Below are 60,250 nucleotides of genomic sequence, written 5' to 3'. Positions count from 1 at the left end.
CTTAAGACTCTCAAGACTCCAATTCCCTTATGACCCTTTGTAACCCTAAGGCCCTTTAAGACCCTTAATACCCTAAAGACCTTTTCTAAAAAAAAATCATACCTCTAAGACCCTTAAGACCTCCAAGACCCTTAAGACCCTTTAATCTAGACTGTAAAAGTAGCTGTATGTGCATCCATGTGAGTTCCTGACTCTTCTATACATTTAGACCCCTTGACATCCTGAAGACCCCTTAATACCCGAAGACCATTTAGAGCATTAAGACCTCCAAGACCCTCAAGACTCAAATACCCTTCATACTCCGATGGCCCTAATACCCTTGAAGACCCCAAAGACCCTCAACACCCCCAATACCCCACTAACCCCAATACACTTTAAGACCCTTATAACCCCAAAGACCCCTTAAGAACAAAAATACCCCACTAACCCCAAGACCCTCAATATACTTTGAGACCCCTCAGACCCTTATGTTCCCCAAAACCCTAAAAGACTAACCTTAAGACCCCCAATACACTGTAATACCCCTAAGACCTTTATAACCCCAAAGACCCTTTAAGACCCCCAAGACCCTTTTAACACCCCCAAAGACCCCTATGTCCACCAAAACACTTTTAGATTCTTTATAACACAAAGACCACTAAGACCTCTAAGACCCTTCCTTTAAGACCCATAAGAACCATTTAGGGCTCCTAATATGCTTTATAACCCGAAGAGCCTTAAAGACCCCGAAGACTCTTTTCACTCCTAAGACCCTTTAGACTAGAGCCCTAAGGCCTGTAGATCCTATGGACCACATTACAACCCTTAGATTCCTTAGACCTTCTGTATGAGGGCCTTCAATAGTGTCACTTGAGGGTCACCAGCCATAATCAAATCCCCCCCTCCTCATCCCTATTGGTAAACTTCCTCAGTACCAAGCGAAGAGGGTGCAAAATGGAAATAATTTATTTGTTTTTCCCTGTAATATTTTTTTCTGGTTCTGCTCCTCTTGGTTCGTAGCATTGCGAAATGTCTCACATGACAGAAAAAGTCCCACCTGGAATAGAAAAGTCCCAAAGGAGAGAGCAGTACTTCATCGAGCTACACACGAAGGCCTTATAGGTTGTCAATTTCCGATTGGCCAAGAAAAGATCTTTCACGACAAAGGATTGCCCAGTCGGCGACTGGCTTTGGAGGCCATCTTGGAAATACAGTCTGCTGATGTTGAAGCCCAAAAGTTTGAGTGACTGAACCTCTTCAAGTGGTTTGTTTAGGAAATAGATGGTCGGGTTTGCCATATGGTCCTTTCGGAGAGATAGGGTGGTTGTGTTAGATTTATCAGAGTTGTAAGATATTCCAAGTGTTGGAGCAGATTCTTATTCTATCAAGGTCGGCAGAGCAAAAAGAGGCTGCTACCTGCCTATCTGAAGCATCAGAAAATAGAGCGGCACTCATAGAGCGCATAGTCTTGCCTTGTGCATTCATTCTGAACAAAAATACCATCATTAACTGAACACTACTATTATAGCCGACTGCTATTACGGCCCATATGCCCATATCATCCACGCACCCTATTATTATGTCACACAGTTTCTCGGCATGGGTTATGAACGTTATAAATTTAATTATTCACTTACATCGGGTCATGAATCAGATATAGGAAGTTTCAGATTATTCTGATAAGGATTTCAAATCAACCAATTATGGCTGGAATTCCACTTCACCAATGACGTCATTGTTATTCACCCTATTTATCAAATGGGGAGTTGATGACATTTGCCAAGTTTCAGTTTTTTTTCGTTGAGCGGTTTCCGAGAAAATTATGTCCAATTTTTTTTTCCTTTAATCAAATATGGCTGCCATACCCTGTGACCTATGACATCAGAGTTGGGAATAAAATATTATCCATTGGGAGTCCTTCCTATGTTTAAAGTTTCACATCGATCAGATAAGCAGTTGCAGAGCAAACCTAAAGTTTCGTATCGATCAGACAAGCAGTTGTAGAGCAAACCATTTTTAAAGCGAAAATATATGGATGCGGATACACACAGACAGACACACACACACACACACACACACACACACACACACACACACACACACACACACACACACACACACACACACACACACACACACACACACACACACGCAGTCAGGGGCATGGCAATAGTCTCGCATCGCCTTCGGGGTGAGACTAATGATTTGGCAGATGGTGGAATCATCAGCAAAGACATAACAGGATTCTCCAGGAAATCAGACACAAAGACCATTGGTGAAGGCGAGGAACAAGGCCGGGCCCAAGTCACTGTCTCGGGCACGTGAACCTGGACATGGAGAGGAGATGAGAGGATCCTGTTAATAGCTGAATGCTGAATGCAGGAGTGGAAGAATCCATGGGAGTAGGTGGCCATGGATACCATAAGCAGAGAAAAGATTTATTTAATAATTTAATTTACAAGGGAAGAATAATCCCACTGAATGTTGGAGAGTGAAGAATTTGGGCTTCAGTTCATTTCACATCAAAATAGAAGCACAGTGAATGTATTTTGTTACATAAACTTTTAATTTCAACAAACCAACATTAATCAGATTGTAAATACTCCATTATACACAAGTAAATGTTTTTATTTTATTGATTTAACCCAAAATAACCTTTCATCAGGAACTGAATGGAATGAACAAAATCATCACAACGAGCAGAACTGCACTGAATCCCCAACAAATAAATCGACAACAACGATCCCCAAAGCAGGTTTAACGGGGTCCGTGAAGTCCCCTCTGAACACGTGCAGGACCCGCGAGTCCCCGAAACACGTCAACTCTCCCGCATCACAATCCAAGAAGAACCCAAACCGGTCAGGATCCCCTCGCACGGATAGGGTGGTCGTACGATTGTTGTGCATTGCTGTGTATTTGTTATTATCTTTCTCCAAACACCAAGACTCGGTATTCCTTCCTATCCTGCATTCTTTCCCTTCGCCTTTCCGCCTGATCGAGTTTAAACAGATTCCGATTCTGCAAAAACGACTCGAACTCACATCGACCTCCCAATAGTGACGGCCCGAGGAGAAACTCTCAGAGGAAAGAACTTGATTACAAGAAGTAAACCGATCAGGGTGTTCCGGGTGTGGTTGTTCAGTCTTGGTTCGAGTCGCCATCTTCAGGTCCTGAGAGATTAGGATCCATGGACTTGCAGAGTTTGGGTCCAGATTCAGGGTCTGCCCATCTGCGGACACAGCCAGACAGGACTTCAGCATTAGTTAAACAAACAAACGTTTTTAACCTTCTTTACTACCTTTGCAAATCCCCCCCACCCATATTAATGATGTTTTATGCCCTCATTAACCCCAAATCCCCAGAAAAAAGGTTTATTAAAAGATCAGAATAATGCAGAGAAGAATAATACAAGAACAATGTGATTGAATGTCCTTGTTATGATTCACTAGAAGCAGTGCTCCCAAAGGTAATGGCCACCACTTGTTGACGGATGGACAGACACACGCATGTGATGGACGGACGCATGCTTACAGGCACGCCGAGACCGAACTCCTTTTAGATAATAAAATTATTTTAGAATCTTATTCCCCCTCGCTCAACCATATCCCTTCACTTACAGAGACTTCTCAAGTCGTTCCGCTTCAGCTCAGGCATGTCCACTCGTTTCACCGACTCTGTTTATGGAAATAGAGATGAACAAGAGTTACAAGTCACATCGTTAGACTTTTTGTACAGGGTGTCCATAAAGTCCTTATCAACTTTGAACTATTCTAACTTCTGATTTGTAAATAATAGAAACAATCTATAAATGATGCATGAAAGCATAATCCATCAAGTTTTTTTTATCAAATAGTTAAAGTTTCAAACTTCAACATAATCACCATCTTTCATAACACATCATTCAATCAAATTTTCCGACTTGTTGAAAACATTCTTCAGTTGCTACTTAGTAATTTAATGAATTGCATTTGTGATTATATCTTTAAGTTCATCCACAGAATGTGTTTTGATGAGTAACAACAGTTTTACATCGCCCCATTTAAATGTAGTCCAATGGGGACATGCCAGGTGAACGAGGTGGCCAAGAAATTGGTCCAGGTCTACTGATCCATTTGACTGGGAAGACATCATTCAAGAACCGTGGCACATTCAAAGCATAGTGGCAGGGAGTCTCGTCTTGCTGATACAAGGTGATACTGATATGTGAAATATTTAATCGTTGTAGTTTGGGAACAAAGAAATTCTACAACATTGTAAAGTAACGTTCACCATTGACTGTTGCTTCCTCCATAGAAAGAAAGAACATCACACATTGATTTTTGGTGATCCTCTATGGTGTTGCCAGACTTCCTGAGGTTTTCTGTCCCCCCCCCCCCCCCCGTCTGTAGTAATCCCCCAAAAGTAAACCTATTTATTATAAAGTACACACATTCTTGACATGATGCATTAGCTAATGCGAGTATGACAACTATAATCACCCATCACAAATGTAAAGCACTTTTATACCCATCTCTCAGACAGCATAGAGTATCTTCACAGAGTGACATGCTTAAACATTCAACACACAGGATAATATCCATGACATACAAAAGTGGAACCTTTCCTCAGGCCTTTTTAAAAAAATTATTTTCACTTCATTGGTTGACGTTCCATCATTCACTGAATGAAAGCAAAGATAATCTCTCTTGGTGATTGTGAGATCCCAGGAGCACATCAGGGATTAAGCCTCTGAGCAAGCATCATCATGTATGCTTCGGCCCTTTTGAGAAAGTTCTGGCAACCGTTGACTCTGATTCTTCAATGGACCCGGACCGTGTCAGCGCCAGGCATCCTGAAAACTTGCTTTAACCCGATTGCATGCTATCTTTTTGTTCTGTTCCAACTATCATGTGCTCTCGGTCACCTTCCAAATACTTGGAGGTCAGCCACCATCACAGGGTTACACAAAAAGGGGAAAAATTGAGATCCACTTCCAATGACAGGTAAAGTCTTGGAATCCATCATCGCAGTTGAGACCAAATCCTTCCTTTTTGGCAATGGCCGATTTCTCTGATCATCCTATACGGCTATAGGTCACCTATTGTGTACCTTCCAGTGTCCCCCCCCCTTTACTCTTTCATTCTTCCCCTCACTCATTCTTCCTACAAATGTTCCTCCGTTGTGTTATTGCTGCTGGTGTTTTCCTGCTTTCCACTTTGTTTATGCTGTTCTGTTCTGTTGTATGTTATCCTACTCCCATGAGCCTTGACTTTGTATAGAAAAAATACGTTTCAATTTTAAAATGTCTTCTTCCCTTCCTTATCCAATGCTTGTCTCCCATAACGAGGTATGGTATGGTTGTTGTAATCACATTTATCAGAAATAACACACCATAATATTGTTATGGATCTGGGGTTCGAGGCTCGCCAGGGTGGTTGGGAACAACCATACCTATTTAAACTGTGGCTTTCCTATTTACATTTTTGTTTCCTTTATTTCTGGCCCAAACTGGTGCTTTATCATAAAAGTAGGATGCCCTGATCTAGCATGAGTTAATGATATTGTTGTCGTTTTGGAAAACTAACCCCAGGGTGAGTGCATACGTGGACACGTATGTGACCCGAGGATCAGTTATTTCATTGGTTTTTCTATAGATAGTTCTTGGTCCCTTGTCAAAGAGCTGTTTCGGGGGGCATGTGTTGGTTATGCTATATTTTTCCAGGGTAATGTCTCCCCCCTCCCCCTCTGTTACTTTCAATCTTTCTTCCTTCACGCCATTGTTCTGTTCAATCCCTCCGCAACTATCAATCTTTATTCCTCTTGAAAGGAAAAGAGCTCACGAGTGGAAGGAAAGGAGCTGATGAGCAGAAGGCCGATGGATGGAGAAAGCTTGTGAGGGGAGGAAAAAAGTGTGTGAGGCCACGAAGGATAAGGAGAGTGAACACAGCACTGTATTGATGGGGGCCTGAGAAGGAAGAATCTGAGGCAGAGAAGCTAGCTCGCATATCTGGGATGTGAGTCGCATATCTAGCTAGCATATCTGGGATGCCGGAGAGGACTCACCTACTGAGGCTGGGCACCTTAGGGACATGGCTGCACGTTCCATTGCGCGACATCGCCATTGCCCATCTTCGCCCATCCATTTCCCTCTTTTCTTTTGTATATTTGGGCTGAGTGAGGTATGGGAGAAAAGAAAAGTCTCTGCTTTTCTTGTCTCCATATTTTACTTTTATTTTACTTTCAAGTTCTTCTTGTTTTATTATTCTCCCCTGAGTGCATGATGGCCAAGTCTTTTCTGTAAGCAATATTGAATAAGAAGAATATGTGTGATGGTTAAATCTACCTTATGTGCCTTTTTACTTTCTTGCTGATAAATACTTGCATTTTAACAATTGCATGCTTGTGTGTTTGTAATAAATAATTGTTTGTTGTTATTTCGAATCTATCTCGGTTCTCTTTTCCTTCATTGGTCCGACACAGTGCACAAGTATCATTAGACGAGAAGTTCGACCTGAATAATTTGCTCCTGTTAGCAAGTGCACACTCACTGTAAAGCTCAGCAGTAATCTGAGTGTGTGCTGAGGGCACGTGACCCTAATTTACCGGCCGCCCACAGATATGATGTCACGTGATGCCGTGTAACCATATCCGGATTGGCAGTGCCAATCGGCTTTCGTGGTTGCCGAGCAACCTGCCAGTGCGTGGAGATATCTGTGCCCGGCGGCCTCAGAACTGGTCATTCGAGAGGGACCCGAGCACTTCCCCTTATGGCGAGCCTCGAACCCCAAATCCATAACAATATTATGGTGTGTTATTTCTGATAAATGTGATTACAATATTGGATGCTATTTTCCTGAAAATGACATTTAAGTACGGTACTCCCCTATTACCCACATTCATCCTCACACTGTTTTTGTTTTTTTAGAACACTTCACCCCCTCCTCTCACACCCCAACCACTTCTGGACTTTTCATCCCTTGAATCTGTGCCTCAAAACGGAGGAAAGGTCAGGGTTCGAGAATGGTGCAAATAATTGCCATTTTAAGTTTTTCTTGATTTATAGCTCATCTGAAACATAGTTTTGGGGAGCTTATGGGATGGCACGTCGTCTATCCATCAGTTTGTCCGTCTGTCTGTCTGTCTGTCCATCCACAAATACTTACAACTTCTTCTCTGAAACTACACATCATTTCGATGAAAATTCACCACAACCTCATCACCCAATACGTATCAAAGTTTGTTCATGGCATACAAAAATTGGGCTCAAAGGGAGTCTACCGGGGTTGGGGGGGTGGTGGGGGGGTGCACCCCAAAATAGGTATTTGCTTTCTTCTCAGAAACCGCACACACAATTTCGATAAAACTTGACCAAAACCTTCATCACCCACGATGTACCAAGGTTTGTTCACACCATTAAAAAAAATCGTGGCCTAAAGGAGTCTACCAGGGGATTGTCCCCCAAAATTTGTGTTTGCGTTCTTCTCAGAAACTACACACATCATTTCAATGAAACTTAACCACAACCTTCATCACCCATAGTGTACTAAAGTTTGTTCATGACATCAAAATTAAAAATCAGGGTCTAAGGGGGTCTACGGGCATGTTGCCCCCCAAATTTGTATTTGTTTTATTCTCCGAAACTACATACACAATTTCGATGAAACTTGACCACAACTTTCATTACCCATTATGTGCTAAAGATTGTTCACGACATAAAAAAGGGGTCTCAGGGAATCTACAAGGAGAGGGGTGGTTGCCCACAAAATAGATATTTGCTTTCTTCTCAGATACTACACATGGTTTTGATGAAACTTGACCACAACCCTCATCACCCGTGATGTACCAAAATTTGTTCACTGCATTAAAAAAAAATCCATCGGTATTTCCTTTTTTTCTCTGTTAAATTTTTTTTGTGGATTAACCACACCAACCAGTGGTTCCCTGGTTTTCTTATCCAGCCACTAACAGGTGAGAGCCCTTGGGTATTGCCCCTATTTTTACATTTCTCTTCATTTATTTTTACCATTTCTGTTTATCTCAAAGTTTTGGTTTTCTTTTCATTATTTTTCTTATAAAACCTCCTTTTTGTCACACACTTTTTAATTTCTTCAAAAAGTTCTGTGGAGTTCGATGAGCGAGTCCAGATTCTTCTCCTCCTTGGAGCAATCCAAAACAGTGCGTGGTTTCACCTTTAGAGATCGGAAGTGGGACACCGACTCGAGCCTTGGTATGAAAAGGAAAAACAACATTTCAGGAAGGACAGGTAATTGGAGGAGATAAGGTTTGTGAAATAATCTTGTTTTTTTAAACCTCAAATATGCAAGTTATCTTCAGAAATGTGGTCGAAATATACAATATGTGGAATCTATCGTATTTTTGCACTGATTTTGCACTGGCTTTGACACCAATATAAATTTTTTTTACCACCTTCATCCCTACCCCGTTTAGAATCCCATGCGGGCACGGTTAACTTGCTAGTAAGTAAAACAAAAACAACTGGACCTGATAACTTTTGATTCCTTCAAGACTTAGTGAGTGTCTCATTTTGTTCTCACCTGATATGAAACATATTATCGTCAAATTGGATCCATAAGTGGGACATTTTGGAAATTTCATATTTTGGGGAAAAGCGAAGTACATATATCAGGGGATGAATTGAAATGGATGGTAATTTTAAAGTAAGACAAGAGGATAAAAAAAAATGGTGATGTGCCCGTCAATGTGCCAGACATCACAGCCCTACCTTTCCCGGAGATCCTTAAAACCCTGTAAAGGAAGAAAACAATGGATTACCCCAAAAACTTCTTCATCAATTAATGTTTCCTTTCATTGATTTACATAATGCAAGTTGTTTTGAATTTTCACTGTCAAGCCTAAAATTATTTTTCACTTTGTAGACTGTACAACATATCTCTAGTTGATTTGCAGCAAGAAAAAAAATATATATTTTCCCCTATTTTTTGGCTATATTTATCTATTTTTGGTATATCAGTGCTTTTTAAAAACGATTTTTTTCTCCAAAAATAGCAAAAAGATAGGTTTCCTTTCCTATTTTTTTTTTTTACTATTTTGGAGATTTCGGAAGTTGCAGTGCTATTTTTTTCACTATTTTTTTCGATAGTTTTTTTCTTTTTACACCAGATTTGCTGCTGTTTTTTCACTATTTTTCTGTACTTTGTTTGTTTTACACCAAAGTGTTTGCTATTTTTCCCCTATTTTCTTTTTTGAAAAACTGCCTATTTAAAATATATATTTTCTCCTATGTTTTTTTTATTCGAAACTGGCTATATAAAATCTATTTTTCACCTTCTTTCACAGCCTGATGTTGGTTTAGTGGTTAGGGTGGCTGGCTTAGGATTTTAGATCTTAGAGGATGTTAGGGTCCTGAGTTCAAGCCCCATTTATTATTGAATTAACATCAGGTGGGGTTAACTCAGCCTGCTCATCCTTCCCAGGTCAGATAAATGTGTAGAGAGCATCAGCACAGCTGTGTTTTCAAGAAATAATGGCGACCTTGCAGCCAAGCTGCCATACACAAGAACAGAACCTTTTTTTATATTTATTTTTGTTCCAACACTCGCTTAAAAATAAAAATTCCTATTTTATTGTTCGAAAACTCGCTATTTTAAAAAAAAAATTCTCCTATTTTTTTGTTCCAAAACCAACTATTTAAAATATTTTTTCTCCTTTTTTTTCTGATTTATTTGTTCCAAAACTCATTATTTTTAGATTCTCGTGGAGGATCTCTAAGTCTTACTCACGTTCTTGTGGACGTTTTTGTTTCACAGCCTACAGGTTTCATCGAAAGTTCCTGAAACTTGGCGTATATATGTAAAAAATACCCTGCGCAGACAGTAACGATCTGTGATTTTGAAAAATTGTTTGTTTCACAGCCTACAGTTTTCATCGAAACTTCCTGAAACTTGGCAGTTATATGTAAAAATACCCTGCACAGACAGTAACGATCTCCGATTTTGGAAATTCCTCTTAGAAAAAAAGTTATGACGTCAAAATATCTCCACTAATGGAAATTGCCAAAAAAATTATCTCCGAAACTAGGCAAGCTTTTTGAATTCTGTTTGCGGGAATCGAACAGGGCTTTAGCAGAGATGAATTACCGCACATATGATACATCACTATGACGTCAAATCAATTTTTATGACGTCATTCCTATTTTTTTGACATTTTTTGTTTCATAACCCAGAGTTTTCATCGGATCTTCGTGAAACTTGCCATGTATATGCAGAAAGCCCACGCGCAGGCAGTAACCATCTCCGATTTTGGAAATTCTTCCTAGAAAAAAAAGTTGATGTCATAATATCGCCGCTATTGGAAATCGCCTGTACCATTATCTCCGAAACTAGGCAAGCTGTTTGAATTTTGTTTGCGGGAATCAAGCCGGGCATTAGCACAGTTAATTTATCGCAAACCTGATACATCACAATGATGTCTTATTCCTTTTTACTACGTCATCCTTAAGAGGACAAGGATCTTAGCTCATTCGAGCTTGTTTAAAAAAATATCTTATTTCCCCCATTTTTTTTGTTCCAAAACTTGCTATTTAAAATATTTTTCTCCTAATTTTCCCCATTTTTGGGGGTTTTTTTTCTCCTAGAGTAGAGAGAGAAAAAAATTCTCTGAAGAAATATATTTTTTTAATTCTATTTTTTGTTCCTAAACTGGCTATTAAAATTTTTTATGCTATTGTTTCCGATTTTTTTTGTTCCAAAACTCACTATTTTCTAAAATAAATTATCCTATTTTTCCCATTTTTTGTTCCAAAACTCGCTGTTTAAAATATTTTTCTCTCCTATTTTTCCCCATTGTTTGGTTCCAAAACTGACTATTTAAAATATATATTTTTACTTCCATTTTGTTCCTCTTTTTTGTTCCAAAACTCACTTTTTAAAATATATTTTTTCATATGGAAAAAATTTGAAAAAACAATATTTTCGTAGATATTTTTTGACGAGGAATGGTACTCCCTATAAGATGAACATCCAATAAGACAATATTTTTTTTTTTTACCAGAACATTATTCGGATGAATAGCATTGATTGTTTCACAAGGAAAATCTATTTGCTGCTGCATTAGGTTGAACAGCATTCATATTAGAATTCCCCCACTTCACACGACATAATGAAATCAAATGTACAGCACAGGTCACTGAATTATTTGAGCACTTACATTAACTTTGCACTGGGTAAATTATACCATTTACAAGGTTCTGCCTCCAGGCAGAAGCAGTTGCAGGTCCCAATAAGTTATGCCTGGAGAAGATTATTCCACAGAACTTTTGGAAATCCAAACAAGTAGCATGACAACTGCCGTGTATCACTACTTTTGCACATGCGGCACATGGCCATGGTGATCTCAAGCAGTAGTGTGAAATAAATAATAATAATAAAGGCTCTCATGCATGATATCTAAACATGTGATAGTCCATTATTGCACCTATCTTGTCCTTTTCCCCACTCATTGTCAAAACAGCAAAGTATGTTGTACCATTAATTCACTGGGGAAGAAAAGCATCAAGAACGTTCACATGCAACCTGGCCTCCAGTCCTTCAAGTTCATGCTTAAATACAGTGTGGACACAAATGGTCCTCCTAAACTGAATGGTGGGGTTTCATGACTGCCATTAAGTGGCTACTTTATAGCCCAGCATTATAAGCATGTCCACTAATTTATATAAATTGAATTTATAATTTTGTTCAGAGTCGTGTTTTGTGTTGCAGGGTTGTGTTGTAATGAGTACTGATGAAGAAAAGGCAGCATTCATTCTGTGATTCAGAAGAAAATGGATATCGATAATGATATGTGCTACTCTGTTAATGGTGCACACATTGAATTTGTCTAATACAATTTCAAAACCCTTTTCAAATGGATAGAACTGCAATGTACAAAAACTCTTTGAGTTGATTTAAATAAATAAATAAAAGTACAATGCATAGTGAGTATCTGTTTGTTTCTTTTATCAATATGCTTACAAAAACCCATGATTCATTTACATACACCCTGTACTAATGGTGTCCAGCTGAACATTTTAATTTATCACTTTTAGAATAAATTGTTACCCCACGCAGGAAGCAAAAAGCGATGTTAAGCATTCGGTTCACTTTGTCTCCCTGTCTGTCTGCAAATGTCAGTTTATGATCGAGGAACAACTCAATTTCATTTGAATGCAATATTTTCAAAAACGAATTGGAACATGAATTGGAACGTGACCTGCAGTTTAGGAGTACTTTGTCTCTGAATTTGGCAAATTGTATGGTATCTCGTCACGATTGCACATGCGCAGAGAGGATTAAGGTAATTTTTAGTCTATCTGACAACGTGGCAGTCAAACTAGATTGTAAATCATTCCAATGAGGAAACTTACTCTTTTTAAGGACGTCATAAAGGACACAAACAACAGGCATGAATAACAAATGTAACATGTTAGATATGGTGGCGTAAAAGATGCTGCATTAACAGCGGTAAACTCCCGAAAAAAGCTTTTTTCTACATCCTTTAAAATCTTTATTTCATTTCAATTAAATTAAATACTTGAACATTGGAGAACACAAATCGCCTTGTTGGCACTTTCAAAACCCCTTCCATTTAGCAGTACTTGGACAAAAAGATTGCAGCATTTTACGTCATCTTGACCAATCAAATTTTCTGCTCGCAGATCCCACCCACGTCCCTTTTTATCACGACTGTGTGTGCAAGGTGTTGTATGGATTCTCCATTCACAAAAGTTAAGCATTACAACTTTTATAAAATGTTTACAAATAGAATGCACCTGTAGAAAAGAAATCGCCTCCAGCTCCTGGATTGCTCTTTGCAGTGCGGACTCTGCTTTACAGAGAAACTCAATCTGCTTCTGCACCTTCTCCTTCTGCTGCTCAAGCAGAGAAAGCTTCTCCTCTATCGTTTTGTTGACCTGACTCTTCATCAGATCCACAGCTTCATCCACAAATCGGTACAAATCCCTTCTCTTCCCCTCCAGCCTGTTATTTATTCCACTGCCTGAGTCCTGTGAAAGAATCATCATTTCATCAGATGCAAAAGTCAAGAATAAACTTTCAGAGAATATGTGAAAACTGGAATACAATGCACTATGCCTGGAGATGGTGAGGCCACAGATTATCGGAGAGTCTTAAGAAGGAAACACTGAAATGGAAAGGAAATATCTTATGTTATTAATTATTTATTGAGAGATATCAATGATGACACAGCAAAAAAAAATACATTTTGAGTTGAAAGAAATATTTATTTCAAAAACTTATGAATTAGAAAGCTGGAAAGCATCTCAAAATGCAAAGCCCAGCCATGTCCGTTTTACACTCTAACAAAACTTGATGAAAACGACAGTTTACAAAATTGTACATTTTATTAATTTGTGTTCTCCATGTTCTCATAATAGAGGTTTGTTGAGGATGTGATGACAAAAGCTCAATTGATAAAAATGTTATGGCCTGCACAAACACTGAAGCTGAAATATAAAATAAATAAATAAAGAAACATGGAAGCGATTTTAAAAAATCCGGTGTCTCACGCTTGACGCGCTGCGGTGGGGTTAGTGTGCGTGTATGCGTGTATGCGTGTATGTGTGTGTGTGTATATATATATATATATATATATATATATATATATATATATATATATATATATATATATATATATATATATATATATATATATATATACTGTATATATATATATACTGTATATGTATATATATATATATATATATATATATATATATATATATATATATATACTGTATATATATATATACTGTATATGTATATATATATATATATATATATATATATATATATATATATATATATATATATATATATATATATATATATATATATATATATACTATATATATATATCCATTATTTCTTTGCTCTTTTACATTTTGACCCAATTTTTCATTATTTTCTCCATGTTTTCATATGGAAGGTTTGTTGAAAATTGAAAAAAGACCAAATGGTAAAAGAGTTATTGCCTGGACAGATGAGCACACATGCACACACAATTGCAAAACTCTGTATCCCACTGCGTGCAAAGCTCAAAACTCTTGTTATTGAGTATTGGTATTGAGATGCCGCAATGCCATGAATCTGGCTGATTACACAAGCCAACATGCAGGAACTGCAATATACCCTCAGAAAAACATTGGACTTCCCCCAATGCTGCATCTGATATGAACTATGCCTGCATGGAATACAGATCCAAACTGTGGCTTTTCCTATTCCTATTCACACAAAACATTCTCTTTCCTCTCCATCTCTTTCGCTTTATCTCGTGCACTGGAAGCCTATCTTGACTGACGTCAACATGATGTCACTCCATAAGGCACGCAACAAGTGTGTGTCTATTCTAAGGCAAGCCAGCAAACTGCTCCACAATCCTCCCCCGCATCCACAGATGGCTTCACCAGTGAATTTGCTCATGACAAGGCACAACTCAACCGAGTGTTTGCCTTCTGATCTCGGACACCAAGCTCAACCCTCTCCGTCTCCACGTAACACCCTTGTACTCACTGCCGAATGAACTGTGTCTTTCCCCACATGAGGAGGTAAAGAATGATCTGTCGAGTCATTACCCTGCATCTCTGATGGGCTTAAATGACATCAGTGCTCATGTTCTAAAATCCTGCACTGCTGTTCATGCTTCTCCTCAGACTGCTGTCTTTAACCTACCTGTCCTTCACCTTTGGCCACCTTCTGTCTGCCCATAACACAGTTAGCATCACTGCCATTAACCAAAAGGGTGCAAATACTGATCCTCTCAATTACAGGGAAGTAAGGTGACTGAATTGCAAGCAACGTTTGTGGAATCTATTGGTGTTACCCACATCGACCCTCTTTTTTTAGATCCTCGCGGAGGATCTCTAAGTCTTACTCACATTGTTGTTCTTCATCTTCTTCTTTTGGACTCTTTTGTTTCACAGCCTACAGTTTTCATCGAAACTTCCTGAAACTTGGCATATATATGTAAAAAATACCCTGCGCAGATAGTAACGATCTCCAATTTTGAAAATTCCTCCGAGAAAAAAAGTTATGACGTCAAAATATCTCCGCTAATGGAAATCGCCTAAAACATTATCTCCGAAACATAGGCAAGCTTTTTGAATTATCTTTGCGGGAATCGAACAGGGCATTAGCAGAGATGAATTACCGCACATATGATACATCACTACGACATCAATTCAATTTTTATGATGTCATTCCTATTTTTTGACATTTTTTGTTTCACAACCCAGAGTTTTCAGCGGATCTTCGTGAAACTTGCCATGTATATGCAGAAAGCCCACACGCAGGCAGTAACCATCTCTGATTTTGGAAATTCTTCCGAGAAAAAAGTTGACGTCATAATATTGCCGCTAATGGAAATCGCCTATACCATTATCTCCGAAACTGGGCAAGCTTTTAGAATTTTGTTTGTGGGAATCAAGCCGGGCATGAGCACAGATAATTTATCGCAAACGTGATACATCACAATGACCTCATATTCGTTTTTATGACGTCATCATTAAGAGGACGTGGATCTTAGCTCATTTGAGCTTGTTCTAATTTTTTTTTGAACCCTAGCGGGCCGTTTTACCAGCCGCTATTGAAACCTCCACATATACCTGAGTGGCTGGATTTTTCTCCAGGGATGCCCATGGTGGTGGAGCTGAAAGCTCAAGGAACTCAAGGCTCAAAGGGTTAACAACATGAGCTCTAATCATTAATGTTGATTCATTTTTGTTCACTAAACTTAAAATATATTACTGATTCTCTTGTAACAATAGTCAGAAGCCCTATATCTCCTCCAACAGGAAGTCACAACTGTCCGTTGGCATATCTTGTGCAAAGCCTGGTGTTGGCTTTGTGGTTAGGGCGGCTGGTTTGGGCTCTGAGGGTCCTGAGTTTGAGCCCTGTCACCCACTGAATTAACACTATGTGGGGTTGCTTCAGCCTGTCATCCATCTGAGGTCAGTGAAATGAGTACCAGTGTATCAGTGCCATAGCCGTGTCCCCAACCAATGATGCAACCAGCACCCACAAGGCTGCACACGAGAGTGTGTGTCTCTCTTGCAGTGGGCACAGACAGGCATCAAACTTTACTTGACAAACTCGCTGACAAAGGTTCCTACTTGGGTTCCTACCTTCCTCAACTCGTGCAATCAAGCTGTTGCTTTATTTTCCTCTCCTTTCTCATTGGGTGCTGGAGGACCCCAAATAAGTATCTTGGGCCCAACTTCCTCAAACATCAAGGACCTGTTTGGTGCTTTGGAAACCTTTTTTGCTTTGGTGCTTTTTGCTCTTTGACAATGACTTATGAATGAAAATATAACTCTGATTAACACAGGAATGACCTCTCTGATCATCCTTGAGGATGACTCCACATTGTCCACAAGGTATCCCACTCCACCAAAAGATAGAGAGCAGCGATGTCACTCTGCTGATCTGGAACTGCTTTGATGCTGGCCTGAAAAATGTAGCATAGCTTTAACCTTGGCACATTTTGAATCTTACGCAGTCACTCGAGAAATATAAAATTAATCCACCAATGCATTTGCATAGTCTACCAATGTAAGAAGTTCTTGAACTTCTAGGCCTTATTAACAGCTATGATCTTCCCAAGACCGGATCCCAAGCCGCCACCCTAACCACAAAGCCAACACCAGGCTACACCTGCAAGCTGACAATGCCGTTATCCATAGTTCAATGGAGTACTTCTCTCCTTAATGAGTTTGCACCCAGTAACGAATTTGTCTCTCCTAGATTCCATGTTTTCTTATGCTGCAAACATTATCGGCATCTCCCGCAATGAAGCTAATCGTTAATGCCTGCTGCTTTCACATCACAGAAAATTTGGTTGCTGACCTAGTCTTCACTGTCTCTCCTCCAGTATAGTTTCCTCTGCTCTCTCAGCCCTCTGACCCTTCCTCTATTCTCTGGGACATGTTCATTCTTCAAGTAAGCCCCTCCTGATTAAACTCCCAATATTCAGGCCTGATGCTGACCAATACTCATTAGTAGGGGTTAATGGGGCTTCTGAGGCAGCCATTCAAATGAATGGGGGGAAAGGGAAAAACTTTCTAACTTAAGCCCCAAAAGCCCAAAACAGGAGACTCATTTATCCCCTTCCCTCTCATACAAGCAAAAGCCCAAAATAGGAGACTCATTTATCCCCTTCCCTCACATACAAGCAAATGTAGAATTGAGATTGACTCAAGCCCCAAAAGTCCAAAATAGGAGACTGATTTCCTCCCCCTCCCATACAAGCAAATGTAAAATTGACTTACTGATTAAAGCACTTTTTTCCTTTCATATTTTCATTCCACTCAAAGAGCGAACCAATCAATATTTGTCCATGTTCTACTTTTGGGAATGACTTAATTTTCCGATAACTTTCATCACCATCGAATATATTCACAAAGACTACTTTGGAACTTAGTTCTTGGTTTAAGTATTTTTGTTGAGCAGAAATGAAATGATAAACTTCTCTCAATGCTCTTATTTGACCACCTCCTGAGCCACATATCATTTTGAGATTGCAGTAAATTGTTTTTTCATTGTTCAATTGATAACCATCAAAGTTTTCAGACCATTCAAGGAGATTAATTTTTTTCTTTACATCCTCCAACTTATTTGGAATTAAATTTATGCACTTATTTGTTTTATCGACTCTTACCCCGTTTATTTCTTCAATAAGACTTATTTGATATTTCTCACATTCTTTGTGTTTCCCATTTAAATAACAAGGCTGATTACATCTCGACTCCTTAGTTTGGTTATTGCTTGGTTCTATCATTTATAAATCAGTAAAAAGACGGCGGTAGCCTGTTAAAATTCCCAACTCAATATCTTAACACTTATACTTATAACCATATGGGAGACGATCAATTCCATTCTCTAAAATATATATTTTATCATCAAAAGCTCCTAATGCTTTCTTATTTATCTCTTCTGTATATAATTGATGTTTATAACTTCTTATTGTATTCATTTTTCTGTACTCTTCCGTCTTTAAGGTTAAACAGTTGTAATAATGTTTAAATTTTATTGTTTCCTTGATTATATTTTTCTTTTATTCCCTTTAGCTTCTTATCACACCTTTCAATGTTATTATTATCAATATACGTAAAAACATAAGACTTTGATCTCAATCCTATAAATTCACTCATGACCTTCCCACACAATTCATCTTTAAACTTACCAATAACCTTTTTATTCTTTGATGAAAACAACACATCACGTGACTTATGATTACTTGTATCATAGAAATCAATATTATCAATTATATCCTCATATACATCACGTATCTTAATTTCTGATATAAAACTATCTGTATCCATATATAACAATGACACATTATCCTTATACTTTGATGTTAAATTATTATAGTAATAGTCACACATTAACGACTTTGCCAAGTCAAGAATTGATGTTCCGATATAAATAGGTTTATCCATTTTAATACTCTCTTTTTTCAAATGAATAGCACAAAAGTTCTCTGAAAACACCTCCGCTCATTCAAAACTTGGTCTATTAATTAACTTTGAAGCCTGTTTCCAAGATGGAGCAAGTCTTATATTTTGTCGATTCCTAACATTTTCCATAGTCTATCCAAATACAGCATTATTCATTAATTTATAAAAGTCCTCAAAATCTGATTTTGCTTCTGTTCTGCTTTTTGTGGTAAAATCAATATACTTCTTTAACCAATGACTGTTTAAATTTCAAAAGCCAATGAATTTTCCTCACTCTCAACCCAGCAGATAAATATTGTCTCAAGTTCCTTTGATGCAAAACATAACTTTCTTTTTCATTTAATGTCGTAAGTAGTTTTTCTGGAGATTTACCTTTTATATTGAATGACTGTTGGTTCTTTTTATATTGAATCACTTAACCATTCTTTTCTTGGACTTTCTTTATCAGGGGCATAAGGTAGGTCTTTATTTTATGAAGTTCTTCTGGATATTTTAAATCGACCTCAAAATAATATCCAACTTCAGCTTCATCCAATTGTTTTTGAGAGGTGACAACAATGTCTTGTAAAACTTCTTCATAATGTTTTTCTTCAACCCATTTAAGTTTTCCATAAGGTAAAGATTGAGACATAGCCCACCCATACAAATTGTTAGCATCATAATACATCAGGTAAGAGTTGTCCTCATTCTTATTATAATCAGGAAGATATTTGTTATTTGCTTCAGCATATCTCTTGGAACATACTTGAGATATTCCTCCTCTTTTAGCCTTCTCTATCATGAAAAGCATTTCTATATCACTGATTAATTCCAAATTTTGTTTTGTCATTTTTGACATAGCACTCCAAGCCAAACCCAGGGCTGTGTAATAGTGAACGGGGTCTAATCCATAAGAATTGTTATTATGACAGACTGTTCTAACAGTTTAAAACACATCAGCCAATAACAATACATCAGTTTTAAGATACAAATCATGATATTCTCCAAGATTCTTTATATTAAACTTCTCCCAAACCTTTTTAGCTTGTGTATAATCTCTATTGGAAATATGAGTTTTATTCAACTTGCCACAGAAACTTTCCCTTGAATGAAGTTGTGTTTCTTTAAACTTCTCAAATGAAACCATATAGTCATATGGATATATTCCCTTTTGTGATAAGAGATCAATCTCTTTTGATTTGATAAATGTGATTTAAGATTCGGTAAGTTTTTAATATTTGATGCTAAGTTAGATAATGGACTTGCCATAAACGTGTATGTGTCAAGAAATCTGATATGGGTTATGGGCGATGTATGAATTGTTTTTGTGAATGAGATGTATTTTTGATCTGTTAGGAATGGCAGAAATATCTCCAGATGTCTTTGAAAGTTCATTTACAAATAGATGTGTGTCATAGTGAGCGCTGTTGTGAAGAAAGACAGGAATAAAGTTTGGAGGCTTGTAATTATGATTACAACGGGAATGAGCTGGACCTCCATATTTACCAGTAAGATGACAGTGATCCCAAACCTTGACCTCTCCCTCAATTTTCTCCTCACAAATATGACAGATACTGTTCTTTCTAAATTCCTTTTTCTCTCCCTTTGTTAATAACATTGGTCTATAGGTTTAAACCATTATTTCTCTTCGTCTTATACAGTCTTTTTCCAATCGTCTTACAAACTCCTCTGAGGCATCTTCTCCTCCATAAAGTTCTAACTTGTCAAATCATGTGTTGGTGACAAATACATCATAACAGAAACCACAAGGAGTATGTTTTTGATATTTATTTGTGTATGATTTATTTGGATTTGCAGAAACAGTATCTATCTTTTCAAGGATACTTTCAAAATCAGCCTATATCACAAACGGATGTTTTATAGATTTGTTAAAATCTTTGAATGACATGTTTGAACCTGCTTTTGCTAAATTGATTACGGTTGTTTTATGATTATTACAATATTTCGAATGTTGATTTAATCGTTCTTTTGTGTGAAAGGAGTTGAGACATCTCTTTCAAGGATACGTTTTCCATTTTCACTTATATAGTTGTGATTTGGTTAATCTTGATAAATTTTTGATGAAAGCATAATGTGATTTTTCCTTTGAAGTAAAGTAGAGAAGGTCAATGTGTGTTTCATCATTTTTATAGTTGTTTGAAATTTTTAGTATCTGAACTTTGTTTGTATCTGTTAATCCATATACATTAACAGATAGATTATTCGTTTTCTCAAATTTAGGAATATCTCTCAATGACATTGGAAACTTTAAATCTTTACCATTTAATGTATTCTCATATTTCTTATAATGTTCAACCTTTTCAGGATTCCATTGTGGAGGATGTAAGTGAGCAAGAACAGACCAGAGAAAACATTTATTATCTTTGTTTCGAATATTCACAACCGCTTTCTTAGGTTTTATCTCTTTTGGTACATCAATATAAGAAGAAGCTTGAAGAGGATCTGATTTTAAGATGTGTATATCTAAAAAGTTTATTTTTGTAAGATCAAATCCACTACCTACTACAGTGTTATCAACATCTTATTCTTGTCTCTGGAGTTCATCGTAAACATCACATCTTACAAAATCTTGAAATGATGAGATAAAGTGAGGGTTTGTCCTCATGTTGGGAGTAGTTTCATCACCTTCTATTACCATATTCAATTTTCCTCCCATATAAAACTTTAAGTTTTCATTTCACTTAATGTGTTTTTAATTATCGTTTCAATACTTTGTTTAACCATATCAACAGCTTCAATGATTGAAGATGGTCCAGGGTCTTGAAAGCGAAGCAATCTTATTTTTTATGTCCTTTAAATGCCCCATCAGTGTTTTCAATGGAGAATTTAGTGGCATCTTCCCTTTCTTCATTGTTCTTGTGTTTGCATGATTGAAGGTGTTTACTATAAAAAAAAAAAATTTTAAGAATATCATTATCACATTCATCACAATGTTTGTTCCTTGGTGAAGTGGAGATATTTGTCTGAAAAGATTGATTGTGTGTTTGTTGGTTTGAAGGTGTTTTTCAGAACATTTATATTCATGATTGCAAACATCGCAGTACATTGTATTCACCATATTTATCGAACAAAACTTTGCTTAAAATAAAGTTTTCTTGATAAAATTTCGTTTAATTTAGAGGTGAATCTGTGCTTAAAACCATTTTACCCTCCAACTTTTTTCACTTAATAAATACAATGTATCAAGACACAAAAGACAAGTTTCAAACAATCTCTTCATTTGTAAAAGATACTGAGAAATATGTCGAGGATGTAAAATTGAATAAAGATAAATATATCAACTATTGGATAAAAACAATTATGGTGAATAATATGAGTTCTTCAATTTTCTTATTGGAAGGACTTTTAGTATATCTGGAAGAACATCAATTAAAGTATCTCTAACAAAAGTTTCTTCTCTCCTTCTGGTAATATATTCAAAACTAGAAAAAGCAATGAAACAAGAAAAAGTATCAAAAAATAAAAACCTTATGGATGAAGCTTTAGAAAGAAAAGTTAAGACCATCTGTAACATGCAAGGAGAAATTTGTATTTTTTTCAACAACACCAAGGATGTAAATCCTGATGAATTAAAGGATGTTAATATATCAGGTGGAATGACATTTCATTCAATAGCAGTGAAGGACCATTTTAAAATTACCTTAAATATAAAAAATGTAGTCGTTGAATCTGTTAATGAAAAAAGTATATAGATATAGATGGTAATGTTTTTTCCACTAATTAAATATGAGTCATTATTCCACTGAAGATTTTGAGGATTATGAGAGTGATGATAGTATCTCTGTTGGAGCAGAAGACAGTTATGATACCGAGAGTTTGTGTTCAAATAATAGTAATGAAAGTAGTTTTAAGGATGATTGTGAAAGCACCAATGAAAGTACCGAAGATGATACCGAAGAATAACTTTATTTTAAGTAAAGTTTTACTTTATAAATATGAATAGTTTACTAGATTTTGAGCCTCTTGAATTTCCTGATTCTCCACATGACAAATTTGAGAATTGTCCTGCGTGTGAAAGACGGGGATTAAACACCGAGTCAAAAGCCTATAAACAATGTATATTCTGTGATTATCTTCTAATTAATGAAAATAAAAAATGTAAAAAGGAATTTAATTCTTTTAGATTTACACCAAAAATGAATTACTTTACAAGATTGATTAGAGAAATGAATGTAAAGTATGAGGGTGACAAAACACCTTTCCTTACAATGGACGAAACTGAACGCATGAGAGAAATGTTCAAAGGATTGTTGTATATTATTCACGATTGTCATTTTCAGGGAAATATCAACACAAGATATTGTATAAATAAAATAATGTATTATCTTGAAATTACACCGGAACTTAGGATAACATTTCGAGTTTCTAAAAATGCCAATAATAAATTAAATAACCTGTTTTCCAAATATATAAATGAATGATTTTTTACCCATTTGGGAAAATAAGATAAAATTTAACAATCATAAAAATCTTCCAAATTCATTAAGATGTCTCATAGTTGGTTCAAGCATTTGTGGAAAAACCTGCTTACTTTTGAAGATGCTCCTTACTTCCAACTTTTTGGATTATGATAATTTAATAATTTTCACAAAGTCGAGTTTTCAACCTGAGTATCAACTACTCTCACAAGGTTTTAAGGCTGGTCTTTAAAAAGAAGATATAATCGGTTTATTTGAACTTCAAAACAAACTAAATGATTACAACATTGAAGATATAATACAACTATTTTGTGATACACAGAGATATAAAAATAAATCAAAACCAATAACTTGTATTCTTATTGATAATACGGATGATATACCTTCTCCCCAAGATTTGGACGAATCCAAAAAGAACCTCGTTATCTTTGATGATTGTGTTAATGAGAGAAACCAAACGGTAATGGATAGCTACTACACAAGAGGGAGACATTCTTCTTGTAATTGTATATTTATCTTAGTCAATCATACTTTCAACTCCCTTGTTGCTCAATAAGAAACAATGATAATACTTTTATTTTATTCAAGTTAAATTCAATAGATATAAACAATTTTTGGAGAGACAATTGTTCTGCATTATGTAGTAAAAAGGAATTTGGGGATTTTATGAAACACATGAGTGAAAAATATAAATGTGTTGTTGTGAAACAAAATGAGATATTAAGGGATATACTTTTTATTTTATAAACAATTACATATATAAACTAGAGGGTGAGCACTCGGTAGAGTGCAAAACCTCCGCCGCCAATACTGCTGGGTCACTCAAGTGAACCTTATATCTTATTCATTAAATATGACGTCAACAGTGCTGACAGAGTTATAATTCTTTTCTCCAACATTTTTTTTTGGGGGGGGGGGTTGGAAATCACTTAAAACATGTAGAAATGCAAAAAAAAATTCAAATATCTTTTCAAAATGGCCGCTATAGCGGCCATGTTGGATTTTGGACCGAGTCCAAAATCTAATGGCATGGTCCTTGGACCATACCTAATCCCCCCCACCAAGTTTCGTCGAAATCCGTCGAGGAGTTTTTCCGCAATACTGTTCACAAACAAACAAACAAACAGAAAGGGGTGAAAACAGTAACCTCCGATCTTCGATGGTGGAGGTTAATGACAACTATTATTCTAAATCTTGTGGGTATATCTGCTTCTGGAAAAAAACTTTCATAAATCAAGGTTCTTGTGGAGTACAAATGAGAATATTGTAAATTTGCTTGAAAAGCACCATGTAGTTCGTATTGTATCAACAGTAACGAGAGCAATAAGACCTGGAGAAGTAAAAGGTGAAGATTATCACTATATTTCAGTAGAGGAACATATGCGATTGAGGAATGGAGGTCAAATATTTGAGGAGGTTTCTCTTGGTACAACAAAATATTCACATTGTAAGAGTGAGTTAAAGAAACAAAAACCTGGTGGTCTTGGGATATTAGAAACGAATCCAGAAGGAATGAGACAAATTATTAAACATCTGAGTGGTAATGGGGTGAAGATTTTATCATTTGATTTTGATGTTGATGAAGAAACTCAATGCAAACGTATGAAAAGCAGAGATACAAGTATTAGTGAAGAAGAAATTACAACTCGTATTAATGTTAATAAAGGATTTGATAACATATTTAAAGAAAAGGATTTATTTGAACACATCTACTTTAATGATGAATAAAAGGAAAATTTCCCTGTTGATCTTTACAATTCATGAAATATTATTTTCCAATAAAGAGCAATTGCGATTTGCAATAAATTGCGAAAGAAAGAGCAAGAAGTTTTAAGGAACATCAAGAGTTGGTTTCAAAAGTTTTAAAACAACAGGAAGACATAAAGAAGAAACGCAGACAGAAACTAACGGGTGAAGAAGCATTTGAGAGAAATTTTTTAACCACTTTTAAAAACTTCCCAAGAAAAAATTATAGATGCTTCCACAGTTCCCAGAATAGAATATACTCCTAAAAAACTTCAAATGTTAAAAGATGTCAGTCAAATTACAGAGGAAGAATTAGAGCATATAGCAGAATTAACATATGATGACAAAGGATTATTTCAACAACTGGAAGAGATTAATAAACCCCCTGATTATGTTTTGAATGCTCTCCAAAAGAATGAATATTCAACAGATTCAAAAACCATAGCAGGTCTCATTCCAACAGAATATCCAGCAATATTCCATCTTGTTCAAGAAAAGGGATTGATATTTAATGATGAATTCAGGTTCTTGAGTTCTGCTCAACCCCCTGTTAAACTGACTGAGATTAATGTTTCTTCCAACAAAAGATGGAAAAAAGGGTTCAACTGTGAAAGGGTGAATCAAAATATTTTGATAAACCTTTGGATATGAAAAATAAGGATGATATAGTATATATTGATCTGCTGGACTCTCTTAATTATCGGGTTAGACTATCTGGTAAAAGTAGGAAGAATGAGAAGGAGAAACACATTATTCAGGCTTTAAGTAGCCTTGGTTCAGGTGTTAGTTTTCTTCCAAATGACCCATCACAATTAGTTAATAGACTGTTATTGCTGTTAGGTAGTAAGAAGGCTGGAAATAACAATTGTTTTAATGAAGCATCAGCCATTTTAGACCAGTTGATGAAGATGAAAATAATTAATAAATGTCAATACAAAGACTTTTTATCTCATATTAAATAAGATGAGAAGCACAATCCTTAGTTTTAATTTCACAACAAGCAACCACGCATCTTCATTCCCATACCCACTACAACTTGATGCAACAAAATAATATGAGGCATCTTTCTTGTCCATGGAAACTTATATTCCCTTATTTAATAACACCGAGAAAAATGACAAGTTTACTTATAATCCGGGAAGTGGAAACAAAACGATAACAGTTTCACCTGGAGCATATGAGATTTCTCAAATATCTTCCGAAATTGCTCATCTTCTGAAAGAACAGGGTGATGAACCAAAAAATATTGTTATCGATATTCAAAAACATACTTCAAAATAAACGATTAAACTTAAAAATGACTACAAGGTTGATTTCACAATTGATAATTCATTTAGAGAGTTATTGGGTTTCTCCTCAAAAAGATTGAAACTAATGGGACGTTTTGCAGTGATAGTCATTCAAATATCCTCAGGCATAAATTCGGTATTAATTCACTGTGATTTGATTGATGGTGCTTATAATGATGGAATAAGAACAAATACAATATTTTCATTCAGCGCATACTCAATGCCAATTGGGTATAAATTCAAAAAGGAACCCAAAAATCTGGTTTATCTCTCTGTGTCAGGAAGAACCATACACAGAGTAAATTTTAGGATAACCGACCAAGATAATCACATGATTTATTTTCATGGAGAAATTATATCCATCAGAATTCACCTACGTGAAGTTTTCCAATAAATAAATATTATGGTTATTGTGAGGAAACACGAGTTGGGAGAATATAAAATAATTACAGGGGAGGGGATGTTCCTTTCCCCATACTATAAGGATGAAGGTATGTATCTTGGTAGAGGATACCATAAACCTAAGAGACAAAGGGGTGTTGGACATCAATTTAGAAAAAAAGGAGATGGGATGATTGATACACTAATCATTAGAGTATAAATTATCCCATCTCCTTTTTTCTGTCCAACCCGTTATAGTCTAATGGGAATAAGTTCAACTATTCTTAAACATAAAGACCTAATTGGTTCAACTGCTTCTGCTGTCTTAAATGTAGCGGGTCCTATAAAGAGTCTAAAAGATGCCCAAAAGGAATCTCATAAATTACAAGCAATAAAAGAAACTAAGAAAGGCAAAACTCAGTTGTCTCCCCAAGAACGACAGAAAATAATTCAAATACTTGGGTCAGGGTTTCAAAAGTTTTAACACCTTTTTCCAAAATAAATACAAGTATGGAAGCAATTGATCGTATCTATGATTTGGATGACACCATTGCCATCTCAAACTCTACTAAAAAGAAGACTACTTCAGGGTAAAGGCAATAACTGGAACAGACTAGAATGCAAATGGAGCAAAAAGTTTTGAAATAAATAATCAACAAACTTATTTGAATCCAGAAAAAAGTTTCTTGTTGTGTAAATTTACATTCACTAAGGCTGCGACTAAAACAAATGCTGCACTCATCAATCATTTCTTCTGGAAAATGTTTGATAGTGTTCGTTCGTACATTGGAACACAAGAAGTTGAAGCAGTTGATTATGTCTCTGCTACATCTGAAATGATGAAATTTACACTATATTCATTTCGTGATAGATTGGAAAGGGGGCTGTCGATAGTTTTATTCCTGATATATCAATGGGAACAAACACAGCCCCTCAATATAGTCAAAGGAAAGGAATGTATAATGATGATACAAAAGCAGGTAATAGTTTTGCTGTGGCAGTTCCTCTTAAAGATATATTTGGATTTTGTGATCATGATAAAGTTCTGTGTGGTCTTACAATTAGATTTCAACTGCAAAGGAATGATAATGAAAATAGATTGCTTTTTGGTGTGGCTAATGCTTTTGCTGCTCAGAATAAATTTGTTATTGATAAAATTCGTTGGTATATCAGTGAATATACTCCTAATCTTAAAACAGAAGAGATGTTGAATTGAAGACTTACTGAAAAAAGCCACTCAATGTATCATACTTTAAAAGAAGATGCCAACAAGTTAAACTGAACCAAACCACTTAAACGTGGAATTTGGGTGTTCTGGAAGGAAAGCCACGATATCTGTGGCTCATTTTTTTTAAAAACGAGATGGTGATACTGCTACTGATAAGAATAATGCATTGACTGATAATGCTAAGGTGAAACAACTTCGCATTTCTCCAGATGGAACATTTTATCCAAGAGATAGATTGTAAATTAATTGGGAAAAAACGATTTTGCTGAAGCATACAAGTCTTACCAAACGGTGTGTGAAAGTAATGGAAATAAAGAAACTATTTTGGATATGACAGCATTTAAAAGTCTGTATACAATCTATGTGATTGACCTGAGTGCTCAAAAGGAAACTATACAGTCTAATTGAGTGGATACTTCCCTATACATTGAAAGAGGAGAGAGTGAAGAAGTTGATACATATTGTTTGCTTTTGGAAGAAACAGAATTACAGATTAATACAGATAATGGTGTTATGATTAGTCTCACTTAATTTTTTTGATAAATAAATGAGTAGTAAAGTGCCAACTGGGGTATATGTTAATCAAATCAATCTTCATAAACTATCATCTTGTATTCAAAATCAAAAGCCTTGTATGATTAACGTTAATACAATTCAGAGAAAAGCAGCATTAAGAATTGACGTTTTGCTCAAAGAGAACAGGTGAAAATCTTGAACGATACTGGCTCACTTAAAATTAAAATGTCAAAACCAATTTTGAAGGAATTTTCAATAAGAGAGACGAGTGGAGGATTTCTCCCATTTCTAATTCCTTTATTTGCTGGTTTAAGTGCGGCTGGAGCATTGACGGGTGGTATTTCAGCAGTGGTGAAAACTGCCAACGAAAGGAAGGCTCAACTCCAGGCTCAAAAAGAATTGGAAAGACATAACAAAGAGTTGGAGAAACAAATTCGTGGAAGTGGTATAATTGTCAATTTTGCTGAAAAACTTGAAAGTCTGCCTGATAAAGCGAGATTGTTAGTTGGAGATATGCTTTCTTCTATCACACAAGCAAGTGTAAAATTAACGAAAAGCGGTAATTGATTATATCTTTCTAATCAATAAATGAGCATTGATGAGTGGTTTAAAGAATTTGGAAAGAATACATCAAATTTGGAACTTATCAAATATTGTAAGAAATTAAAAATTCATAATGTGGTTATTTGTATGAGAGATGAATTAACAAGCGTGTCTAAACATGCAAAGAATATTATTATGAACTTAGAAGACAATAATGGGAGCGGTTCTCAATGGGTTTGTATTTTTAATAGTCAAGACAAATATTATAAACCTCCGCCATCTTCGAAGATGGATGGAGGTTACTGTTTTCACCTCTTTCTGTTTGTTTGTTTGTTTGTGAACAGTATTACGGAAAAACTCCTACACGGATTTCGACGAAACTTGGTGGGGGGGTTAGGTATGCTCCAAGGATCATGCCATTAAATTTTGGACTTGGTCCCCCCCCCCAAAAAAAAATTGTTAGAGAAAAAAAATGTTTTTTTTTTGCATTTCTACATGTTTTAAGTGATTTCCAACCCCCACCCAAAATTTTTTTTACCCCCCCCCCAAAAAGAATTTTTTTCATTTCTACATGTTTTAAGTGATTTCCAACCCCCCACCCCCCGCAAAAGATTGTTACCTCGGCCAAAAAAATTGTTAGAGAATTTTTTTTGCATTTCCACATGTTTTAAGTGATTTCCAACCCCCCCCCCAAAAAAAATAGAGAATTTTTTTTTGCATTTCCACATGTTTTAAGTGATTTACAACCCTCCAAAAAAAATTGTTAGAGAAAAAAAAATATTTTTTTGCATTTCTACATATTTCAAATGATTTCCAACCCCCCCTCCCCCAAAAAAAATATTGTTTGAGAAAAAAAATTTTTTTTGCATTTTTACATGTTTTAAGTGATTTCCAACCCCCCCCCCCCCAAAAAAAAATTGTTCCCCCCCCAAAAAAAAATTGTTTGAGAAAAAATAATTTTTTTGCATTTTTAAATGTTTTAAAGTGATTTCCAACCACCCCCCCCCCCCCAAAATGGAGAAAAGAACTAAAACTCTGTCAGCACTGTTGACATATTTAATGAATAAGATATAAGGTTTACTTGAGTGACCCAGCAGTATTGGCGGCGGAGGTTTTGCACTCTCCCGAATGCTCCCCCTCTTTAACCTCCGCCATCTTCGAAGATGGATGGAGGTTACTGTTTTCACCCCTTTCTGTTTGTTACTTGCGAAATCTAAAGATTTCGTAAGTATATTGATGACTTCCGTTTCTGTTTGTTTGTTACCTACGAAATCTAAAGATTTCGTAAGTATATTGATGCCTTCCGTTTCTGTTTGTTTGTTTGTTTGTTTGTTAGTTTGTTTGTTTGTAGGCACGATAACTCGAGAACGGAAGAAGCTACCAATGTCAAATTACACCACGTGATTCAGGAGGGTGATGGCTAGTGCTGATTAGATTTTGGTCAAAATCGGTCAAAGGTCAAGGTCACAGTGAGGTCAAACATAATTCCATAAATTCATGTGGAGAAATGGAGTATTTTTGCTTCGCTCGACGTTACGAGTTCGTTTTAACTTCGATTTTAATTTTGTCTTCGGTTTTTGCGATCGCTTAAGACGCTTAAAACTCGGTTGTCGAAATTCTGGAACAGTGATGAATAACTGATATATGTAATAAATAATAAGTCTTCTATCAGATTCTTCTGAAAAGTAATACACCTATTATCTGGCATATCCTGCTGGTACTGAATCACTTTTTTAAAAATAAAAACAAAAAAATGGAATTTTTATAAGAAATCTAGTTTTTGTCTGGGACTCATTATCTGAAAACCACAGTGTAAAATCGTAGACCACAATGAATTCAGAATCCAAGCTCCCCTTGGGCTTCTGACTGATTCATGCTTTTATTAGACAAGGTCAGAGGTCAAGTTGACGATTTCGTAAGTACCAGTCTATGACTGCTTGTTTGTTTGTTTGTTAGTTTGTTACTTACGAAATCTAAAGATTTCGGAAGTATATTGATGACTTCCGTTTCTGTTTGTTTGTTTGTTTGTTTTTTTGTTAAGTTGTCGAAGACAACTTCTGTCACTTTGTACAGTTAAGAGTGTGTGTGTGTGTGTGTGTGTGTGTGTGTGTGTGTGTGTGTGTGTGTGTGTGTGTGTGTGTGTGTGTGTGTGTGTGTGTGTGTGTGTGTGTGTGTGTGTGTGTGTGTGTGTGTGTGTGTGTGTGTGTGACTGTGCATCGATTTTCTCAGCGGTCCTTGTGTATATGTCCACGAAACATTTTGACATGAAAGATAATCACCCAAGGACTGAACCTATAAATTTGGGTGAACCTGGATCAAATGATGACGTCACGAAAAATTCACAAAGTTTCAAAAATCCCAATCATTTACATGGGACGAAATTTCAAAAAATCATTTCTCCACCATTTCTTGTTCAATTGCTTAGATATTTAATATGCTTATGTAGGGTCATAATATCTTTCACCCTGCCATGTTTCAACCGGATCGGATCCAGATTGTGACGTCACAAAATGTTTGAAATTTGCATTGAAAATCCCATTTACATGACAAAAAAATTCTTAAAATTCCAAAGTTTTATATTTTTCGCTCAAACTTTTAGGGAATGTAAAACATACGATTGGCCATTAGCTGACGTAATTTGATCAACTTCCGGTTTGTATTCTGGATCCCATCAGCAAAAATGTGTCATAATTTGGCCATTTTTGAAAGCACGTATCTCCATCAATTTTTGTGATATGTGGCTCAAAATAGGTGAGAATGTAGTTCAGATATTACTCTTTCATGAGATATCCAGGCCTTCGTTGTGACTGTTCCGGTTCAATAGTTCGCCTGACACCGAAAATTCGTCTATCGCGCTCAGGCGCCAATGGCACTATTCTGCAAACGTGATGTATTATTTTGCAGTGCAGGCCAGTTTTATTAACAATGAAAGGCCCTCCACATCGTACCAATCCATTATGACGTTACCATCACGCAGGTGTGTCAATTTTCCGTTTTCAGTAAGAATTTTGCTTGTTTTATGCAGAGGAGGTGGAGGTGATGATGGAGTTTTTGACTTAAACCATTGACATCACATTCCACATTCGAATGTTGTTCATGATGGCAACTGACTGAACTGTAAATGCTGTTTCTTGTGCTGTATCCGTGTGACTGCAATGAAGTTATAATAAATTTTCAAACAACTTCGACAACTTCCTCACTCCATGAGTGATTCATTTGTTTGTTTGTTAGTTTGTTGGTTTGTTTTTAGGCACGATAACTCGAGAACGGAACAAACTATCAACGTCAAATTACACCACCTGGTTCAGGAGGGTGATGGCTCGTGCTGATTAGATTTTGGTCAAAATCGGTCAAAGGTCAATGTCACAGTGAGGTCAAATATTCGATTTTTGATGGTTTGCTTCAGATAACTCGAGAACGAAAGAAGCTACCAATGTCAAATTACACCACGTGATTCAGGAGGGTGATGGCTAGTGCTGATTAGATTTTGGTCAAAATCGGTCAAAGGTCAAGGTCACAGTGAGGTCAAACATCCAAAAACTGATAACTCGATAACGGAAGAAGCTACCAATGTCAAATTACACCACGTGATTCAGGAGGGTGATGTCTAGCGCTGATTAGATTTTGGTCAAAATCGGTCAAAGGTCAAGGTCACAGTGAGGTCAAACATCCAAAACATTCGATTTTTGATGGTTTGGTATAGAATCATCGTAGAAACTTCTGGTTTGCGTCACTACCTTCTCTCGAGACAGCTTTTATTAGACAAGGTCAGAGGTCAAGTTGACGATTTCGTAAGTACCAGTCTATGACTGCTTGTTATCTTGCCAAAACGAAGTTTTTGCAAGATATGTGAGTCAGCTTGTATGTTTTTTTTGTTTGTTTGTTTGTTTGTTTGTTTGTTTGTCTGTAATCACGTATAAAAAATTCTGCAGAGCACAGTTGTCATTGGAAATTTTTGTAACTTCGCATATCAGAGGCCTATCGAAGTCCCTTTCAGCGCACAGAATTTTGAAGGTCAAGGTCAAAGGTCAAGGTCACTTTGTCGCAAATCAGGGGAGTCGACGAAACCCTTATTTTTTGAGTAATTTTGATCGGATCGTCTTCAAACTTCATGGGAATATAGTTCATGGTCTGGCGCTCAGCTGATTAATTTTTGGTGGCGATTGGCCTTGACCTTCATGGTTAACACCGAAGGTCAAACATATTTGACCCCAAGGTCAAATTTTCAAGTTTTAGGAACCATATCGTGTCGTACCTCAAATTGAACACCTCGATGAGTGCTTTCTAGATATGTCAAGCTTGAGATATTATGACGTCATTTGGTGACGTTATGAGGCAAAAGCATATTTTTCATGGTTACTCTAGAACGATTCTCATCGGAATCTCTCGTAGGCAGATATTCCTCAAGGAGTCGCTCCTGGTGGATAGCAGCTCTGTTCACCTCAGTGTGACCTTAAAGAAGTCACACGTAGTCACCTTTTGGCAAGATACGGGTCACCCTGCGGGTGACATTGGTTTATTTTATTTGTTTGTTTGTTTGCTTGTTTGTAGGCACGATAACTCGAGAACGGAAGAAGCTACCAATGTCAAATTACACCACGTGATTCAGGAGCGTGATGGCTAGAGCTGATTAGATTTTGGTCAAAATCTGTCAACGGTCAAGGTCACAGTGAGGTCAAACATAATTCCGTAAATTCATGTGGAGAAATGGAGTATTTTTGCTTCGCTCGACGTTACGAGTTCGTTTTAACTTCGATTTTAATTTTGTCTTCGGTTTTTGCGATCGCTGAGGACGCTTAAAACTCGTTTGTCGAAATTCTGGTAAAATCGGATGTTTTGGAAACGTTTTAAGATTGAATAAAAAATATTTCACTCGACGCGTCATGGGTCGTCACGTGATGCAGTGCGCTCGAGCAGATGCGTCGTTGAGTTACGTTAAGGTATAATATAATTGCGTGGAGAAATGGAGATTTTTGCTTCAGTCGACGTTACGATTTTTGATGGTTTGGTACAGAATCATCGTATAAACTTCTGGTTTGCGTCGCTACCTTCTCGAGAGACAGCTTTTATTAGACAAGGTCAGAGGTCAAGTGGACGATTTCGTAAGTACCAGTCTATGACTGCTTGTTAAGTTGTCGAAGACAACTTCTGTCACTTTGTACAGTTAAGAGTGTGTGTGTGTGTGTGTGTGTGTGTGTGTGTGTGTGTGTGTGTGTGTGTGTGTGTGTGTGTGTGTGTGTGTGTGTGTGTGTGTGTGTGTGTGTGTGTGTGTGTGTGTGTGTGCATCGATTTTCTCAGCGGTCCTTGTGTATATGTCCACGAAACATTTTGACATGACAGATAATCACCCAAGGACTGAACCTATAAATTTGGGTGAACCTGGATCAAATGATGACGTCACGAAAAATTCACAAAGTTTCAAAAAATCCCAATCATTTACATGGGACGAAATTTCAAAAAATCATTTCTCCACCATTTCTTGTTCAATTGCATAGATATTTAATGTGCTTATGTAGGGTCATAATATCTTTCACCCTGCCATGTTTCAACCGGATCGGATCCAGATTGTGACGTCACAAAATGTTTGAAATTTGCATTGAAAAGCCCATTTACATGACAAAAAAATTCTTAAAACTCGAAAGTTTTATATTTTTCGCTCAAACTTTTAGGGAATGTAAAACATACGATTGGCCATTAGCTGACGCAATTTGATCAACTTCCGGTTTGTATTCTGAATCCCATCAGCAAAAATGTGTCAGAATTTGGCCATTTTTGAAAGCGCGTATCTCCATCAATTTTTGTGATATGTGGCTCAAACTAGGTGAGAATGTAGTTCAGATATTTATCTTTCATGAGATATCCAGGCCTTCGTTGTGACTGTTCCGGTTCAATAGTTCGCCTGACACCGAAAATTCGTCTATCGCGCTCAGGCGCCAATGACTCTTCTGCAAACGTGATGTATTATTTTGCAGTGCAGGCCAGTTTTATTAACAATGAAAGGCCCTCCACATCGTACCAATCCATTATGAAGTTAGAATCACGCAGGTGTGTCAATTTTCCATTTTCAGTAAGAATTTTGCTTGTTTTTATGCGGAGGAGGTGGAGGTGATGATGGAATTTTTGACTTAAACCATTGACATCACATTCCACATTCGAATGTTGTTCATGATGGCAACTGACTGAACTGTAAATGCTGTTTCTTGTGCTGTATCCATGTGACTGCAATGAAGTTATAATAAATTTTCAAACAACTTCGACAACTTCCTCACTCCATGAGTGATTCATTTGTTTGTTTGTTTGTTTGTGAACAGTATTACGGAAAAACTCCTTGACGGATTTCTACGAAACTTGGTGAGGGGGTTAGGTATGGTCCAAGGATCATGCCATTAAATTTTGGACTTGGTCCCCTCCCCCACCCCCCAAAAAAATTGTAAGAGCAAAAAAAATTTTTTTTTTGCATTTCTACATGTTTAAGTGATTTCCAACCCCCCCCCCAAAAAAATGTTTTTTTAACCCCCCCCCCCAAAAGCAATTGTTTTTGCATTTCTACATGTTTTAAGTGTTTTCCCACCCCCCAAAAAAAATTGTTAGAGAATTTTTTTTTTGCATTTCTACATGTTTTAAGTGATTTCTCACCCCCCCAAAAAAAATTGTTACCCCCACCCCAAAAAAAATTGTTAGAGAAATTTTTTTTGCATTTCTTGTTTTAAGTGATTTCCAACCCCCCCAAAAAATTTGTCAGAGAAAATTTTTTTTTTGCATTTCTACATATTTTAAGTGATTTCCAACCCCCCCCCCAAAAAATGTTTTTTTGCATTTTTACATGTTTTAAGTGATTTCCAACTCCCCCCCCAAAAAAAAAAAATTGTTACCCCCCTGCCCAAAAAAAATGATTTTTTTGCATTTCTACATGTTTTAAGTGATTTCCAACCCCCCAAAAAAATTGTAAGAGAAAAATAAAAAATTTTGCAACTTTTTTTTCAACAAAATTTCGATTTTTTTTTTTTTTTGCATTTTTACATGTTTTAAGTGATTTCCAACCCCCCAAAAAACAATTGTTACCCCCCCAAAAAAAATTGTTAGAGAATTTTTTTTCATTTCCACATGTTTTAAGTGATTTCCAACACCCCCCCAAAAAAATTGTTACCCCCCAAAAAAAGAGAATTTTTTTTTGCATTTCTACATGTTTTAAGTGATTTCCAACCCCCAAAATTGTTATCCCCCCCAAAGAAATTGTTGGAGAAAATTTTTTTTTTTTTGCATTTCTACATATTGTGATTTCCAACCCCCCCCCCCCTCCCCAAAAAATTGGTTGAGGAAAAATTTTTTTTTGCATTTTTACATGTTTTAAGTGATTTCCAACCCCCCCCCCCCCAAAAAAAAAAAATGTTGGAGAAAAGAACTATAACTCTGCCAGCACTGTTGACCATATTTAATGAATAAGATATAAGGTTCACTTGAGTGACCCAGCAGTATTGGCGGCGGAGGTTTTGCACTCTCCCGAGTGCTCCCCTCTAGTTTTGATAGTGTTGGTCTTCCACCACCTGTTGAAGTAATAAAATTCTTACAGAATTGTGTTTATCAAACATTTCAAGTCCAATAATTAAATTCCAAATGTTGTGGTCAATTATGCCTATATGTGTTATTTAAACTCAACAAAATTAAAAAATTTAATGACATGATTTTAAATCTAATATAAATGACTTATGTTGGTAAAGATGGTTCTTTCTTTGGTGTATCCCAAGAACTGAATGTTGATTTATCAAATTCTTACACAAAAGCACAGGCTGAATGAGAGAAATATAGTATAGCAAAAATTATTAATATGAAAAATGCTTATAAATTAATAAATTATCCAAGCCCAACTGACGCGATTGTCTTGGTGAGATAAAGTGATTTATCACAATATATATATATATATATATATATATATATATATATATATATATATATATATATATATATATATATATATATATATATATACATATATCCTAAAATGGCTGTGTATTCCAAAAAAAACCAATAAAATGGCTGTGTATTCCAAAGATACAGAAGTGTTGATTTTATCTCCAGGTCATACAGACTTCACAGTTCCAATTAAAATAAAATTTTATAAAGAAGGGCATATCGTTTGTATGAGAATAGAACAATGAGGATATGATATAAATGATTTAGGGTATAATTTGTCATTTAAAATTAACCTAGAAAACCTGGAACAATTAAATCAGTCTTGTAAGGAAGAATATTATCCACTTGGTGCCGAGAATGAGTTTTGTGAAAGCACGATTAGCAAAGAACAAATTAAAGAATTTAATAAGGGTAAAATGAATTATGGTTTTGGCATAGTTTATATCATAAAAACATAAATAACAGGATTATATATAATAAGTAAGGAAATACAAAATGATTTAACTATGGGAAGATGGGGAGGTATTTCCTGTCATTATATTAATCTGTCATATATTTCTAATACATAAATGACAGCAAGAAGGCTTCAAGAACATTATCATTGCTGTGTCCAAGCATACCTTCAAGAAAAGGGTATTCGGTATTGTAAAAAATATGTTCTACAACATTAGAATGAGGTATTTTCAATTAAAGATTGGCTTTATACTGATGTTAATAAACCAACAACTTTGGATTTTATTAAAATGTTAAATGATTAAAAAAAATTTAAATATAGAAAACACAAGGCTCTTTTAGAAATTCAGAAGAAATTTTATTGGTTTCCTGTTGTAAAAAAAATTATTTTGGATACAGGAATAACAAGAAATCCTGATGAATATATATGATATTCTATGGGGTGGAAGTGATTCAAGGATAGTAAGGGATGAGGAAGGAATTGAAGAAACCGAGACAAGAGGGAAGTAGGTGAGGGAGAAGAGAGACAGAAGGAGGAAGGAGAGAAGAGAGAAGGAGGGAGGGAGAAGAGAGAGAAGGAGGCAAGGGAGAAGAGGGAGAAGGAGAGGAAGAAGAGAGAGAAGGAGGAGAGGGAGAAGAGAGAGGAGGAGAGGGACAGGGAGGAAAAACAAAGAATGAATAAATATAAAAATATGAAAACCAGGGAGATTAAAAAAAAGATTGGAGGTATTACAGAAAATAAATAAATCTCAACGCACTGAGAAGGAAAACAAAGAATTGACAAGTCTATTTGAAATATTTGCGTCAAGACTATTAACATCGATTTCAGCCAGAAGATATAAACGAGAAAGTGGAGATCAAGAAGAGAAAGAAGGAAAAGATTGTATTATTAATGATGTTGGTGTGATTGACTTTAATTAAAGTTTTACATTTTTTTCTTAAATAAATGGAGGAGAGAGTGAAGACATTTCTGAGGATTCTTTATGTTTTAAAAATTAAGATTCAAATGTGCATGTTGGAAACTAAAAAGGTTTTCACACTCTGTAGGAATTTTGCTCAAAAATAAATGAGTTATTCTCAAATGTAAAAAGAAAACTAATACTAAAAATATCTCATATTTTAAAAGTAAAAATAACAGGGTTATACAAAAATGCATATGTTCTGTGTGTGGCTCTAAAAAGAGTAAATTTATCTCCAAACACAAATGTGGGGGAGATATCCAAAAGTTTTTTTTATCAGGAAGTAAATTTACAACTACTGGAATACCAAGGGAGTTACATCTATCAGGGTATTCTTTCTGTGGTCCAGCAACAAACTTGAATAAAAGATTAGATGAGGCTGACAATCCTAAACCATGGAGCAAACCTATCAATAGGGTTGATGAAGTGTGCATGAGACATGATATTGATTATGGAAATATCACAATGTTGGAAGAAAAACATGAAGCCAACAGAGAAATGTTGTATAATTTGTCTCTCATACAAAATCCAACCTTGAGAGAAAAAGTTGATAGTTTCATCGTGAAGAAGATGATCAGTGTTAAATTGAAACTTGGACTTGGAAATTCAAAAAACTTATAGGCTCTAATGATGTCATTAAGATTGAAGAGCAATTAGCTGATGAATTACATAAGCCAAATCACAAATTTTCAGAGAAGGAAGGTTCATTCCAGGGAGGATGATTATATCTGGTCCGCTGATTTAATTGAACTGAATAATGATAAGGGGTACAAGTATGCTTTAACCGTTATTGGTTTGAGGAGTAGATATGCGTGTGTTGTCCCTTTGAAAAACAAAACCGGGAATACACTCATGTTAGCCTTCCAACAGATATTTAATAAAAGTAAGCGAAAACCTAAAAAATTGTGGACTGATAAGGGTATAGAGTTCTACAACAAAACATTAATGAATTTTCTTTAAAATAACAACATTATATTATACAGCACCTTTAATGAAGGAAAAGCAGTTGTTATTGAGCGATTTAATCACACTCTAAAAGAGAGACTATATAAAAAAATTCACTCAATTTGGTTCTCAACAATGGTTATCTTTAATTCAGGATATTGTGGATAAGTATAATGATATGATTCACACCTCAACGAATACTAAACCATCAGACACATTTACAAAATTAAAATATGAAAAAGAGATTAATGTCAGAAAGCCTAAGTTCAAAGTTGGTGATATAGTAAGAATATACAGGTGGAAATCTCATTTTGAAAAAGGTTATACTAAGCGATGGACAAATTAACTTTTTAAAATCGTTGATGTAATAGATACAGTTCCTTGGACTTTTAGGTATATGATTTAGAAGGGGAACAGATTTTAGGTTCATTTTATTCACAGGAATTACAAAAGACAAAGATCAATTTAAAAAACCCCTTGGACTTACAAATTATGTGATTTAAAGGGGGAAGAGATTTTAGGTTCATTTTATTCACAGGAATTACAAAAGACAAAGATAAATGAAATTTTTTTTTGGACTCCACCCCTTTTAAACTCCGCCCCTTTTTGACTCCGCCCACACAAGCCCCACCCACAAAAGCCCCACCCACACAAGCTCCACCCACACAAACCCCACCCACAAAAGCCATATCCACACAAGCCCCACCCACACAAGCTCCACCCATGCAAGCACCACCCACACAAGCCACATCCACATCCGTCATATCCACATAATTAGTGATTAGTTAATTAGTTCCCCACACACAACATGTTTATTTAATTAAAAAAAATTGCTCCACCCACACAAACCACATCCACACAAGCTCCACCCACACAAGCTCCACCCACCCACACAAGCCCCACCCATCCACACAAGCCCCACCCATCCACACAAGCTCCACCCACCCACACAAGCCCCACCCATCCACACAAGCTCCACTCACCCACACCAGCCCCACCCACAAAAACCCTACCCCCCCATGCACCCCCACCCTTGACCCACCACCCCCCTCATCCCACCCCCACCCTTTCCCACACACACATGGGGAGGGGAGGGGTGGAATGATGGGGGTGGTGGGTCGTTGGGGGAGCGCACCTACCCCCCCCCCCTCCTTTGCACTTCCTTTATTCTTTTTTTATAATTAAGAATTAAACAATTGAAAGCAAAGCAAATATAATTAATCAAGATTGAAAATATTAAACATTTTTCTTTGGGTAAATATTCCTTTGCGAGAATGGACGATCTTTCCCAGCAGTCTGCTTCAGATGTCTTGTGATTTTGAAACTCGGATACCATATTCTGTTCAAAACAAAGAGTGAAGAACAATTAGGGTATATAAAGATGATTATATCATGATATTAATAAAATAATAAATATAACATTTACCTCCAGAAGATCAAGTTTCGTGTCCATTTCATCCAGATGAGCATTTAAACTGGAACAAGTTGGAAATGAATCATCACCCCGTGGAATTTCAACATCTTTCCATTCAAGGTTGCGAAATTCATTTGTTTCACAGCTCATGTATGATTCAGTTTTAATGCTGAAAATAAAAAGCAAGTGGTCAAAATTATCACCAAGTTGTGGTATTGCTTTTAAATTAATTACCACCATGCCAAGTAAAAGGTTGTGTATCAGGAGAACAGAAAGAGACAGATGGAGACAGGGGCAGACAGAGAGACAGAAAGACAGACAGATAGAGAGAGACAGATAGAGAGAGAGAGAGAGACAGATAGACAGAGACAGATAGAGACAGAGGGACAGATAGAGAGACAGAGACAAACAGAGAGATAGAGAGACAGAGAGACAGAAAGACAGAGACAGATAGAGAGACAGAGAGACAGAAAGACAGAGACAGATAGAGAGACAGACAGAGACACACACACTCACGTGCGCGCGCGCGCACACACACACACACACACACACACACACACACACACACACACACACACACACACACACACACACACACACTCACACACACACACACACACACACACACACACACACACACACACACAGTGATCATTCCTCACCTTGAACTCGGGATCAAAGGACGTGAGAGAATTTCTTTCCAGCCAACAATAATATCATTCACTTCTTTTTGAAACGAATAATTGTCTTCAAGAAAGTCGTTCATTTTTATCCATTCCTCGTGATATTCAAATAACTCATTTTCAACATCAGTTATCAACGATGTTCTTATTGGGGACAACCTGTTGGAAAAAAAAAAAACAATAATTATTTATTAGTCATATTGTGATTTAATTCTGTTTTAAACAACAAATAATGAATTGGGTTGAGAAATCTCACCTGTCATCTTGTGAAAACGATTGATCTGCAAGGTTGTAGTAAAAATCTGAACGCTCCATATTCAAAATAAAATACGTTCGGCACAAGTTGGTTCAAATAAGCAACTTGATGATGTAATGGGAGATATCACAACAATGGTTTTTCCAGGGTGTGTTCCCACACAGGAAATGACTGGAATTGTTTGGCTTGGTTCCGGCAAGGCAGCTTGGTTGACTCCAAAATGACTCATTTTAACACGAAAATGAAACATCTTGCTTTGAATGATTTTTGATAAAACCTACGTTTAAAAGCTGTTTTTAACTAAACTTTGTTTCCGTTAGTGTTCTGATGATTTAAAATATAACCACGAGAGACAAGGGCACAGAATACTTCCTCATTTTCACAGCACAAACTGTGTTTCAAAAACACTTCCCCATTTTACAAAACACCCTAACAGCCCTTTCTTTCGTGCTTGAAGAGATAAAGTGAATATAATAGAAAAATTAAGTTATTCCCTGAAGTTGAACATGGACAAATATTCATTGGTTTGCTCTTTGAGTGGAAGTAAAATATGAAAGGAAAGAAGTGCTTTAATCAGTAAGTCTCAATTTTACATTTGCTTGTATAGGAGGGAAGGGGATAAATGAGTCTCCTATTTTGGGCTTTTGGGGCTTAAGTTAGAAAGTTTTTTCCCTTTTCCCCCATTCATTTGAATGGCTGCCTCAGAAGCTCCATTAATCACCTACTCTCATTTCTTTCCTTTTTTCATCCATTTGTGGAACTGTTGAATACCCAATCCTTGAGTCACCCAACCCTCTTACCTGCAGTCTACTGTTTCCTCCCATCCTCTCTTCCTTTTCATTATATTCCCTTGCTAGCCATACTCAACTGTGGCAGCATTATCAGTGAGTGCATTGACATGTTACCCTCTGTCCTTTTTATATTCAAAGTGAAGGTTCATGGAAGAATGAGGACACTGAACGGATCAGGACACAACAAAAAAAGGAACATCAGTCGAGAGAAGGGGGAAACATCAACAGCGGAGTTGAAGGATACAATGGAGGCAGACTTGGACAAATAAGGCAAGTGGGGAGGAAAGAGAGGTAGGGGAGAACAAGATGGATACAGAAGCAAACCCTCAGGAAGAAAAAAACAGAATTTCAGAAGGAGGTGCAGGGTTTGGAGTTGGGGAGGTTTGGATGAAAAGACCATGGGTTTGGATGGTGGTGAATATCTGTCTTTTAGACTTGGAGGGAAGAATGAGATTGAAAAGAATGTGGAAGTTTATTCCCCAGGCAGGAAAAAGAGGAACGAATGAGTGGAGGTAAGCAATGATTCTGGAATTTTGGAATTTCAATCACCAGAAGGGTGTCAATGATGGACCCCGTACACCCTACAGAACACTTCCCGAAGCCGAGATTTTGCATACAAAACATTGATTGCTGCTCTTCCCTATGGGCTGGCATTTAGCATCACTTCAACCTCTCCCGCAGTCTGTGGTATGTAAACCTCTCAATATTATCAGAATCTCCCATTGAAGCACAAGGCCTGCTGCTCTCATTCAGGTGGCCTCTGTTTTTCCACACTTTTCTGGTATTGCTGCCTGTGATCCCTCAACTATCTGACCCTCTCCGGTATGCATGCATTCTTCTAGTAACCTCCACCTGGTTAAACCCCCAACCTCAGGCTTCCTTCCCAACTCCACCCTTTTGTCCTATTTGTGAAAAAGCCTTCCTGAGGTTGTTCAATCCCACTCTTCCTTCCAGGGCCTCAAGTTGGTAGTACGACAACTTATCATGTTATCCTTCAATCCCATCACCTCACTATTCACAATTCCATGAGCTAAGCCATTGTGTCCAAAAATAGCATATTTAAACAAGAGGTGCTACCTTTCAGTTGCATTGAATGTGTCAGTTAAGTTGCACAAAGCTCTGCGTGTTAAGCTAGTGAAATGACCGTGGTCCAAGGTGGTCTTGAAATGCTGAGTAAATGAGCAGAGGTGGCCTAAGTTGACCACTGATGCTCATGAGATGATGTACTTTGAGCTCAAGTGAAAGGCACCCAAGAAAAAAACACCATCTTTTTCCCCAGATGCCATTTTTGTTTTTCGTTGTCATCACAGCCATTCCTCAGTGCTTCCTACCTGTGTTTGCTCAACATCCTGTTGCAGCTTCTGGAGTTTGGACATAAGGTGCTGTTTTGAACTTGATACATCAGGAAACTTTGCAGCCAAGACTCCCTGCATATAACAAAGATCCAAAAGGAAGAATTTTGCACATTAGTGATGAAACTATGCAGCACAAACTACACAAAATAATTTCGGAATGAAAACAGCACCGCGACCATCATCGTGGAGATTTATCATTACCTCCACCACCAAAGGTGGATGGAGGTTATGTTTTCACCCTTGTCTGTCTGTCTGTTTGTTACTTGCGAAAATCGAAGATTTTTCAAGTATTTTGGTTAGTCGATTTTGTTATTCTGTCTGTCTGTCTGGATGTCTGTTTGTCTGTTTGTCTGTCAATCGCCTGAATGTCACAATTTCAAACCGATCTTCACGAAACTTCACCACATGGTAGAGTTTGTCATAAGAAAGAAGCCTTTTGTTTTTGAAGTCAGAATGTCAAAAGGTCAACATAGGCCAAAGGTCAACAACTAAGGTGGTATTTGGAAAATCATCAATTTTCATCCGATTGACTTGAAATTTGAAGACGATTTATGTATCAGGTCACTGAATTCAACTCACCAATTATTTTGAGGTAAACACAGACCAAAAGGTCAACATAGACCAAAGGTCAACAAGCGAGGTGGTATTTCGAAAATCCTCAATTTTCATCCGATTGACTTGAAATTTGAAGACGATTTATATATCAGGTCACTGAATTCAACTCACCAATTATTTTGAGGTAAACACAGACCAAAAGGTCAACATAGACCAAAGGTCAACAACTAAGGTGGTATTTCGAAAATCCTCAATTTTCATCCGATTGACTTTAAATTTGAAGAGGATTTATATTTCAAGTCACTGAATTGAACTGAAACCAAAAGAAACATTTGCACGGAGCTCGAATCAATGTACCACGTGACACGTGCGCAGATGAGCAGGCAAAATGGCAGATTATCTGCAATGTATATTTCACAGGCGATTAAACTTTATGATGTCACCGCAGTTGTTCTTGGTTGAAGAGCAACTCTTTTGTGGATAAACTACAAAGTCTTGTTGAACGAATTCATGTAATTGATTTAACTGCTGTAGGTGTGGTGAAGACAGGCTTTCAAGGTCGAGGAACCCTATATGATATGCAGCCACAGCCTGGCCAGCTATTCCTTATCAACCATTTAATATGAGTGCTGCTTGTGTTCTTAAGCCACTTGCTGAGTGCTCTTCAATCGGTAGCGGTACCATACTACATCATTCTGAGCAAATCGTGAACTCACTGTGGACGCTTTTGTCATGCGTCATGCATATAAATTATGCCAACACATCACCTCAAAACTGGAATTGATGCGTCATGTGGCACATAGTCTTTGAAGCAGGAGATTTTTGGTCACAAATAAATGAAAGCAGAGCCAACGATTCAGATTTCGTCCATAATATGGGCTCATCAGGACGACATACTGCCAAATTGTGTCTTTGTGACTGCCAAGTTGCTTAAATAAAAATCAACCTCCCCTAACTTTATGATGCAGCAAGGCGCATATCGAGTCCCATAACGTCAGATGCTGCACGACTTGTTAGCAACAAGCATCACCTGCCACACAAACACATTGTCTATGCCCTGCTGATCAAGGAATCTTTTTACTGAGAAAAAAAAAATATTGTTTTTACTTGCCTTGAGTTCATCATGGACAATCTCCACAGAAACAACTTCATGGTCCTTATGTTGTCCAGCCGTGCACATCACGCACATCAAGCTTTCATCATCCTTGCAATAGAGTAGTAGTGGCTTCCCGTGCTTGGTGCATCTCAGCTCCTCCAACTTCACTCCCGGCTTCACCAGTTTGTGCCCTTTCTGTTGATGAGGCTTCACGTGCTTCTCACAGCAAAGGATCTCACACGGTACGCACCGCTTAGCCGCCTTTTTATTACAAACCTCACAGTGATGCTCAACATCTCCTGAGTTCACTCCCTTCTTGCAGTTCAGACCACATGGTTCTGCTTCTTGTACCTGAATTCTTAATTCCACCTCTCTCTTTATGAACTTCATCTGTTCTCTCAAGTTGGCAAGGATTACATTCTTTTTGAGTTTGGGCTTTTGAGGAAAAACCTCACGGCAGTTTGGACAAATACAGGATGTGGCCTCTTCCCTGCTTTCCCAGTATTTCTCGATGCAGACATGACAGAAAGAGTGGCCGCAGCTCAGTGCTACAGGCTCCTCGAACAGTTCAAGACACACAGTGCATGTGAGTTCATCCAAGCTATCTTCAATCACAGAAGAATGAGGAGAAGAAGCAGAAGCCATTCCAGAGAAGGATGTACAGCGGAGTTAAAACCTGTCCTGGGAGAGTACAAGCTAAAAGAAGAAGAAGAAGAAAAAAAACCTTTTAGGCAAGAAACTGGCAAATAAAATACCATGAATAAAATTATGCTATAAATAACAACTAAAAAGGCATAAAATGTCAGAGCCCCTGCTCTTTTAGTAACTTTGCTGTCTGGAATTAAAGGGCCAGCCCATATTGTATATGAATGTATATATTCAGATCCGGCCTATTGTTTTTACTTGTTTGTTGTTTTTTTTTTGCCTATTGTTTTTAGGCAACGTCTCACGTAGCGGACAGCTGCTCTCAGGGAGCTCAGCGTTCTTCTTCTTCTTCTTCTTCTTCTTCTTCTTCTTCTTCTTCTTCTTCTTCTTCTTCTTCTTCTTCTTCTAAAACCTTTATATTAGGACACGGCTCTTTTATATACACGATCCGGATCTCCTTAAATACTAAACACTTGTACACATCCTTGCATTGAGGGTGCCTTTTGAGAGCGTCTATCATGAACTTTTAATATATATTCGGACATTTGCTTTAAAGTTTCGAAAAGTTCACGTTACTATTTAAAGATTATTCGATTTAATATATTGTAATTTCGTAAATACATTATTTATTTCGTAAATACATAAATACACGATGACGGGTCTCACTATTGGCTTAATCAAGGCACGTGACGAAATATCGGAAGTTGTTGTTGTTGTTTTTTTTTGTTTTTTTTTTTAGCCGACAAAACCTTTAGGACGCTGCTCTTGGACACATTTGTCCTTGTTTTTTTTAAAGCCTGGTGGTGGCGTAGTGGTTAGGGTAGCGGCTTGGGATCCAAAAGTTCCTGAGTTCAAGCCCCATTGGCCGCTTGAATTAATACACACCAAGAGGTTGACTCAGCCTGTCATCCTTCTGTGGTCGGTGAAGTGAGTACCAGTGTACTGGGCCCAGTGTATACCCCGGTTAGAATAGGTGTACCATATCCCTGTGTCGTAAGAGGCGACCAGGGTTACGTCAGGAAGGGCATCTGGCATAAAACCTGTGCCAAATCATTATGCGGATCATAACGGATGATCCGCTGTGGCGACCCCTAACGGGAGCAGCCGAAAGAAGAAGTAATATATATATATATATATATATATATATATATATATATATATATATATATATATATATATATATATATATATATATATATATGTATGTATATGTATTGTTACGGCTGTGGAAATTCGCAGAGCACCATATAGGTCCTAAGATCAGTTATGCCGATAAGTGTGTGTTCAGATAGATTTCCCGACCATTGTCTAAAGGGGTTTATTCGTGTTATCAGCGCCGTGATCTTTGAGGTAGTGTTTTTCTGTTACTATCGTTATTTTGGACCAATCGCCTTTCAACCACCCCGACCACACCCGCATCTCAACAAACCACGCCATCCTCACCACTTCACCCCCAACCGCCAACATCGCCTAACCACCTTCTCAACCACAACGCCAACCACCAGCCGCGCCACCACAACAAACAACCACGACGCGTTAACCACAACCTTCACAACCACACCAACGCATTTCTACCTCAGCGATGACTATCAGAAGCCTGGCATTCAACGAGGGAAAGTGGACGACGCCCTCCCCCCCAGTGAATAACATCTGCGCACCAAGCACAGCAGGAGAAAACACCAACCCTGTGAGTGGAGCTATAAAGCGACACAACTAGCTATGAAGAAACGACGCCCTGGAAAAGGGAGAAAAATGCCCCCGATTCGGCAAGGAAAACGCCCTCCTTCTGGGAGGTTCCCGCGGGAGCTGGAAGAGGGGAGGGGCGAGACGCCAGGGGAGATAAAAGCGCGCGCTGAAGGCAGCGAGGGGGTTGATGGTCAGGTGGTCGAGTGGAGAGTCAGTTGTTGAAGTCAGTCGGTGGAGTTCGGGGCTCGTGTGAGAGTGTGGAGTTGTGGGCAGCCGCGCTGGAGTCTGGAGGCTGGGGTCCCCGCAGTCGGTGAGGAGCTGGAGAGGGTCCAAGAGGGACGCCCAAGCAAGTCACTACGAGGGTGGAGGTTACCTGCGGCGGCCTCTTGGAGTTCCTTCTGTCAACCAAGCTCCTTGGACATAAAGACCCTAAGGGGTCCAGTCTGACCCCCTTGTCTTTAAGGGGGTCTTTTCCTTGCTTTTATTTGCGTGAAAGTTGTGGCGCCGTGTCCCATTAAGTCGAGAAACTGTGAAGTGACTGTACATAATTAATTATAGACAGTTGTAGCACTTCGCCTTGCTCGCGTCTTTTGTCCCGTCCCGCATTCATCACAAATCAACTGCATGCGTGTTTCACCAATTCATTGCATGATTGTTTGTATAACGTGTAAAATAATAAATGTGCTTAGTTGAATGTGAACCTGTTCGTCATGTCATTTTCCCCATTGAACTGCCGTATTGAATTTCGGAATGGTAGCGGGCTTTTTGATAGCCGATAAAAGAATCGGGTCCAGCAAGGTCTCGCGATAATACCCTGCTCGGTTATCCCAGAACGGAACGAACCTCTTAAGCGGTTTGGGGAACCAAGCTGTTCTGACTTTCATTTCTGACCATTGATGGTTTGTCTCAGTACCTCATAATAGTTTTATGTGGAATTTCCCACAAACATACCACAGCATACCCAGTTTGTGAGCCATGCACACACACACACACACACATATATATATATATATATATATATATATATATATATATATATATATATATATATATATATATATATATATATATATATATATATATATATATATATATATATAGTATTTTTGTCATGCTGAGGAGCCATAATGAAAACGTACAAATTCGTTCAACTTTATATTGGTGTCAAAGTCAGTGACCAATTACAAATTCATAAAAGTATTGCACCATTCTGACCGACAAGTTGAGTGCAGGAGATCTTGAAGGTATAAACACGAAGTTAAAAATCAGTTTTCAAAACCAGTTGGAGTGTGAGAAAAGAGAGAGAGAAACATTAACAAGGAAAACGAGAAAAACCTGATAATTTAGTTAAATATTTTCATTGCACTGTTCCAGCACTCCACACACCAGGTCATTGGTTTAAACAAGATAAGACATTGAATTTTAATAAGAAGAACTTAATGAGTTTGTTTACCTATAATGTATATGAGGTTCTTAATTGTAATTTATATGAGCAATCCTCATTACAATAATACATCTATTTTGAATTTGAAGTGCGCACGGTGTGAATACTACTTGTAAATAATGTATTTACTGTATTTACATGTTGTTGCGTTTGTACGTGTTGCTTTGTTGGGGCCTGCAGAGTAACTGCTGAAGTCTATCTCTCTGGGATATATATATATTTATATATATATATATATATATATATATATATATATATATATATATATATATATATATATATATATATATATATATATATATATATATATATTCTTTTTCACAATTCTCTTTATTCATTCTAATTCTTGCTTTTTCTTTTCTTTTACCTCTTTCACTCTTTATTTCCCTTTCTTTATCTATCTGTCAGGGACAAGTGAATTGTTGCAGAAACTTTTCTGTAATGTTCACTTGGCTGCGCCAGGATGGGTTTGTGGGTCGATGAATTGCAGCTGAAACCCGAATCCTGTCTAAGTTCCTCCTGATGACTCCTTCTTTGCTCTTTACTTCTTCAAGTTCCTTCTTGGTCTTCCGTTTCATTAAGTGGAAAGGGGAATCGAAACTTGTTCTTCAATTTCATGCTATTGGAAGATCATTCCCATTGTTGGTCTTTTTCTTGATACCATTAGAAAAGAAGTCATGTTTCTGTCTCTTACAAAATTGAAGAAAATGAAGGCCTTTTTAACATTCCCTCATTCCTCTGCAGGGTTACAATGTTGGCAAAACTGGTAAACACAAAACATCACTGCAAAATATGTGATGTATCACACTCAGGTATGGCTAAAGCATTCTTGGCCTGAAATGGAAATGGTAATGACTATTTTTATTTTTTCCTTTTTTACAGTTTGGCCAATTTGATGTCATGGCCAAGTCCTGTTATCATTTTATGCATTGTTCTTTTACACAAGGATAAACAAGGAACTTTGAGACAGGTCAATTAGCCCATCATGCCGATGCTCTGTCAACATCACATTTAATCAAAATGTCAGTTTATCTTTGGAATTTTACTGTGGAGTAGGAGGGAAGAGCGGGGTAGATGGCTGAGTGACTGTACTAATATACATATTAATGCATAGGGCTGGTATGAAAAAATTCTGACTCAACCCAGGACTCAAACCCACGCACCTCATCACTTGCATAGCAACAGCCCACTGAGTCTTCAGGTGAATCTCAGAAATTTCACACACGAACGCTGCAAGCTTAATAATGGCTGATATCTTACATACCTGCTAGACAGTGTGTGTGTGTGTGTGTGTGTGTGTGTGTGTGTGTGTGTGTGTGTGTGTGTGTGTGTGTGTGTGTGTGTGTGTGTGTGTGTGTGTGTGTGTGTGTGTGTGTGTGTGTGTGTGTGTGTGTGTGTGTAGATGTAGGCGTATTCGAGATATACCTCGTATAGAAATTTACTAAACAGGAATAAATTCCTGAATGGGGTTTGTGTGAAAAATATAATATCTTCTGATTCTGATGTACCATACTCTGCTGCAGAGCGTTGGTGCTGCCGAAGCAGTTTCTTGACAAGGGTTGTACTGTACTGCACTGGATGGTTTGACATTGCCTTCCCAGCGGTAGTCAGGGCAGGAATTTTGAATTTGTTCAGGTTGCCAATGATAGCTCGTCTACTCTTCACGACGAACCCCGTGTGATCTTTAACACGCACCAACTAATGTTAGCAGATGGGACGCAAGTTTCCCAGGGAAGGGAATGCATTGATGAACCACCCTACCTGTAAAATGACAGTTTGTGATGACATCATGAATCAGGAGTCCAAAAAAAATCTTAAAAAAGAAGCAAAAAACAACCAGCAATTTCTACGAAGCCATGCACAATCAATTTCTAACCAAACAGGAATAAGCAGATTTTCACCCCCAGGAAATGCTTCTTTCATGGTCTCCACAAACTTCCTCAAGCACATACTCTGTTACTGGCAGCCATGTTATATCAGTTTAGTTGCTCATTTCTGGTCATGTGAAACAGCACATGATTTTCGGGTGTCAGGATATAACAAAGCCATGATCATTCGGTTTCTACTTTCATTGTTACACATACTGTGTGATACTCTGGAATAGTTACTTGTTCCAAAGTTTTCTCCCCTATCCATATCCTCTCCCATATTCAGATCATTACTTAAAAAGAGGTCCAACGCTCCGCTTATCAGCAAACTCGTTCAAAAATTAATGATGGATGAAGATCGATAAATTTTTCATTTGTTTTTCTTTTTCCTTGTTTATGGAACCAATCTAACCCTGGCAAATTAAAAAAAAGAAAACCATAGTCAATTATTTTCCTTCACGGCAGGCCCTTCTGAATTGTTCATGAACCAAGCTGTCTCGCTTTTCAATCACATCAGGAGTCCTCCAAAAGCATCCTACAAGTATCTCACCATTCTTACAATCTTTAATCTCCATCCACTCAGAATCCTCTCCATCAATTCCCTCCTTAATGTCATCCCTTCCTCTTGATACAATGTTGTCTTTTGCACAGATTGCTACACCATATACCTATCTCCCCTTTCAAATCACAGGTATGCACAGTCGCATCTAGCCGGTGTCGCCTCGATTCGAATGTCTGAGCAACTACAAACTATCGTTCTGGGGTTCCACAGGCATTGCGATTCGTCAATGTATATGTGTGTGTGGTCCCTCGGATGGACGTTAAACCGGGTGTCTTGTCTGTCAGCATTAGTTTGTGGACGTTAAAGATCCCAAGGTGTCCTTCATTAATCAGTGGCAAAGCTGTGCCTTCCAGTGTGACCACTCCTCATTTTCATTAATGCCAAGGTGAGCCAATGAAAAAAGCCAAGAATTCACAAGGTTTCGGAAAAGCGATGATAATTGAAAACCTATACGCCACGAAAACCTATAGAAAACCAAGACGCCAAGGTGAACAACGAATAGCCAAGATCTTGTGAAAAAAGCCAAAAAGCCAAAAAGGTCACTCTGGTGCCTTCCAGCAAAGGGTTTTTAGGTGTTGTTTGTTTGATGCTACACCCATGACCATATGCTGCATAGGAATAATAATTAATAATTAATGATATAGTCGTGTCCTCCAATTTCTATCCTCATTAAAACAAGTTTCACTGCAACTACATCGTACTCTCTATCTACTTTAGACTCAAGCTCTTCACTCTCTGGAAGCATGCTTATCAGTAGTTGCAACAAAAGCACAAAATAATCTATTATTCCACAATGTAGTAACATAACTATCTGCCCATACCTCTCCTGGAGAAGCTGTTATAAAACTGCACGAAGATCAGACCTCCGAGAGGCTAGGCAGGTATCTGGTTTCCTGACTTCACGCAGGAATGTGATGATATCACCTCTTTTTGTTCCAGTCATCACGCCCAACACAAGCTCACAAGGTTTTATTTCCACTTGTATTTTATGGAAAGGTTCACACGTCTTTTGGAAAAAAAAAAAGTTCCCACTGTCTGATTAAACAAGAAATGGAGGAATGATGGATGGTCTTGATGTCAATATTCTTCTCCTGCCAATTTTCTAAGTCTGTCAGCTTATACTGAACTGCAATGCAGACAATGCAGACAATTGGACTTCATTGGGAAGATGTCAGAGATAGATGTCAATGAGGGAACGGAGATGAAACCATTTGAATAATTTCAAAATAATTGGAGGTTTCTCCATGGTGGATGTACTAAAGGTAGAGGATGATATTGAACAAACTTTTCGAAGCTCTATGAAGTAGTTTCTGACCGGGTGGATAAGGGAAGTGCAGTGGATGTACAGTATATCTTGACTGTCAGAAGGCCTTGGATAAAGTACCACATAGGAGATTGTTAGCTAAGACAAAGCTTGTAATGTAGAGTGACCTTTACACCCTTTGAACTACTTAGACTCCTTTAGACTCCTAACAACTATTGTAACATACCCATTTAGGCCTTTTACGATGCCTTGACCCTTTTTCCCCCTTAGATACCTTAAGACTCCAGAAACTATTTTACCCTTTTATACACCTTTGGATCCTATTTGCAAAGAATCTTTAAACCCCTTAGACCCATTCATACCACTTACACCGTTTTAAGACAATTTACACCCTTGCAATCCCTTTGACCCTTTGAAGACCCTTTCGGCCTTGACGCCGTTTAGACCTCACTTCCTCATTGTTTTGGCTTTGTCGAAAAAATTGTTTTGTTATTAAAAGGTGTTTTTTGTATTATTATTATTATTATTATTATTATAATAATTTTTGTGTTTCTGTTGAAATGAATCATCTGATTGGGAAACTCCAATGTGAAACACCAGAACATTACAAGGATCCACAAGGAATTTGGACATAAGAGGCTGTTTGACCCATAATGCCAATGTTTTATCAACAGGAAATATTTAAATCCATCAGTTAATTTACTTATTTTCACGAGGAGGGGTGGGGAGAAGAGGGGCAGGAGCAGAAAAAAAACTGGGGCAGGGATAGGGACATCAACAGGGTGATTTATTTTATTCAACACTAGAGATCTCTGCACAGTACTCCAGAGATCAATAGATATAATAAGTTGTATTTATAAATGTGAATTCATTTGTACATCCGTTAAGTATACGGAATCAACAATCGATCCCATTGTCAGCTGTCGTACTCTTTTTCAATGCCTTTCGATATACCCCATCATTCCCTCTTTTCTCCTGGTACCCCTCGGTCTTCAAGTATGAGCTTGATGACTGACTCGACTGTTCCGCAGTGGCTTGCGAGATTGCGCAAAACATGGGGAGGCAGTGGGGATGGGGATTATTTTTACACAACGGCTTGATATGAGAACACGGAGGACGGGACAATGGTAGTCGAGTGGTTGGTGTGGGATGGCACGAGTGGTTTCGAGGGGTGGTTTCAGAGAACATAAGAGTGGATAGGGAGTGGAGATAATTTCTGTATCCACTTTCCTTCTCACAGGGTTTTACACAATTCCCATGGGTGATGTTCTCACATGGTTCTCATGATATTTCGCTTGATTCTGAGATGGCAAAAACATGAAGGATGACGTGTTTTCTCCCCAACCTTCCTTCGTAAACTTGGTCCTCTTTCGATGTGTTTCTTGGCAGACTTGTCAAGATGACTTACTCGTGACATTTTTCCTTTCGGAAAATGTCAAAGTAAGTAGTCTTGTTAAACGTGATGCTGAGAAACCAGCGTATGGAATTTGTAGACAGTATAGCAAGGGGTAAGAGTGTATGTGTAAAAACCTGAAGGCGAAGCAGGGTGATGACTGGTGGGCCATTAGAAAGGTGGGTGCACTTTGTGCACTCAAATATGGATGCTGAAACTGCTTTCAGCATGTTGGCAAACCATGCCATGAGAGTGAGCTGCAGAGACTTGGAAGGAGTGGGCCCCATACATTTTTTGAATCTGCTGGTGGTGGTCAATGGTTACGGAGCTTGGGGCAGAAGCGGAGAGCCCTAAATAGAAGAGGAAGAGATCCGGTAGATATGCATCGGTGTGGCTCTCGGGACTCTTTGGTCATGAGAGGGACATGTCATTCTGGCTTCAGCCCCGCATGGTTTTTTTCCCAACTCTGCATGCTCACTTCACTAGTCCTTGGTGCTCGGCCCTCGGTGCTCTTTGGTGAGAGACTGCTGACAGCTGTAAGGAGGATCTCCCGACTGTGACATCATTGCCACTGCCTTCAGCCTCACACGGTGGCAACCTGTTCGATCCCCAGATCTGCTCATACCTCCACAAGCCCTCACCTCTTCCCTTTGTTTGGGTGTGTCAGTTTTGTATTTATCAGCGCCATCGTAGGATTAGGCCTTAATGTGTTTTTTTTTCATTGTTTACAAGTTTGCATGTCCCTTGCCCCTCTCTGTGTCTGTCAGCCACTACATCTGTTCTGTACTTTATCGATTGTCCCATCTACCCTTATTTAATCTATATTAATATTTTGGCACGCCCCTTTCTTTGTTCCACCATCAGATTTTTGTTACTGCATGAAATGAAACAAGCTTTGACATATATAGTAATCTGATGGTGGAAAATCTGATGGTGGAACAAAAAAGGGGCGTGCCGAAATATTAATATAGATGATATTATTGTCTTCCTTAAGAGGCCCCTCAAAATTCGTTTTGATGATTATGGTAGTTAAATCTTATTATTATCTATATTAATATTTCGGCACGCCCCTTTTTTTGTTCCACCATCAGATTTTTGTTACTGCATGAAATGAAACAAGCTTTGACATATATAGTAATCTGATGGTGGAAAATCTGATGGTGGAACAAAAAAAGGGGCGTGCCGAAATATTAATATAGATGATATTATTGTCTTCCTTAAGAGGCCCCTCAAAATTCGTTTTGATGAATATGGTAGTTAAACAGTTCATGTTCTCCATTTGCAAAATGGGAGGAATTATTGCACAAAAAAAGAAATAAAAATGTTTCCCATTTTTTAGAGGACCACTCAGATGAGTTCGTAAAACGTTTTGTCGAGTATGTTATTATTAATCACTATACGCCATAGTAAATTGCTCATGTTATTGAGCTGTCAATAAGCTATCAATCATAGACATATAATAAACTCACTTGAGTATTCATATCTCTATTTCAATGCGTAATATAAAGCGGTACCTTCATGATGACCTAATAAAACCGGTATCGATGTCCGTCTGTCCGTATATCCGTTCACAATCAAACCGATCGTGATGCATTTTAAGGCTTTCCCAGAGCTTTGGAGAGATTACTTACACTCCCGCACGCTGCTGTTTTTATTATTCCTACTGCACTTCATTAGAACATAGATTGTGGATGGATGCGCAGATCCCAGGAGAACAACTATAGCTGTACAGAACAATTCATATTATCGATGGATAAAAATGATATTTAATTGATATTATAATAAATTGTTTATTTAAGACATCTTCAAATTTTGTGAGTTTTTAGTTTGCTGTGAAATATTAGGTCCTCGGGTCTCCGCATAGTGGCATACAGGCTTAAGTCGTACTTCTGTTTACTTCCGTAGAAAATCACAGAACCATCCGATCAACATGCTGTTAACAGTTTCAGAATCAGCTAAAATCTACAAGATATGAATATGTACACGAAACTGATCCAGCCAGCTAAAATCTACAAGATATGAATATGTACACGAAACTGATCCGGCCTTTTGGATCACTTTAAAGTAGGGTGCCCTGTAATTTTAATGCGCTCTATGGATCCTCCGGAACTCACGAATGGTACACGTTGTGTAGTCACTAAACTACGTGGTAATGTCATCAAAGTGGAGCTACTGCGGGACAGTCGAAGGGGAAAACCTGAATGATAATCAATGGATAAAAATGATATAATATATTGTTTAAAATACATTCATGCTATCTGCCTTTTACCATATGTTGCCAGTGACGCCCGTACAAGACGGGCACCTTTACTAGTTGTTAATAAACCCCATTTTAACTATAAAGAAATGTTTTCCTGCCTCTTGCGTTGCCAAGTTAGACCTCATTTGTGTGAGCCATATCAGTACAGTATATACGTATGAACACAGGATGATAAACGCTGCTTATGTCATCCGAAGATGGTCATAGACCTCCATCTCCAAGCAGTCGATTATTAACGGACCCTCTAATGTGACAATACATATCTTCATGTTTATCTGCTCTGCTAACTCGAGTCCATGTCATGATGTATTATAGGCCTAACTTTTCTTTTACAAAACAATAGCCATTCTTCACAAAAACAGCTACATCACTGAACTGGCCAGACATCAACTGGTTGTCGGCATCAAAACTTTTCCATGTAAAATCTTTCAGTAAATACAATATATCTTGCTGCATCTGGATATAAAAGGTTGGAAAGTTTGTCTCACTTCTGGACCCCGTCATAATGGCCAATTCATGCGGGTCTGTTTTTCCTCCTATGACCTGTAATATTATAATATCACTCCCAAGACAAAGTGTCCAATGTATTGACATGCCCAAGCTTAGACCCCGATCGTTTGGCCACGACAAAGTACATTAACACGAATTGTCTACTTCACCAATCATGAATCTTCATCGATGATCCTTTGTCCTTTGCTTTTAATCCAATATGGGTGTGTGGTCACGTGCGCACACAAATTGCTGACATCACTAAACATCCTCCATATCTGAATTGCATTGCGGGATGCAGATACTGCTTCAGCGTTTTGAGAATATTGTACTACAAAGTATTTTAATTATTTTCAGGAAATTGAAGTTTGTGACATTGATCAGTAAGTACTACTTTGATGGTCAACACATTTTAACAACAACAACAAAAAAAATCTAAATTGGTATTAAATCGGAAATAAAATTGACTCAATTAAAGGAGTTGTGATGGCTTCAAAAACATAATAAAAAGAGGAAAACAAATCAAAGTTGAAAACAGAATTTCGAAATGAATGGCCTGAATACTTTGCATTCATAACAAGATTGGCTGGGCTCCCTTTATGTCTCATTTGCAGTGAGAAATTCACCAACAACAAAAAAGTTCAATCTTGAAAGGTATTTCCAAAAATTAAAAAATATTTTAAAATTGGCAAAAAGTATTCAGTTGGAGATGCAAGAAAGAGCCGTGGAGTAGCTTAAGCACAAAACAATCCAAAATAAGAACACCTTCGCTAAATGGATGAAATAATCAAGTAGAACAACTATCATTAGTTTTGTGGTAACTCAAAAGATTGTGAAACAAGGAAAGCCGTTCACAGATGGTGAATGTATAAAAATGCTTTATTAAAGTGTCAGAGCAGCTGTACAGCGATTTCAAAAACAAAAACGAACTGCTCAATAATTTTCAGACATTACATTGTCTGCAAGGACAATGTCTTGTTGATTTGTACGTTTTTTTGTCCTTTTGATTTGTAAGTAGATCATTAAGTTTCAACACTTTTTTCACTTCTGTCAATATTGAATATTTTTATATCGATTACCAGAACTCAAGTTGAGAGGTTGTGTGGGGAAGGGGCAAAGGGGCATGGCAGAATGGCAAGGAGTATGTTTATTGAGGAATAAATATATTTATTTTTGTTTATAGGTAATTTAATTCATATCCATCTGACTTCGTTGAAAGTGGGAGAAATCGGTATGATATTGTTGGAGGATGGTCAAATCGTTTTCCCTTTTCCCCTATTGACTTCAATGTTGAATTTTGTTGTCCCAGATCTCTCAAATTCATACTAATGACAATTTATAGCTGGGACAGGATTCAAACCCAGGCTATACAGTTTAGAGGCAAGTGTGCATACCTGTTGGCCATCCTGTTGGCTAATAACTCAAAAGTAGGATTTACACTACAGAGAGTGTTACTACCAGAAGTGTCAAAGCAGTTATCTGTTTCATTATGTCAGACAGGAATGCAATGACCTCATTTACTGCCAGTGCTTATTTGAGCTTGTTTGAGTTGTCAAGTCCATCACAAACTCAAAAGCTTATTTTTATAATTATTTTTTTGTGGAAACTCCACACCTAATTTGCCCTGCTCATGAAGCACAAAGCGAGGTTAAGCAATTGGTTCTCTCTCTCTCTCTCTCTCTCTCTCTCTCTCTCTCTCTCTCTCTCTCTCTCTCTCTCTCTCTCTCTCTCTCTCTCTCTCTCTCTCTCTCTCTCTCTCTCTCTCTCTCTCTGATTGAGGAACTACTCAATTTCAATTTAATTTCACATTTTGAATTTTGTCGAACACAAACAGGAATATATATCAGAACAGGAACCTGCAGTTCAGCAGTGCCTTGGCTCTAAGTTTGACGGAATCTCGACCCGCGCAAGGTAATTTTGTTTTTTGTCTGTCAGCATGTCTGGCAGTCAAACAAAATTTAAAATAATTCCAAATAGGAAACTTACTGTTTTTAGTGATGTCATAAAGGACACAAACAACAGGCATGGAGAACAAATGTAATGTGTTAAATCAGGTGGTGCAAAAGAGGGTATCAATGGCAGTAAACTTCAGATAAAAGTTGGGTTTTTTTCTTTGAAATTTTTTATTTAATTTCACTTGGATTATATACTTGAACAAGAAAACACAAATAACCTTGTTGGCACTTCCAAAAACCTCCAGTTTAGCAGTACATGGACAAAATATTAAGGGATTTTACGCCATCCCAACCCATCAAATTTGCCACTTATGCTTTCAGCATTGGCGAATATCGAGATTCAGACAAAATGGATATGGATTGTGCTCGGAAAGCAAGAGTTTAAATGACCCTTACCAAGTCAATTTTCTCAAGATCGCATAGAGTAAGGTGTTCTTACCCCATGCAGCCTTGAGTAAGGCAAAGGAAATTTATTCAAAGAGTAGTTAATGTATGGATGGCCTCCCTGGAAAGGTAGTGGCAGCAGAAACAGTAGATATTGTTTAAATTGGAATTAGATGGGTACCTGGAAGTGATGGAGATGGAGTGGTATAGGGATGTTGATCGAACTTTTAGGTAGTTTGAGCATTGATGGGTGATTGTGTGCATGTGTACGGAGTGCTGTTGGTGGCAGTATTGTCAAGGGGTGTTGTGTGATACATGCCCCCTCCCCTGAGGAGAAGAAAAAAATACAAAAAATACAAAAACTTTTAAAAATATAAAACATTCACTCGTACTGATGATCCGATCATGGGTGGAATGGAGCAATTCAGGACTCATTGGCAATTCAGGAATTGCAAATATGCAATTCATTGTGTGCATGTCAGGATCATGGTTGGGCAGAGTGTGAATCTTTCTTCCACAAGATGTAAAGAGTCTGAGCATCACATGGTCTAGAGTATCCAGTGTAATGTACAGTAAGTACTGTACTGTTTGCAGCTATTTTCTTTCCGCACATTTTTGTATTAATAGAAAATTATAGTGCCACATATTTTACTGTTTTGGCGCATTTTGAATTTGTTTTTTTTAATGGACGTTATAAAACGTTCCAATCAAGGTGAAATTCCCTTCCAAATTGGTCATTCGTTATTCCTTAATCGTTCGATGATCGGAACAATTATCAAGGACAAGACAATAATTTTATTGTACTTTATTTTACAGTATATTTATCAATTGTACTTATTACAGTTTTGTGGGTTTGAAGAGGTATTATTTACTTTGATCTATTGAAAATGTATAATATTTCGGCATAATTATGTGTTAAATTATTACATGTGTTGAATAGACTTTCTTGGCTTGGTTGTAGAACCGAACCATCATTTATAACAGCCAATGGGAAATGGAGTTCCGACTTACAAACATCCAACTTGCACTCCAATTGTTCAGAACGCAACCCGTTCCTAAGTCTAGAACCCCCTGCGTATTTGTTCAACCTTTTGGATGACTTTGAATATCTCATTCTGAAAAGTTTGTAAACACTCCAAGTATATTCAAATACAATGAAACCTTTTTTTTGGAGGGAAGGTGGACAACATGCTACAAAATTGACAGCAGCCCAACAATCTGGACAGCAACATTACATTTCCACAAGCGGAAATCTGTGATAAATAAATAATTATGATTGGTATTTCTTTAATTATGTTGTTAATTATTTTGAATCC

At 37.4% G+C, this 60,250-nt stretch overlaps 1 long non-coding RNA gene and 1 pseudogene across 2 annotated transcripts; both read right to left on the bottom strand.

Annotated features, from left to right (window-relative positions):
* Nucleotides 1-2,625: 2,625 nt before the first annotated feature.
* Nucleotides 2,626-52,129, bottom strand: LOC147033448 (E3 ubiquitin/ISG15 ligase TRIM25-like; annotated as a pseudogene). The gene is made up of 8 exons (XR_015055544.1): nt 52,011-52,129; nt 44,996-45,680; nt 43,310-43,401; nt 12,746-12,979; nt 8,702-8,724; nt 8,037-8,181; nt 3,597-3,651; nt 2,626-3,208 (listed from the first exon to the last, which is right to left on the bottom strand). The product of XR_015055544.1 is annotated as an E3 ubiquitin/ISG15 ligase TRIM25-like (transcript).
* On the bottom strand, nt 39,987-43,302 carry LOC147033449 (uncharacterized). The gene is made up of 3 exons (XR_015055545.1): nt 40,911-43,302; nt 40,261-40,417; nt 39,987-40,173 (listed from the first exon to the last, which is right to left on the bottom strand). It is a non-coding gene; the product is annotated as an uncharacterized LOC147033449 (long non-coding RNA).
* Nucleotides 52,130-60,250: the final 8,121 nt, after the last annotated feature.

This window comes from Eptatretus burgeri, chromosome 2 (assembly GCF_056783735.1).
Source record: "Eptatretus burgeri isolate ZD-2024b chromosome 2, Ebu_testis_v1, whole genome shotgun sequence".
NCBI classification, from domain to species: domain Eukaryota; kingdom Metazoa; phylum Chordata; class Myxini; order Myxiniformes; family Myxinidae; genus Eptatretus; species Eptatretus burgeri.
Note: the sequence above shows the minus strand (reverse complement) of the source record. Positions and strands in the feature narration are given on the sequence as shown.